The sequence below is a fragment of the Aquarana catesbeiana genome, linkage group LG02 (genome assembly GCF_042186555.1).
Source record: "Aquarana catesbeiana isolate 2022-GZ linkage group LG02, ASM4218655v1, whole genome shotgun sequence".
NCBI lineage: Eukaryota > Metazoa > Chordata > Amphibia > Anura > Ranidae > Aquarana > Aquarana catesbeiana.
This window is the reverse complement of record NC_133325.1, coordinates 459,984,765-460,056,853: the sequence shown is the minus strand read 5'-3', so window position 1 is coordinate 460,056,853 and position 72,089 is coordinate 459,984,765. Positions and strand designations below refer to the sequence as shown.

Below are 72,089 nucleotides of genomic sequence, written 5' to 3'. Positions count from 1 at the left end.
AGTACAGGATTTCTTGTCTAAAGCCTCATACACACGATCGGATTTTCCGCAGACAAAGCCTTGAAGGGCGTTCGTCAACCAGACATGTTGCCAACTTGGAGGAGATAACGTGTTATTTATTATTGGCCTTGAAGTTATTGCTTTGACCCAAGTACAGTCTAGGAACAGGAGGAGGAGGATTTCTTGGTTGCTTGGTTGCTTTATTAATTGTGACCAATTATGTCATATGGCCTTTGCTGCGGGAGCTCCAGGAGAATAATCTGGATGATTTTCGGAATTATCTCCAGATGACGGACCCCTGCTTTCCCCAACTCTTGGCATTGTTGACCCCCTATATTAAGAAGCAGGACACATGCATGAGGCTTTTATTTTATTTTTTGGTTGAATAATGATTTGATTTGGTATATTTTCTATATTTTTGGATGCATAGAATGCACTTTTTGGTTAAGTTCTATTGGCAGATAGCATGTCTAATTTTATTTGTTTTCTTTTTTTAATGTACAATAAAAAAATTGTGGAGAATAATACTTTGGCCATGTTTTTTATTTCAAATGACAGTTTGAGAGTAGGCAGTTACATTTAAAAAAATACAATGTAAAATTAACAAGGGACACCAACATAGTCTTAAAAACTACAGGATAATGGTGCTGTGGTAACTTGCACCAAAAAAAATAACAAGCATAATAATATTATTCTTGATATCACTAGAAAAAAAAGACTTTGAAAATTTGTTTGCCATAACTCCATCAGTATCACCAGCAAAGCAGCTTCATTATTATCCCATTAAAGAAGAAGAGAATGTGCGCTGCATTTCTAGATTTCATAATTTGACACATAACGAATGTTAATTCTCCATTACGAACGCTAGTTTACAAGGCCGACCGCTTCCAGCTCGTCCTTGCTTCCGAGCATGCGTGTTTGTACTTTGAAAAATCCGACAACAGACATTTGTCCGCGGGAAATTTTAAAACCTGCCATCCAACATTTGTCTGTGGAAAATCCGACAATTGTCCGATGGAGCGTACAAACTGTCAGATTTTCCACCAACAGCCTGTCATCACACAGTTCCCATCGAAAAATCCGATCATGTGTACAAGGCTTAAGAGAGGTTTGCCCGGCTTTTTTTTTTTTTTTTTTTACATTTTTCATGCATACTGTACCTGCCCACTTGGAATTTGATAATGTTCTATTTAAATGTATTTTTTGTCCAACTACAATAAAGCGGACCTTCAGTCATTTTTTCAACCTTCCATCTTTTAAATCTTCTGCCCTTGTTGTTTTAACTTTGGATAGTAAAACATTTTTTTCTGCCAGTAAATAGGCCTAGGCTTATGACATCATGCACAGTTCTCTCTCTCACTCTTGTGAGAGTTTGCCAGGAAGGGAGGGGGAATGAGTCATAAGAGGGCCAATAAGAGCTGCAGAGCTGGAGGTGTGCCTGTGTGCCTCTGTATATAAATCCAGGAAGTGAACAGGCAGTAGCTTCAGCTGCCCACAGTTAAAATGGATGCTGGCAGACTTAGTGGAGGGAGATTTCTGCAGCATATTTGGCAAGTACAGAATCACAGCATATATAAAATCATATGCAAAGTGGTTGGAGGGAAGCTTCAGAATGGCAAAGATGTTTTTATTACAAATTGTGTGAACAGACTGCAGTTTCTCTTTAAACTAAACTGGTTGCTTAACCTCTTTAGGGCTTTAAAGGTAGTAGATTTGTCCTAAAAACTTCCACCAAGTTTATTAGGACATATTTCCTACCTTCAACTTCTCTCCCCCCTGCCACTCCCCCACCTCTGTTATTTTCAACATCAATGCCAGCAATTGTTTTGTATTACATGATACTTGCAGATGGTGGTCTGCAAGCGTCATTGAAAGAAAAATATTAGAATGTGTTGATAAATTGGATTTACTATTTAATTCATATGTGATCAAAGGTGTTACCTTTGAATCATTACCAGTAAAAAAAATGTTTTTCTTCAAATAAAAATACTTCTATCCAACATATCTATCCAATAATAAGCCCTCATGCACACAGGCTGTTAAAAAAACGTTATGAAAACGCCAGTATCTTTGCAGTGATTTTTTTTAACTTTTTTCAGCGTTTTTCAGCGTTTTTGCAATAGCGTTTTTTAGCGTTTTGAGCGTTTTTCTGCGTTAGCGTTTTTGAGCGTTTTTTTTTTTTTTTCAAATTTTTTTTTTTTTTTTTTCAATGGATCAAAAACGTTAAAAAACGTTGGTGAATGACGTTTTTGAGCGTTTTTCAGCGTTTTTCAGCGTTAGAGCGTTTTTACAGCTGAAAAACGTCTTTCAGAACCCACTGGTCCTGGGTTTTTTTTTACAGCTTAAAAACGCCTATGCCACTTGCAGCTCAAAAATGCCTAGGTGGGCATGAAGCCATAGACTAACATAGACAGGCCTTTTTAAGCTGCAAAAAAAGCTCAAAAAAGCAGCTGTAAAAACGTCCGTGTGCATGAGGACTTAAGCATCTATTCAACCTTTATTAACCCTTCTGTAACACCAATCATCGCTAATTACCTCCTTCCTCCCCTTTTCATCTTAGCTATATATTTTTTTCTTCTGAATTGTTTAATTTTTATTTTTTATCATTAATATTTATTTTGTATTTTCAGTCATTTTGTTTCTAATGTTTTGCTCTGTTAAATAAAAAAGTGCACAAAATAGAAAAAAAACAAAACCTTTCCATGCTTTGTAATAGAAATATTATTTTATAGACAAATTATTGAATAATACAAAGGAACAAAAGCAGCGCCTTCTAAGTGTACTGTAGCATTAAAACATTTAATGAATGAATTATAACTGGATGCACTCACAAACGAGCGAGAAATTCAAGCATGTTAAAATGTAAATGGCAAGTTGACATCACGTCTGGATACAGGGTCAGCGGGCGGTGCGCGCGTTCGGAGCATGCATGCTCCTTCCTCAGGCTCTGCTGGGGGCCATCTTTGAATTGGTTATATACACTAGGTGACGAGGATACTATGTGGATAGGCGGAGCAGGTAACCATAGAAACACATATACATAAACATACAGGGAGCACAATTCAATACCAACAGCTAAAAACAATGCTATCAATTAATTACCGATAGTACAATAATAGGATTAACGGACTACAATACTTACAATCGATCAGTAGAGTCACAGATGCAATTATAAATATCTATAAAATAGTTTAAAAAATCTTATTAAAACCTTTTTGAGAAGGAAGAAGAAAAAATACACATAATAGTGTATATATAAAAATACACATGCAAAAACCATACATAACCAATGTACATAATTAATATACGATTAACTGATAATTAAGACGTATACTAATTTCCAAAGGTGATATATTAGAAAATTATTACTACAGGAATCTACTCGGATGCTAAAGGAATATAGATATTATACAGTTAATTATAGTAATGCACTAATAAATCAGATTATTAAATTACTTATAGGAGGATAGTGATTTTAAATTAATCGGTAATATTAAGGGGGGGGGGATTTTGTTGAGGGGGGGTTTTGGACAGAGAAGCTATAGAAGCCCTAACTATAGAACAAATGAGATTATAATAAAATATTAATTTCAATACCTTAATTTAGACCTCCAGGCGATAGACTATCCAAAGTATAGATCCAGTCATTTTCCCTCTCGCATAGGCACTTATAGCGTTGGGCTTTGGGAAGATTGTTGGGAATTGCCTCTATTAGCCAAATGCGTGTTTAGACAGACATAGCAAACACTATGTCTGTCTAAACCCTTTTTAACAAAGTTCTGAGGCTCACCAAACCTTTTATGCAGGGTACGTATAGTGCGACCTACATTTAGCAGGCCGCAAGGACAGGTGAAAGAGTACACTATGTACTCTGAAGATCATGTAAAGTCCAGTATGGTGTACTGCTTCCCTTTGCATGTGAATACCTTTTGCCTTAGTGTCACGTGTTTACACGTGAGACATAACGGTTTCTCTACATTGGTACACCCCCTTGATATTGAAAAACGGTAGGGAAGCATTGGCCGTGGGACGTAGAGGTTTTATTTTGCTAGGAGCTATTTGGGCTTTTATGTTTTTGGCTCTCCTATATGTGACTAAGGGTCGATCAGTGAGCGTGGATTTCAGATCCTCACTCAAAATGGGCCATTGTTTTGAAAAGATCCTTTCCATTTTCCTAAATTGGGTATGGAACTGTGTGATAAATCGAACTGTCTGATGCTTTCGCCTCCCGATCACTCCTTATATCTTTATGGAGATAGTGTTGATAAGTATCTTCAATAATATTGTTTTTCTGTAACTTTACTCTTCAGTAACTGGCCATGAGTATAATAGTCCTGTGTATGGGTACAGTTATGTTTAAGACAGCAGAATTGACTCCTAGGAATGTTATTAACCCAACGAGGGTGATGACAACTCTTATAATGCAAATAAGAGTTGCTGGGGGTGGGTTTGGTATAGTTCTGTGAGCAGATGTTATCATGATGGAACAATTCCAGGTCCAGGAAAGCAAGCTTTTTATCATCAGATACAGAAGTAAATGACAACCCCATAGTGTTGGAGTTATTATATTGTAGAAGTGCAGTGATTAGAGATACTGGACCATCCCAAATGATGACCACGTCATCAATGTAACATCCATAAAATATTAAGTGGGAGGCATATGGGTTATTCTGCTAGATGTGAAGATGTTCCCAATACCCCATAGTAAGATTTGCATAGCTGGGGGCAAAACTTGCCCCATAGCTGTGCCCTTGGTCTGGATGTAAAAGTCACCATTAGATTCAAAATAGTTGTGTGTAAGGCAATATTCCAAAATTTCCAAGAGGAAATGTACCGGGGATTAAGTAGTGGGTCCTCATTAAGGTAATACTGTACAGCCTGTAACCCAATGTTATGCGGGATAGAGGTGTAGAGGGAAACTACATCTAACGAGAGCCAACAGTACAAAGGCTCCCAACAGTATTGTTGTAGCAAATTAAGTAATTGAATACTTTCCTTAATGTGTGGGGGGAAATTTTGTACTAAGGACTGCAGGAAGTGATCAATACATATAGAGAAATAACTCATAACACTTTCCATAGCCGCAACAATTGGTCTACCGGGCGGATTGACTAGGTCCTTATGAATCTTAGGAAGGTGATAAAAGTAAGGCCATTTATAGAACGCTTGTTTGAGGAATGCTAATTGAGGTGCTGTGATGAGACCTTTAGTTGCAGCCCTATTAATCAGATTATGGGCTTCCTTAGAAAAATTGGGTAATGGGTCACTGGTGAGTTTTTGATATGTAGAATTGTCTGAAAGAAGCCTGGTGGATTCTAACTGGTACTCTGAACGATTTTGGACTATTATACCCCCCTTTGTCTGCTGACCTGATGATAAGTTGTCTATTGTCTGTGAGCTGTTTCAGGGCTGTAGTTTCGGCAGCTGTCAAATTAGAAGATGACTGTATGTGTGTGATGGTCTGTTGACACATATAAAGAATATCAGCATAGACCACCTGGTAGAAGCTTTGAACATAGGGACCTTTAGCAAAGGTGGGATTGAATATAAATTTAGGTTGAAATTTTGTAAGCTGAATAGGCGGGGATGTAGATAAGTGTTGAGTGAGTATTTCAACATATTCATCTGTATCCTCGTTATATAACTGCTCCAGTTGATCAAAAGCCCTCAGTTCTGAGACGCTGTGGTCAGGAGGATCCTCTGTTGAAAAAAAAAGGAGCCTGAGGTGCTGATATCACTGTCAGTATCAGCATTTTTCTCCTTAAAGGCTTGAATGTTATAATAACGTTTGACAGTTAGATTTCTAATAAATCTATTAAGATCAAGAAAAAAAGTGAAGGGATTGGGAGATGCTGTGGGAGCAAAGTTGAGGCCGCGTGCCAGGAGTGGCTGCTCGGATTTGGACAGAACGTGATCAGATAAATTGAAAATCTAGTCTGCATACCTTCGCCTTCCTTTTTGTCTCTCCATCTTCCCCCTTCCCTGCCTCTGCGGTGAGTTTTCTTTATGGGCAGAACAGGGGGGTGACCACTAAAAAAGAGGAGGTGAGAGATAAAGGTTCTTCTGTTTTTGTTTAATTAAGAGAGGCTGTGAGTAAAGGGCTAGAACGGGCACTAGTACTAGGCACTAGTACTAGGTTGTTCCTCCATAGAAATCGAGCATATGGCAGTAGGAATAGAGACAATCCTATTGCAACTTGGTGTTGAGTTTAAGTTTTCTATGCCAAGATGTGGTTAGGGACATGATGTAAGGGTATGAATGAAATCTGTAGTTTTGGCAAGAAGGAGTGTATATTGGATATCCCTTTGCTTGGAAATGATCTCCATCCATTTTTGGGTGCAAAACTCGGAAGTATTTGACCACTCACGAGCTAGTTCTGGACCCAAAAATGAACATGTTTTTAAAACATGTTCTCTGGGGGAGATCTTATATGTCTATGTAAAATAGAAGATACCATTAATGCAGCCAACCACGAATGGTGAGATAATTCTTTCTTGACAAATATTTGACATATAAGATATAAGCGCGGATGACCCATTTACATATTAACATGCTGGAATTTATTGCTCGTTTGTGAGTGCATCCAATTTTAATTCATTCATTAAATGTTTTAATGCTACACTTAGAAGGCGCTGTTTTTGTTCCTTTGTATATTTCAGAGCTCCTTCTAGCCTTATAGCTGGCGGCCTTCCAAGGACAGCATAGTAGTTATTATTATTTTCATATGAATTACTGTCATGGACTTGAATCATTGCCCCACAAAGTGACCCTATCCCCAATCCCCCTCTTTTACAGTGGGGACGGAAAGTATTCAGACCCCCTTAAATTTTTAACTCTTTGTTATATTGCAGCCATTTGCTAAAATCATTTAAGTTCATTTTTTTCCTCATTAATGTACACACAGCACCCCATATTGACAGAAAAACACAGAATTGTTGACATTTTTTCAAAATTATTAAAAAAGAAAAACTGAAATATCACATAGTCCTAAGTATTCAGACCCTTTGCTCAGTATTTAGTAGAAGCCCCCTTTTGATCTAATACAGCCATGAGTCTTTTTGGGAAAGATGCACCAAGTTTTTCATACCTGGATTTGGGGATCCTCTGCCATTTCTCCTTGCAGATCCTCTCCATTTCTGTCAGGTTGGATGGTAAATGTTAGTGGACAGCCATTTTTAGGTCTCTCCAGAGATGTTCAATTGGGTTTAAGTCAGGGCTCTGGCTGGGCCATTCAAGAACAGTCACGGAGTTGTTGTGAAGCCACTCCTTCGTTATTTTAGCTGTGTGCTTAGGGTCATTGTCTTGTTGGAAGGTAAACTTTCGGCCCAGTCTGGGGTCCTGAGCACTCTGGAGAAGATTTTTGTCCAGGATATCCCTGTACTTGGCCGCATTTATCTTTCCCTCGATTGCAACCAGTCGTCCTGTCCCTGCAGCTGAAAAGCACCCCCACAGCATGATGCTGCCACCACCATGCTTCACTGTTGGGACTGTATTGGACAGGTGATGAGCAGTGCCTGGTTTTCTCCACACATACCACTTAGAATTAAGGCCAAAAAGTTCTATCTTGGTCTCATCAGACCAAAGAATCTTATTTCTCACCATCTTGGAGTCCTTTAGGTGTTTTTTAGCAAACTCCATGCAGGCTTTCATGTGTCTTGCACTGAGGAGAGGCTTCCGTCGGACCAATCTGCCATAAAGCCCCGACTGGTGGAGGGCTGCAGTGATGGTTGACTTTCTACAACTTTCTCCCATCTCCTGACTGCATCTCTGGAGCTCAGCCACAGTGATCTTTGGGTTCTTCTTTACCTCTCTCACCAAGGCTCTTCTCCCCCGATAGCTCAGTTTGGCCGGACAGCCAGCTCTAGGAAGGGTTCTGGTCGTCCCAAACGTCTTCCATTCAAGGATTAAGGAGGCCACTGTGCTCTTAGGAACCTTAAGTGCAGCAGAAATGTTTTTGTACCCTTGGCCAGATCTGTGCCTTGCCACAATTCTGTCTCTGAGCTCTTCAGGCAGTTCCTTTGACCTCATGATTCTCATTTGCTCTGACATGCACTGTGAGCTGTAAGGTCATATATAGACAGGTGTGTGGCTTTCCTAATCAAGTCCAATCAGTATAATCAAACACAGCTATACTCAAATGAAGGTGTAGAACCATCTCAAGGATGATCAGAAGAAATGGACAGCACCTGAGTTAAATATATGAGTGTCACAGCAAAGGGTCTGAATATTAGGACCATGTGATATTTCAGTTTTTCTTTTTTAATAAATCTGCAAAAATGTCAACAATTCTGTGTTTTTCTGTCAATATGGGGTGCTGTGTGTACATTAATGAGGAAAAAAATGAACTTAAATGATTTTAGCAAATGGTTGCAATATAACAAAGAGTGAAAATTTTAAGGGGGTCTGAATACTTTCCGTCCCCACTGTATATTGTTTAAAGTGATTGTAAGGGTTCGTTTTTTTTAAATAACAAACATATCATACTTACCTCCACTGCGCAGCTAGTTTTGCACAGAGTGGCCCCAAAGCTCGTCTTCTGGGGTCCCCCGACGGCTCTCGCGGCTCCTCCCTACATCAGATAACCCCCTAGGAGAAGCCCTCTCCCGGGGGGGTCACCTTGAGGGCGTGCTCACGGGTCCAGCATTTGAGTCCATAGACACAAGCACTTTCTAATAAAGTTATACCTATGCAGATGCCATGACTGTTTTGCTTAGTTTCAGAAATTACCTTTCTTACCTTTTTTACGAGATAACAAGTTCCTTGTGACCATATGTCTCTTCTTTCTGATAGAGGAGGGCAGGGTTACTGGACAGGGAGCATTTTGGCAGGACTGGCTCACAATCATGTGACTACTGTGACAGCCAATCACCATGGTCAAGTGATTGGGCAGACCTTTCCGCCTGCTGTGTATAATAGACCAATGACAGACATACCGAGTTTGGGGGGGAGGGGTTAAGATCCTCCTACCTCACTGCTGTATGTAAACAGCCAGAAAATAGACTCTTGATAATACTTGGTAGCCAGAGGTTAAAACATAGCTAACTCCAAAACAAAAATGTAATATATTGCAGCCAATTAAACCTAAGATGTGGTGGCTACATTCATTTTCTTTTTTAGGTTTTTATCACCTGGTGATCCAGCCAGTAAATCTGTTATTTTTTATATTCCTTTACAGCCCAAGATGTCCAGCAAAAGTGGCAGAGGTTTGAGACAAATCATTTAACACTGATAAGGGGGTTTACAATGGTCAGTTTTTATTATATAGTGCTCCATGTGAGTTGAGCAGTGGTTGATTGTTCTGGTCTGCTCAGGATTCCCGAGCTGAGAGTTTGATTGCTTACCCCTGCCTCTGGAAAAAGCTTCCAGAGCATATTGAGTGAGATTCAGATAATCAGCTAAATATTTATCATGCCCTGGCCAATTCTTAAAAAAAGGGAGGATCTAGAACAGGAGTAAGCAACCTTTGAGAGGTGGAAATTCTACTTAAACAACACTGATGAATTCAAAGATCACCGGGCACCGTGTCACCCCCCTCCAAAAAAAAAAAAACAGTAAGACCGACCTTTTTTTTTACTCGGAACAAAAATAAGCATTACAAGTATTACAAGAGAGTGCAGGGTTTAGGAGTGCGTAATGCAGAAAATTCAGGGTTCACCAGTGCATTACACTCAGAATGCAGAGATCAGGTGTGCGTTGTGCTCAGAATGCAGGATCCAGGAGTGCGTTGCTGTCAGAATGCAGGGCTCAGGAGTGCATTGCTGTCAGAATGCAGGGCTCAGGAGTGCATTGCGGTCAGAATGCAGGGTTCAGGAGTGTGTTGCAGTCAGAATGCAGGGATCAGGAGTGTGTTGCAATCAGAATGCATGGATCAGGAGTGCGTTGCGGTCAGAATGCAAGGTTCAGGAGTGTGTTGCGGTCAGAATGCATGGATCAGGAGTGTGATAGTTCATAGTTCATAGTTGGTGAGGTTGAAAAAAGTCCATCAAGTCCAACTTATGTGTAAACAATGAAAGAGGAAAGAGAAAACTCTTTCCAAATAAATAGGATTTTTATGGAGATGATATGTCTGTTACAGAGGTGAGCACCAAAGACAACAATATTAAAAAAGTATAAATTTATTAAATATCATCAAGGTAAAAACAAGAAGCAGTCATAGTACATAATTTGGACCATAAGTTGATGATATTTAATACATTTATACCTTTTTAATATTGTTGTCTTTGGTGCTCACCTCTGTAACAGACATATCATCTCCATAAAAATCCTGTTTATTTGGAAAGAGTTTTCTCTTTCCTCTTTCATTGTTTACTAAACCTAAGGATTGTGAGAACTTTGTCTGTTTTCGGAAATTGTCCAATAATTATACTTATATATCCAACCTACAGTATGTGTGTGAATATATGTCAGTATTACATTGTATATCCCTGTATGTTTTGGTCCTTCAGGTGCTTATCTAATAAGTTCTTGAAACTATCAATGCCCCCCCCGCTGAGACCACCGCCTGTGGAAGGGAATTCCACATCCTTGCCGCTCTTACAGTAAAGAATCCTCTACGTAGTTTAAGGTTAAACCTCTTTTCATCTAATTTTAATGAGTGGCCACGAGTCTTGTTAAACTCCCTTCTGTGAAAAAGTTTTATCCCTATTGTGGGGTCACCAGTATGGTATTTGTATATTGAAATCATATCCCCTCTCAAGCGTCTCTTCTCTAGAGAGAATAAGTTCAGTGCTTGCAACCTTTCCTCATAATTAATATCCTCCAGACCCTTTATTAGCTTTGTTTCCATTCTTTGTACTCGCTCCATTTCCAGTACATCCTTCCTGAGGACTGGTGCCCAGAACTGGAAGGCATATTCTAGGTGCGACTGGACCAGAGTCTTTTAGAGCGGGAGAATTATCATTTTATCTCTGGAGTTGATCCCCTTTTTAATGCATGCCAATATTCTGTTTGCTTTGTTAGCAGCAGCTTGGCATTGCATGCCATTGCTGAGCCTATCATCTACTAGAACCCCCAGGTCCTTTTTCCATCCTAGATTCCCCCAGAGGTTCTCCCCCCAGTGTATAGATTGTATTCATATTTTTGCCACCCAAATGCATTATTTTACATTTTTCTACATTGAACCTCATTTGCCATGTTGTTGCCCACCCCATTAATTTGTTCAGATCTTTTTGCAAGGTTTACACATCCTGCGGAGAAGTTATTGCCCTGCTTAGCTTAGTATAGTCCACAAATACAGAGATTGAACTGTTTACCCCATCCTCCAGGCCATTTATGAGCATATTAAATAGGATTCATCCCAGCACAAAACCCAGGGGAACCCCACTACCCACCCCTGACCATTCTGAGTACTCCCCATTTATCACCACCCTCTGAACACGCCCTTGTAGCCAGTTTTCAATCCATGTACTCACCCTATGGTCCATGCCAACAGACCTTATTTTGTACAGTAAACGTTTATGGGGAACTGTGTCAAATGCTTTTGCTAAATCCAGATACACCACGTCTACAGGCCTTCCTTTATCTAGATGGCAGCTCACCTTCTCATAGAAGGTTAATAGATTGATTTGGCAAGAACGATTCTTCATGAATCCATGCTTATTACTGCTAATGATACTGTTTGCATTACTAAAATCTTGTATATAGTCCCTTATCATCCCCTCCAAAAGTTCACATACTATTGAGGTTAGGCTAACTGGTCTGTAATTCCCAGGGATGTATTTTGAGCCCTTTTTAAATATTTGTGTTACATTGGCTTTTCTCCAATCAACTGGTACCATTCCAGTCAGTAGACTGTCAGTAAAAATTAGGAACAATGGTCTGGCAATTACTTGACTGAGTTCTCTAAGTACCCTCGGGTGCAAGCCATCTGGTCCTGGTGATTTATTAATGTTAAGTTTCCCAAGTTTAAGTTTAATTCTGTCCTCTGTTAACCATGGAGGTGCTTCCTGTGATGTGTCATGAGGATAAACACTGCAGTTTTGGTTACTAAAGCCCCCCGATTCCCTCGTGAAGACTGAGGAGAAAAATAAATTCAATACCTTAGCCATCTCCCCATCCTTTGTAACCAGATTTCCTTCCTCATTCTTTATAAGGGCCAATATGGTCTGTCCCCCCTTTTTTACTGTTTACATACTTAAAGAATTTCTTGGGATTTTTTTTTGCTCTCCTCCGCTATGTGTCTTTCGTGTTCTATCTTAGCCGTCCTTATTGCACCCTTACATTTCTTGTTGCATTCTTTATAAACTCTGAATGCTGATGATGATCCCTCAACCTTGTATTTTTGAGGGCCTTCTCCTTTGCTTTTTTATGCATTTTTACATTGCCATCCAGGATTTTTGTTCGCTCTTTTAAATTTATTACCCAATGGGATGCATTGGCTAATGCCCTTATTTAATATGCTCCTAAAGCAAACTCATCTCCCCTCCGTGTTCTTTGTTCCTAATATTTTATCCCAATGTATGCCTTCTAGCAAGGTTCATAGTTTAGGGAAGTTGGCCCTTTTTAAATTCATTGTCTTTGTATTCCCCTTATGTATCCTATTTGTGTGATTTATACTGAAGCCAATTGACCTGTGATCACTATTACCTAAATTGCCCCGTAATTCCACATCCGTGATCAGGTCTGTATTGTTGGTAATCAGTAGATCCAGTAAAGCTTTATTTCAAGTTGGTGCGTCTACCATCTGACCCATAAAATTGTCCTGCAAGACATTTAGTAACTGGTGAGCCTTAGATGAATGCGCGGTTCCCTCCGCCCAGTCTATGTCTGGATAGTTAAAATCCCCCATTATGATAACACTTCCCATCCTTGCTGCTTATCCAAATTGTGATAGGAGATATGTCTCCCCTTCCTCCCTCAGGTTAGGGGGCCTATAGCATACTCCCAGTATTATTTTCCCCTTAGCTTCATCCCTTTGGAGCTCTACCCATAAGGATTCCACCTCCTCCCTAGCTCCCTTAGTGATGTCATCTCTCACATTCACTTGTACATTATTCTTAATATATAGGCATACCCCTCCCCCTTTTTTACCCTCTCTATCCTTGTGATAAAGGGTATATCTTTGAATGTTTGCCAGCCAAATATGAGAGCTGTTGAACCAGGTCTCTGAAATTCCCACAAAATCCAAATCCTCCTCGTACAACAGTATCTCTAGTTCACCCATCTTGTCCGTCAGGCTCCTGGCATTGGTGAACATGCCACGTAGTTTAGACCCGTTGTATATTATCCTCTTATTGGGTGTTCCGAGATTGCAACTAGGACTTGCTACTATACTTACCTTGGGTTTATGTGCTTTTGTCAACCTACCACTAATGCCCCCAATACTACCCTCTGGAATATGTTCCACGCTGAATATCTCTACCTCTGGACCCTCCCCCCATCACCTAGTTTAAAAACCCCTCTAACTTTTTGGCTATCTTCATTCCCAGCTGATCTGAACCCTCCTCACTTAGGTGCAGTTCATCCCTTCTATAGTACCGGTTATCGACTGAGAAGTCGGCCCAGTCCTCCAGGAACCCAAACCTCTGCTTACTACACCAGCTCTTCAGTCACTTGTTTACTTCCCTAATCTCCCTCTGCCTTTCAGCGTAGTTTTTGGATAAATGAGTTATTCCATATCAAATGGACCATAAACTGTCAGTGATTTGGGTTCCCAAAAAGAGCTTTTCCTTCATCTGAATATTTAAACATGTTCCAGAGTGTCCAAGTTTTTTGGTAGACTGCTTGTCTGTCTTGAGCTGTCATTATGAGATCTTCCATTTTGTTTATATTTTTGACTTTCTGCAGCCACATCGAGATAGTTGGTGGGGACTGCTGCTTCCAGAGTATGGGGATGCAGGATTTAGCTGCATTTGTTAGGTGACACAGAATAGATTTTTTATAGGTTTTGGGCGTTATAGAGGATATGTGGAGTAGAAAAAATGCCGGATCGTTCGGGATCTGATAGTCCGTAAATTTCTGGGAAATGGAACGAACCATAGTCCAGAAATTCTTTAGCTTAGCACAGGACCAGAACATGTGCAATAACGTTCCCTCTTCCTTCTGACATCTCCAGCAGTATTTTGATGTGCCGGGGAACGTAGTATGCAGACGGCTAGGTGTTAAATACCACCTAGTCAAAATCTTATAGTTCGTCTCTTGTGTTTTAGTGCATACTGATGATTTAAGGGAGAGAGCGATCATGTTCTGTTTCTGTATTGTTGTGAACGAGCGTTGGAGGTCTGTTTCCCATTTTGTAATGCATGGCAGGTCAAGAGGTTGTGAGGGTGTATTTAAAGAGTGTACATCTTAGATAAGAGCAATGTGGTAATGGTTCTGTATCTGAGCATAGTTCTTCAAACGTAGTCAAGGGTCTAGTGTAAGATTTAGGATTTGGGATTGTCTGGAGAAAATGGTGTATTTGTACTGCACTCCAGAATTCAAGTTTGAATGGGCCTATTGGGTCCATCAGTTCTGGGATGGAGGGCCATTTGTCTTGTTTCACGAATTGTGAAGCCCCAACAGAGTTAGAATTCCTCAATGCCTGAAACTGTCCAGTAATTCCGGGTGGAAATTTGGGGTTTCCCAGTATAAGGGTTAATGGGGATTCTTTGGTCGTTAATGAGGCCTGTAACGTTGCTTGTAAACATTGTTTAATAGTATTTCCTATAAGGGGGTGAGACTTCAAGTCTAACGGGAGGGAGTCCCAGCACCATACCGCCGTCTGAAGAGGTATTTTAGATTGATGCTGTTTTATTTGTGTCCATAGTTTAGCCTCTTTATGTCAATGCCAGTCAACTACCCTACCTAAGTGGATTGCTTGGTAGTATTTCCGGATGTCTGGAAGCGCAATGCCACCATAAAGTTTTGGTCTGGATAACTGCTGTCTCGGGATGCACAGCGCTTTATGTGCCCAAACAAAGCGCATGAAAAGAGTTTGTACCTGTTTAAGGTATGTGGCGGGTATCTTAATTGGTAAAGCTTGGAATAGGTACAAAAATTTTGGTAATATACTCATCTTGAGTAGATTGCACCGCCCAAACCAGGAATGCAGTCCGGTATTCCAATCATCAACCAATATTCTAGTCTTGGATAGTAAAGGAGGAAAGTTGCTGGCATAAAGAAGGGCCAGATCAGGTGGTATTTTCGTACCTAAATAAGTCAAAGCAGAGGTAGTCCATCTGAATTTAAAACTTGATTGCAAACTTGTAAGACAGTTGGCTGGTACGGAGACTCCCATCGCCTCTGATTTTGAGAAGTTAATTTTTAAATTTGATAACTTCCCATATCTTTCAAATTCTCTAAGGAGGTTGGGTATAGAGAGAAAAGTAAATAGGGAGAAAAGTAAATCATCTGCGTAGGCTGAAATCTTATGTTGCATGGGACCAAGTGAAATTCCTTGTATATCGGGGTTTAATCTTATTTGGGATAGAAAAGGCTCTAATGAGAGGGCAAAGAGTAGAGGGGAGAGGGGGCATCCCTGTCTCGTTCCATTTGTGATTAAGAAGGGATCTGACAAGACCCCATTCGCTTTCACCTGTGCGGTAGGATTTGAATATATACCAGCTATTCGGCTGAGCATCACTTCTCCTAGTCCTATATGCCTGAGTACCGCAAACATAAATTGCCAATTTACGCGGTCAAACGCCTTTTCAGCGTCAGTATTAAGGAAGACACAGGGGATCTTTCTGGATCTAGTGATGTGTAATAAATTTAACACCTTCGTAGTGCTATCTCTAGCTTCCCTAGAGGGAATAAATCCGACCTGGTCTAGATGAATAAGTTGTCGGAGGTGGTGTGCCAGCCGAGTCGCCAGAATTTTAGTATAAATCTTAAGATCGAGATTTAACAGTGATATTGGTCTGTAGCTGCCACAGGCTGCCGGATCTTTCCCTGGACTGAGTTTTAATTGTCGGTGTACTTGGGGGGACTGGTGGCCTCTGTACTACTAAGGGAGAGCCTGTCTATTGCCAGCAGCCTCTTCGGGGGTGAATGCTACAATTAAAATAGATTAAAACTTTATTCCATAAAGAAACAAACTGTTCCTGTAACTACCTGAAAATGGTTAGGTTTTCATTTGTTAGTCAAGTATGTAAAGCCTATATTAGTGTGCTAATCCGTCTAACACTACCTTTTCCACAGGATGACAATTGGGATGTTCAAGGATGGCTATGTTGCTCCTCCATAGATTTGGTGGAAGAGTAAATGTAGCCACCCTAAAACAGAAAGTGTGCCACTGGCTGTGTTACCAAGTCAAAATGAAGGAAAAAAAAGCCTAAAATAAAACTAATGCAGCCACCACATTAGTAAGTAGGGATGGGCCGAACACCCCTCGGTTCAGTTCGCACCAGCACACCTCGAACAGCAAGTTATTGCCATAAAAAGTGTATGGGGCCCGGGTACTGCCCAAGGAGACATGTATCAATGCAAAAAAAAAAATGTTTGTTTTTTCAGGAGCAGTGATTATAATGATGCTTAAAGTGAAACAATAAAAATGAAATATTCCTTTATATATCGTGCCTGGGTGGTCCCCTTAGTCTGCCTGTAAAGTGACGCATCTGTGCGATGTATAGAACATGCTGTAGCAATAATGACATTTCTAAAGGAAGTAATTTAATGCAAACTTGCTCGTGGCTGTAATGTATTGCCGGCTCTGGGCAATATAGATAAAAAAAAAATGAAAAAAATGGCGTAAGGTCCCCCCCCAGTCCTTACCAGGCCCTTTGGGTCTGTTATGGATTTTAGGGGAACTCCAAGCCCAAATTTTTTTTTAAATTGTCGTGGGGTCCCCACAAAATCCATACCAGACCCTTATCCAAGAATGCAGCCTGGCAAGTCAGGATGGGGGGGATGAGCGAGCACCCTCCCTCCTGAACCATACCAGGTCACATGCCCTCAACAGAGCCCCCTACCCCAAAGCACCTTGTCCCCATGTTGATGGGGACAAATGCCTCTTCCGGAAAACCCTGGCTGGTGGTTGTCTGCGGACAGGGAGGCTAATCGGAATCTGGAAGCCTCCTTTAACGAGGAGGCCCCCAGATCCCGCACCCCCATGTGAATGGGTAACGGGTACATTATACCCCTACCCAGTCTCAAAAAAAAAATGTCAAAAAGTAAAAACCACAAGACACAGTTTTTGACGAATCCTTTATTAAAAAGGAAAAAAATGGATGACCCCGCCCCCTGACGTCACATGACATCAGAAGGGGGAGGGTCACTCAGTTACATCACCAGGTGGCCCCACCCTTGCCTATATAACAGCTGTCAAAGCTAAGAGACAGTAGTTGCCAGGAGGCCTCCTATGGAGGAGGAGCTTTTATCGCTTTTCTATTTTTTGGGTCCGTCGGGTGGCATGATTGAAGATGTATGTACATCGCGGGACACTTTTTTTAATAAAGAAATTATCATAGGGGGTGGGATCTTGTTAAAGGGGGCTTCCAGATTCTGATAAGCCCTCGCCTTCAGACCCAGACAACCACCGGCCAGGGTTGTCGGGAAGAGGCCCTTGTCCCCCAAAGCACCCTCCACATGTTGAGGGTAAGTGGCCTGGTATTGTTCGGGGGGGCGCTCGCTCGACCTCTCCCTTTCCTGGCCTGCCAGGCTGCATGCACAGGAAAAGGGTCTAGTATGGATTTTGGGGGGGACCCCACGGCATTTTTTTTTACATTTTGGCATAAAATCTATGCCAGACCCAAAGGGCCTGGTATGGTATTGTTCGGGGGGGCGCTCGCTCGACCTCTCCCTTTCCTGGCCTGCCAGGCTGCATGCACAGGAAAAGGGTTTAGTATGGATTTTGGGGGGGACCCCACAGCATTTTTTTTTACATTTTGGCATGGAGTTCCCCTTAAAATCTATGCCAGACCCAAAGGGCCTGGTATGGATTTCGGGGGGACCCCACGCCCTTTTTTTTACATTTTGGCATGGAGTTCCCCTTAAAATCTATACCAGACCCAAAGGGCATGGTATGGATTTTGGGGGGACCCCACGCTGCTTATTTCCCCTTAACCACAATACACTGTATTATATACTCTGAACTGTATTATATATACTACATATATACCATTATATATACTACACTGATGGCACTATATACTCTCCACTGTATTATATATACTACACTGACTGCATTATATGCTCTGAACTGTATTATATATACTACACTGACTGCACTATATACTCTGCACTGTATTATATATACTACACTGACTGCACTATATGCTCTTAACTGTATTATATATTCTACACTGACTGCACTAAATACTCTTCACTGTACTATATATTCTACACTGACTGATGGAACACTACATTAACTACTTGCCTAATCTCCATTTATTCACTATATACGGCCACCATGTAAGCAGCAGCCTTATATAGTGTGGGGCATGGTCTTAGCCTCTGAGCCATGATTGGCCAAAGGCACCCTGCACTGTGATTGGCCAAAGCATACAGGTCAGGTACATGCTTTGGCCAATCAGCAGCTGTCAATGAACTGCGATCTCGCAGTGCATTATGGGGTGCTCCGCGGCGGGCAAACATCCCGCGAGCACCCCATATGTTTGTTTGTTCTACAAACAAACGAAGACTCAATGTTCGAGTCCAACTTATGTTCGACCCCAACATCGGGACCATCCCTATTAGAAAGCTGCAGTATATCACACTCTAGTTTTTGTTTAAATAAACGTTAAATGAACCTATGCTGCTTAGATTCACTGCCAAGGAACAACAGCTCTTATTTATGGCAAGAAAGAATTACTTTTGTACCTAAAATCATAATGTGATTTGATCATGGAGACGTGTGACCTACTGATTTATGTTAAGCATGAATTTTCATGACAGGTTTGTGTTAATAGGTGCATTTAAAGCACACAAGTGTGTTTACACTGACTAGGATTTGCTGCAGGCAAAATGGAAAGGTGTGGAGCCAGTGCACCACCTGAAGCCTTACACCACCTAGAATCATAATTATATGTGCAGAAAGCTTCTGATTATAAGATGCATTATTACAGCAGTAGCAGCATCAGAGAGGAGCACTTCAATTGTAGACTTCCCACCAGAGGTTTCTCTTTCCAGAAATTATGTTCTATAGCATGTCTATTGCAGGACACACCTGAATGAGTCAGCAGACCTCGGTCTACACAGGAAGCCAATGGAGGAGACAGAGAACTGACCCTTCTCAAGTCATAAATCCTAAACTACTATTCCAGTACTGATTGTACATACTGCCCCAATAACATTCACACTGCAACTGTTGGTTTAATTATTAATTAATTATAATTCATTAATTAGCAACTTGCTAGTAGTGTTTCTAGACTGGCAATAAAGAGTTAAATTTTTTTTAATTCTTCGCAGACCAGATTTATCTGTATTTGCATATTTAGGCAATTTCACATATACAAATTATAAAAAAGATAAGATTTGCAGAAGTTGCCAAACTCTTATGCCGCGTACACACGGTCGGATTTTCCGACGGGAAATGTTGGATGTGAGCTTGTTGTCGGAAAGTCCGACCCTGTGTATGCTCCATCGAACATTTGCTGCCGGACTTTCCGCCAACAAATGTTTGTTAGCAGGTTCTCAAATTTTCCGCCAACAAAACTTTGTTGTCGTAAAGTCTGATCATGTGTACACAAGTCCACGCACATAAATTCACGCATGCTTGGAATCAAGTATGAGCCAGAAGCGCTCAGTCTTGTAAAACTAGCGTTCGTAATGAAGATATCACATTCGTCACATGGCAAATTATGAAATCTCTCAATGCAGCGCATTATCTTCTTCTTTATAATGCTATAATAATGAAGTTGCTTTGCTGCTGATATTCACAGAGTTCTGACAAACAGATTTTTTGTATTATTTTCCCAGAATAATCTTTATTTATTTTTTTTTTTTCTATAGTGATCTCCATATTTTTTGTATTTCTCGTGATCTCCATAAGTTTGTTTTTCGTTTTGTGTGTCAAGTTACCACAACATCATTATTATCTCGTATTTTTGAACATCAAAGATACAACTATTTTGGTATCCCTTGTTAATTTGACATTGTATTTTTGAAATGTACATGCCTACTCACAAACAAACTGTCCTTTTTGAAGTAAAACACATAGCCAATTATTTGTCCAAAAAAAATTAGAAATTTAATAGGGTTCATAACAAAATAAAGAGGAGGGCAGCGCTGGAGAAATAGTTGGAATTGGTGAAGTCTTTGTACCCCAGGGCAGACATCAATTATTTGACTGTCAAAATTGGTTACCTGAGGAGTCCATTTAATAGGGAGCACAATACAGTCCAGGACTCCGAGAGATCGGGAGCAGCAGCAGATGATATATATGTCCGGAGGCTGTGGTCTTACAACAGCCTGCATCTTTTTTGCCAGACCACACCAAACCCAGGCCATCACTCTCAACCCTTCCTTCCACGCTTCCTTCCATGCTGCTGTGGTGGATTGGGTGGCTGTTGTGTTGTGGCTGTGGTGTAAAACACATAGCCAATTATTTGTCCAAAAAAAATTAGAAATTTAATAGGGGTCATAACAAAATAAAGAGGAAGGCAACGCTGGAGAAACAGTTGGAATTGGTGAACAGCCTGTGTTTTTTGCCAGACCACACCAAACCCAGGCCATCACTCTCAACACTTCCTTCCATGCTTCCTTCCATGCTGCTGTGGTGGATTGGGTGGCTGTGGTGTTGGTGGTGTTGCTGGAGGTGGTGGAGGTGTATGGTCCAACTCACACAGGTGGGTTTCAGTTGTTAGTTTACCCCTCGTCCCCTTGTTTAGGGCCTTCAGAATTATTTCCTCACAGATCATGCGTTGGCCCTCCTCCATGTGTTCGAGCTCGCTTGCTGTGACACAGCCAAATGCCTCGTGGCCACCAGGGGTCATGTTAAGTGCCGCAGTAGCCTGGGATTCCGTCAGGCTGCTTGCCACAGCCACCTCCTGGCTGAGACTTTCCTGTGTATGAAAATGGTACATAGTTTTACACAGTTACGTAGTAGGTGAGGTTGAAAAAAGACACAAGTCCATCAAGTCCAACCTATATGTGTGATTATATGTCAGTATTACATTGTATATATTTTAGTTTTTTGGTCATCAATCACACACAATTTTGAGCTCATGGCTGTTGCAAATTGAATGTTACCAAATCGAAAAGACTATCCTTCTGACCCCAGCATTTTTCTTGTCCCAATAATTTTTGGCTACTACTATCTATTGATATGTATATGTAAACCACTTTGTTAAATCAGAAATTAGTGATCAATAACATCTAGTTAACATAATTCAATTTTTTACAAGAAATATGTTCAACAATGCTATACCTGGGTCAAGCTGGGTTCCTCCACATCTTCCTGGGTGGAAGGCCCAGGTTGGATTTCAGGAGCCTCAGCTGATGTGGAAGGAAGTGTAGATAGTGATGGCCTGGGTTCCCTCTGGTCTGACAAAAAACGCAGTCTGTCGTGGTACCACATCCTGGGTACATATATGCCATCTGCTGCTGCTCCAGATCTCTGGGAATCCTGGACCTTCTTGTGCTCCCTATTATATGTGCTCCTCAGGCTACCAATTTTGGCCTTCAAATAGTTGATATCTGCCCTGGTATACAACGGCTTCACCAATTCCAACAGTTTATCCAGCGCTGCCTTCCTCTTTTGCTTGTTCGAGTAGTCCCTGCTTTGGACTTGCCAAAGACATGGCAGCTCCCTGTACATGTCTAGGAATTTGAGCAGGAAGTCCCGGTCTGTGAATTTATCCACCATTTTAGCTGCAAGACACAACACAAGACAAACCCTAATGTCAGGCTAAACTCTCCTAATCTTGTTCCAATATAGGCCTCAATCTATAAGCAGTATAGGCCACTAACCACTGATGCCCCAAGTTACAACTGTACCCTCGTTTGCACGATCGGCACTTACGATCCTCCGTCCTCCACTCACAGATCGTACATACGACGCCTGCATGTTATGCTTTATAATATTATTATTATACAGCATTTATATAGCGCCAACAGTTTGCGCAGCGCTTTACAACATGGGGGCAGACAGTACACTTACAATACAAATCAATACAGGAGGGATCAGAGGGCCCTGCTCGTTAGAGCTTACAATCTAGAAGGGAGGGTCAAGTGGAAACAAAAGGTAATAACTGTGGGGGATGAGCTGATGGAAAAAATTGAAATACAGTTGTTAGGTGTGGGTAGGATATGCTTCTCTGAAGAGAAAGGTTTTCAGGGATCATCTGAAAGCTAATAAAGTAGGAGATAAGCGGACAGATTGGGGTAGGGCATTCCATAGGATTGGAGAGGCTTTGGAAAAGGCCTGGAGGCGAGCATGGGAGGAGGTGACAAGGGAGCTAGAGAGCAGTAGGTCTTGAGAGGAATGAAGAGAGCGAGTAGGTTGGTTGTGCCACCGATTTTGACAGAGAGATCAGGGGAAGAGGCATATGGGGGAGGAAAAATTATCAGTTCGGTTTTGGCTAGATTGAGTTTGAGGAAGTGGTGTGACATCCAGACTGATATATCTGAGAGTAAATTAGTGATACGTGAGGAGACAGAGGGAGTGAGCTGAAGGGTAGAGAAATAGATGTGGGTGTCGTCAGCGTAGAGGTGGTATTGGAAACCATGGGAGGCTGTTAGTTGACCCAGGGAGGCGGTGTAGATTGAAAATAGTAGAGGCCCAAGAACAGAACCCTGAGGGACCCCAACAGAGAAAGGAAGAGGAGAGGAGGAAGTAGAGTTATAAGAAACGCTAAAGTGCGGTTGGATAAGTAGGAAGAGAACCAGCAAAGTGTACAGTCACGGAGACTATATACACTGCGCATGCGTCAAACTTCACCCCTGTCCTTCTTTCTAGTGTATTCCCCACCTCTTCTCTTTCGAGGCAGTGGGAGAGCACATGGCAGAGACACAGCAGGTGTGTGCTGTTATCAGCAACAACAAGGAAAGCCTGGAGCAAAGCAGTTCCAGATCCAGAAGGAGATATAAGGCCTCAAATATGTCCTTTGAAGAGATGGTGGAGATGGTGGACATCTTGAAGAGGGTAGACTATGATGGGAAGTATGGACCATACAGAAACCCAAATGTGAGAAAGGCCAAGATCATGACTAAAGTTGTGAGAAGTCTGCACTTCGTGGGCACAGCAATCTTTCGTATTAAACATCATTAGTTCGACCACTAATACTATGTTTTTGGCAGATGCAGGTTAACTACATTTGTTCATGCCTATTTGGATTAAAAGAAATGTATTACATTGTTGTCTAGATGTGTAAGGAGAGGATACTCAGCAGCTGTTTACACATCTGGACGCAGGAGCACTAGTGTGGGACACCATAACAACCTGTTTATGGTGTCCCACGCAGGTGCTACAGTGGATACTAGGGGTCTCTCCATGTGTGAAATTTACATAAAACAGGTAAGTATTCCAGCTTTGGAAAGGGAAAAAATCATGTCTTCAGCTTGAAACTCTGCCAAAATAGACAATTGGACGACACTTCCAAGCACTGTTTCAAAAAAAAAAAAAAAAAAAAATTCTGCAATATTTATTGAACAGAGTTTAAAAAGCAAAATCTATACTGCATTTTGATCACCATGTCATAAATGACTGTATTGTCTGAGAGCGTTCCATGCAATCGGCATAAATCACCAAAGGATCCCAAAAAATTTAAAAGTTGGCATCTCTTAACAATTTTTGGCAACTTGATACTCCAAAGGAGTAGTAGGAATTTAGTACCAATCAATGGCAGCCAGAGCATTTTAAATGCTAATCTTCCTCAAGTGTTTATTTTATGCACACTCGTACGTGCATTTTTCAGGTAAATTCAGGCCTGAGCATTTTTGTTTTAGACAATGGGAAGAGAGACAAGAAATTGTGTGAAAAACTTGATATGCATATTTTTCATGTACAAACACACCAGGGATCTTGAGAATGTTGTCCAAACGTTTATTTAAGTAGTCATATTACAGCAATATAGTGCAACATTTTGGAGCCACACTGGACACACATGCCTAATGAAGGGGTCCTGCGTGGCTCCCAAACGTATACACTATACCGCTGTGATTTGACCACTTGAATAACCATTTGGACAACATTCTCAAGATCTCTGGTGTGTGCAAAAAAAAATGTTATATACAAAGTGTGTTTTTCAGGCCCTCCTATTGAAGTCAAGCTCATGTATTTTTTTGAGCTTTGAGCGGCAAGCTTCAAGTGACACAATGCTCAGGTGTGAACAGACACCATTGAATATAATGGGAATTTTGATTGAAGCCCTTTGGGAAACACTTCAAATCGCTCATGTGTGAACCTAGCCTGAGAGTTCAAACAGATGTAGGAGGTGGTATCAAAAAGTTTAGAGATTAGTTTTGTAACACACCAACAGATGGCAGCACATGGCAGCCGCACAGTCACAGGGAGCACCAACCTTTGTAAGTTAGTGTGCCAAAAGACATCACCCTGTGTACATCCAGAGCTGTGCAACTGGTGCTATTCTGAGAACGTGCGTTACCACATCTGCTATTTCATCATGGACAGCAAGTTAGAATAAATGTGAGTTTCTCGCTGGAAACAACATGATCTAACTTTTGTACCCACCCTACTCGTCAGATCTGGCTCCTGCAGACCTCTTCCTGAAGATCTAACTCAAAGTTTGCCGCTTTGACACTATTGCGGAGATCCAGTGTGAATCACAGAAGGTGCTTGACACACTTCGAAAAGAAGACTTCCAGGACACATTCCAGAAGTGGCAGGACTGCTGGGAGTGCTGTATTGCTGTACAAGTAGACTATTTTGAAGGTTATAGTGTGTAAACATAGATAAATAAAGTACTTTATTGTAAACAGAGCTAGTTTCGAAACTTTTTGATACCACCTTGTATGCAGAATGGTTACTATGTTGCTGTCTACTCAACTGTAGTTGAATGATTGTAGTTGTTATTGTCACTGCTGTCTGTGATGACCACACCCTGATACTACATATACAGTTGTTCTCATAAGTTTACATACCGTGGCAGAATTTATGATTTCTTGGCCATTTTTCAGAGAATATGAATGATAAAACAAATACTTTTCTTTCACTCATGGTTAGTGTTTGGCTGAGACCATTTATTATCAATCAACTGTGTTTACTCTTTTTAAATCATAATGACAACAGAAACTACCCAAATGACCCTGATAAAAAGTTTACATACCCCAGTTCTTAATACCGTGTAATGCCCCCTTTAACATTAATGACAGCTTGAAGTCTTTTGTGGTATTTGTGGATGAGGCTCTTTATCTTCTCAGATGGTAAAGCTGATCATTCCTCTTGGCAAAAAGCCTCCAGTTTCTGTAAATTCTTGGGCTGTCTTGCATGAACTGCACGTTTGAGATCTCCCCAGAGTGACTCAATGATATTGAGGTCAGGAGACTGAGATGGCCACTCCAGAACCTTCACTTTACTCTGCTGTAGCCAATGACAGGTCAACTTGGCCTTGTGTTTTGGATCATTGTCATGTTGGAATGTCCAAGTACATCCCATGCACAGCTTCCTGGCTAATGAATGAAAATGTTCCTCCAGTATTTTTTGATAACATTCTGCATTCATCTTGCCAACAATTTTGACCAAATTTCTTGTGCCTTTGTAGATCACACATCCCCAAAACATCAGCGATCCACCTCCGTACCTTTCATCATAGGCCTTGTTGACTCCTCTCCAAATGTAGCGTTTATGGTTGTGGAACTTGTGGCTAAAAAGCTCAATTTTGGTCTCATCACTCCAAATGACTTTGTGCCAGAAGGTTTGAGGCTTGTCCCTGTGCTGTTTGGTGTATTGTAAGCGGGATACTTTGTGGCATTTGCGTAGTAATGGCTTTCTTCTGGCAATTCGACCATGCAGTTCATCTTTCTTCAAGTGCCTCCTTATTGTGCATCTTGAAACAACCACACCACATGTTTTCAGAGAGTCCTGTATTTCACCTGAAGTTATTTGTGGGTTTTTCTTTGCATCTCGAACAATTTTCCTGGCATTTGTGACTGAAATTTTAGTTGGTCCACCTGACCATGGTTCGGTTTCAACAGAACCCCTAATTTTCCACTTCTTGATTAGAGTTTGAACACTGCTGATTGGCATTCTCAATTCCTTGGATATCTTTTTATATCCATTTCCTGTTTTATACAGTTCAACTACCTTTTCCCATAGATCCTTTGACAATTCTTTTGCTTTCCCCATGACTCAGAATCCAGAAACGCCAATGCAGCACTAGATGAAAGATGCAAGGGTCTGTCAGGAGTCCAGAAACTCAGTGACCTTTTATACACACACACTAATTACAAGCAAACAGATCACAGGTGAGGATGGTTACCTTTAATAGCCATTCAAACCCCTTTGTGTAAACTTGTGTGCATGTTATCAAGCCAAAATCACCAGGGTATGTAAACTTTTGATCAGGGCCATTTGTCTAGTTTGTGTTGTGATTATGATTTAAAAAGAGTAAACACGATTGATAATAAATGGCTTCAGCCAAACACTAACCGTGAGTGAAAGAAATGTTTTTGTGTTATTATTCATATTCTCTGAAAAATTACCAAGAAACCATACATTCTGCCAGGGTATGTACACTTATGAGCACAACTGTAAATCCAAGATACACTCAGCACTGAGATAAATAGAAGTGTACATTGACATTTGCCTTCTCTAGAGATGACGTTTGTGAAAGTTTTGACATTGTATCGCAAAGTGACAATGCAATAATCAAGTGCCTTGAAAAAGTATTCATACCCCAAGTGCCTTAAAAAAATATTCATTTCCCACATTTTGTCATGTTACATCCAAAAACCTAAATGTATTTTAATGGGATTTTATGTGATAGACCAACACAAAGTGGCACATAATTGTGAAGTGGAAGGAAATGATAAATGGTTTTCAAAAGGTTTTACAAATAAATATGTGAAAAGTGTGGTGTGCATTTGTATTCAGTCCCCTTTACTCTGGTACCCCTAACTAAAATCTAGTAGAACCAATTGCATTAAAAAATCTCCTAATTGGTAGAGTCCACCTGTGTGTAATTTAATCTTAGTATAAATACATCTGCTCTGTGAAGCCCTCAGAGGTTTGTTAGAGAACCTTGGTGAACAAACAGTATCATGAAGGCCAAGGAACACACCAGACAGGTCAGGGATAAAGTTGTAGAGAAATTTCAAGCTGGATTAGGTTATAAAAAAAATATCCCAAGCTTTGAACATCTCACGGAGCACTGTTCAATCCATCATCCGAAAATGGAAAGAGTATGGCACAATGGGATTTTATGTGATAGACCAACACAAAGTGGCACATAATTGTGAAGTGGAAGGAAAATGATAAATGGTTTTCAAAAGTTTTTACAAATAAATATGTGAAAAGTGTGGCGTGCATTTATATTCAGCCAAAGTCAAAACTTTGTAGGACCACCTTTTGCTGCAATTACAGCTGCAAGTCTCTTTGGGGGTGTCTCTACCAGCTTTGCATATCTAGAGAGTGACATTTTGCCTATCCTTCTTTGCAAAATAGCTCAAGTTCTATCAGATTGGATAAAGAGCGTGGTGCTGGAAGGTGAACCTCCGCCCTAGTCTCAAGTCTTTTGCAGACACTAACAGGTTTTCTTCTAAGATTGCCCTGTATTTGGCTCTATTCATTTTTCTATCAACTCTGACCAGCTCCCCTGCCCCTGCTGAAGAAAAGCATCCCCACAACATATTGCTGTCACCACCATGTTTCACAGTGGGGATGGTATGATCAGGGTGATATGCAGTGTTAGTTTTCCACCACACATAGCGTTTTGCTTCTAGGCCAAAAAGTTACATTTTGGTCTCATTTGACCAGAGCACCTTCTTCTATGTGTTTGCTGTGTCCCCAACATGGCTTCTCACAAACTACAAATTGGACTTTTTATGGCTTTCTTTCGACAATGGCTTTCTTCATGCCACTTTTCCATAAAGGCCAGATTTGTGAACTGCAAGACTAATAGTTGTCCTGTGGACAGATTCTCCCATCTGAGCTGTGGATCTCTGCAGCTCCTCCAGAGTTACCATGGGCCTCTTGGCTGCTTCTCTGATTAACGCTCTCCTTGCTCTGCCTCTCAGTTTAGGTGGACGGCCATGTCTTGGTAGGTTTGCAGTTGTGTCATACTCTTTCCATTTTCGGATGATGGTTTGAACAGTGCTCCGTGAGATGTTCAAAGCTTGTGATATTTTTTTTATCACATAACCCTGATTTAAATATCTCCACAACTTTATCCCTGGCCTGTCTGCTGTGTCTCTTGGCCTTCATGATGCTGTTTGTTCACTAAGGATCTCTAACAAACCTCTGAGGGCTTCAGTTACATACAGGTGGACTCTATTTACTAATTAGGTGACTTCTGAAGGCAATTGGTTCCACTACATTTTAGTTAGGGGTATCAGAGTAAAGGGGGCTGAATACAAATGCACACTACACTTTTCAGATATTTGTAAAAAAAAATTGAAAAACATTTATAATTTTCTTTCCACTTCACAATTATGTGTAACTTTGTGTTGGTCTATCACATAAAATCCCAATAAAATACATTTATGTTTTTGGTTGTAACATGACAAAATGTGGGAAATTTCAAGGGGTATGAATACTTTTTCAAGGCACTGTATGTCATGGATAAATTAAAATAGACCTCTCATAAGGAAATGGGGGCTGCAATTAACTCCATTTGAAAGTAATATCGTAGTTACCTGACTTTTGCCAGGTTTATAACTGGAAATTAGCCTCCAAAGATTAGACAATGGTCGTTCCAAACTTTTTCTGAAATTTCCCAGATAAACAAGAATAGTACGTTAATGAAACAGTAAGGCCCCTTTCACACTGGGGCGGTAGGGAGCGTCGGCGGTAAAACAGCGCTATATTTAGCGCTGTTTTACCACGGTATTCGGCCGCTAGCGGTGCGGTTTTAACCCCCCGCTGGCGGCCGAAAAAGGGTTAAAACCCCTCGTATAGCGCGGCTATAGCCGCAGTATTACCGCGGTATAGCCGCGCTGTCCCATTGATTTCAATGGGCAGGAGCGGTGAAGGAGCGGTGAATACACCGCTCCTTCACCGCTCCAAAGAAGCGGCTGACAGGAGATTTTTTCTTCTCCTGCCAGCGCAACGCTTCAGTGTGAAAGCCCTCGGGCTTTCACACTGAACAAACAGTGGAGGCTGTTTAGGGGCGCAATAACGCCTGCAAACCGCCCCAGTGTGAAAGGGGTCTAACAGCTGTTGTCGCACCAAACTTCCACAGGCTATAGGTGTTCTGGGTGCTGGCCAAGGACCCTGTTCTCACTCTGCGTGGCCGAGCCCAAAGACACAAACAGCAGTGCATGTTGAGGTCACTTCTTTATGAAAGTTTTACTGAACTGTCCAGAAATTTCAGAAATCTCTGGTTAAGCTTGGAAGGGTTAAATGTTTTAGAGTGGTGATGTTCAAGTGGGGACATTAGTGTGTTTTCTGGATTTTTCAATAACGCTTGTGGTTGATGGTTTGTTTAGGAATAGTAAATTGTTCTTACTTACAAATCGTTGTATCATAGAGCTCACAATGTAAAAAAAAAATCCTGTAAAATGTTTTCCCTCTAGTAGCCATCCATGGCACATGTGTGTTCAGGTGCTACCCAAATTTGTCTCTAAACCTCCTTCTCCCATCTTGAGCATGCCCAAGCAGTATTTTTCCCTTGACCTTGTTCCTGTAGCAGGAACTGTAGAAACAGTTTTTATTGCCTTCTGTGACATCAACAGGCCATCACTCAGAACTACACCTTCCAAGAGACCTTTCCCTGCATTTTGTGTGGACAGGTTCTTGGGAGTCATGGCAGCAGCATGTTTTGCTGAGAAAGAAATCAATATATACAGAGGAGAGGTAGAGAGCAGAGAGAGAGTTATGTGGTCCAGCAAACAGGGCTGACAACGGTGTTTAGGATTAGGAATAGGCACTGCAGTGTCAGCCCAAACAGGGAGTTAGGGGCACACTGGATTTTTGGCAGATCAATAGGTTTCGCATTTTCCCAAATTTAATACAGCCCAATGCTCTGTACTTCTACAGACTTGGAAGGTGCATGTTAAGGTTAGCCAGGAAACAGCATGAAGATGATGTTTTATTCCTGACTGTAGATCCAGATAAAAGGGATTCTGCACACAGAGCCAAATGTGAGTGCTATGGTTCAGCTTGGCACAATGTAAGCATGCATATTTCATACAGGAGAGGCTGCTGGGGAGCCAACAATCACTCTTATTAGTAGTCAGCACTACGGCAGATACTGTATAGATTTCTGCACATTAACCACAGTGGTTCAGCACTGTCATCATACACAGAATTTTTTTTATTTTTTCCCCCATCAAATCAGGGTGTTCTTTGATTGGACTAGGAGGAGATCATGAAGTCACCACCTTGTCTTTGACAAAGAAATGACAATTTAATATTTGAACATTATTTTAAAAATTACATAATAAGCAACTCACATGCAAGGTATGTACTTATAAGTGTTTCTTTATTATTAATAAATAGTTACAGTCATATTTATTTTATGCAACACAAACCTCTACAGACCTATGTACAGAGAACAATTAGTGCTTACAATTTGGCTTAAAAAGTGCATTATAGTAAACATAGACAACAGAAGTCTGCAGGAGCTGGGGAACGTTGTACAGTATGTATTTATTTATTTACCTATTTTTTTTACCACAAAGGCCTGACTGCGATTTTTTATAATGAATTGCAGGCATGTCTTTTATACAACAGCGCAACGAGTATTATTATTTTAAATTATGTATCTGTGCAAGAGTATTGTAAAGCCGGACATACACTAGTAGAATTCGAAATGTTATATTTTATATTTTATTGAAAGTTTTGTCTTTTTTAAGAATATTCGTTTGATTTTCTAATTGTTAGTGGGTTCAAATCGACATTCGTTTTCAATTGTAGTGATGAGAAAATTCAAAGGAGCAGGAGGGAAATTTTTTTTTTCTAACAGTGAATGTGATTTCTGTCACATAATAATACAGTATTTAAATAAATAGTCATAGGAAGGTTCATGAGAAAATCTACTAGTCTATGGCCAACTTATGACAAGCAATCAGAATTTTTTTTTTAATGTATTAGTAGTCACCTTTAATTTTCATCGGGTCCACTACAGTATTCCTTTTTGGGTTTGCTTACAATTATATCAGCACAAAGGTATCTACATTTAAAGAATAAATTTATTGGTAAATATACAGTATTTGCATTCCCTTTACGTTACACCATAGCAAAAGAAAATATCAGTAACCAAACTCCTGCATTTCCCAGAGGTACAGCAAGCTCAGATAACAATCTTTATTGCCACACTGCTTGTATGAACACAATATTTAAATTATAGCAGTAATACGACAACAAACTATAAAAAAATAATAATAACAATACACTTAAAGTAGATCTTGTTGGAAAATGTGAGGTCAACTTAACATATGAAGGTGCCTCCCTATCATATGAAGCAGCGTTAAAGCTAAAACAAACCCGTAGGAAAAAAAAAAGGAATAAACTTTTTTACTCTATCCCCAGCTCCTGTACTTTAGGGGGATGAAATTAAGTAACATGTGATGGGGCATGCATGAAACCCCAAGAGGCCCCCAGGAAGTCCAAATTCAGCATTTCCTGGGATCTTGGGTGGAAGCCAGACAAAAAGTTACAATTATTCAATAACTTTTTTCCTTACGGGTATTTTTTTTTTTTTGCTCATAAAGTTTTATTAAGCGCAAATGGGTACAAGGCACCAGTGTACATCTTAATTTCAAGATATGAACTGACCAGGTTCTGTGCCATAAACTATATCAGTAAAGTATCATTGCACACAAAAAATTAAAAAAAATAATGTATATTGTAGGTATCCACGATGATAGTGCCCACTCTGTCTGACCTGCTTAGCTTTTTGTTCCTTCAGCTCTGGAAAGAAAGAAGCTGCACCAAACATCCTTACCAATGCTTCAGGTAAGGCCTACAGTGTTTTTTTTTTTTTTTTTTTTTTTTTTTTTATGTGCAACTCTGGCCCTGCTTTTAAACTGTACTAAAAGGGTTTGCTTTTAAAACTAGTCAACAAGAACTTCATTTAGCCATCACAGTCAGGGCTAGCGCAAGGATAAAGCCACTAAGACAATAATATCAGGCTACATTATGAGCAAGATCCCATTCGTATGCCTTAGGTTACCTTTCAATATCCATGGGAAAAATATCCAGTTTTCTATATTTATTTAAAACTCCCCCCACTCCTCAATTTGTTAAGTTAATCCTGATCATCGAAAAAACATATTCTTGCTGTCATTTTAAGGCCTCATTTATACAAATAGTGCTCTATAGTAGAGCAACAGCTGCCGGCCATTTGGAGCAGGAGGTGATCCTGCCGCCTCCTGAATGCCCTTTTTATTTCTATTGAAATACTGTGCCACAAACGCAAGCTAAACATTTGGCTTGTGGTTGTGGTGTGCAACCTCAGCGAGGTGTACTAAGATGGCTTGGAGGTCAGGGAAGCGGTAAAACCACAGTTAAACCACCTGAGTAAATAAGGCTTAAAAGAGTATTTGTGAAAAATGACAGTTCATTGGTTTCCACATTCTTTGACCCATATTCTGGTACACCAGTGTTCACTGTTTATTTTATTAAGAGATGATATGCACTGCATGTTAACATTTTTAATATCCAAACTGGCATGCTTTATACCCTACCTTTGATCTACCTAAATCCCATTTCAGTGAAACCACACCCATCCTGCCATGTAAAGAGAGTTGGTAGATGGAGCTGATATTTCTTGTACTAGTGCTTGACCCTCAGTTGGTGCTATAATTGTACAAGAAATCAGATTTTTTGCACCATTTATATATTTAGGGCACCTGATATGTTGTGGCGGTCATTGTCAAACTGTAGTAAAAATATGGGTTTGAAATGCCTTTATACTGGAGGAGCTGCCTAAAGTCCATAAGGCATTGAATTATTTACCAAACTGTTCCATTTACTGATAAAAACAACAGATCCTTCCCATAGTAGTACAGCTTCTCCCAGTCTAAGGAACCTGACCAGCCAAGGGTCAGAGAACATGGCCACGCTTGGAGATACAATGATAAATGGCCACACTGTACAAGGCAGGAGTATTTTTCCATATCAACTATGATCCACTTTGCAAAGAAAATTTACCCAATGAAAAGATAATTGGTGAATGAAGAGTGGTCAGTAAAGTGCAGTTGCAGTGCAGATCAGTAAAAGTAGACAAACTCAGACAATATTTAAACTTTGAGGTTCCCAGAAATAGACTGAAGGAATCGTGGAGATGAAGGAAAAAAGCATAGGCATCTCAAAGGAGTTAATGGATGGTGTCATATATGAGACCCAATAAAACAACTGGTACTTCGGTGTATGGAGTACAAGTTGCACTCCCCCTGCCTCCAGGGTCGCCAACCTTCTGAAACTTTTCTTACTGACAAGATATGACATGTGAAGTTCCGAAACTGGCACATGGTCAAATTGTTTTACGTGCAGCCAATGGCCGTAATGGACATTTATGGACAATTTGAAAATTGGCTGATTTTTACAAACTGTCAATAAATTTATAGGCTGGTGGCAACCCTGTCTGCCTCTCACAATTAAGTGATTGCTACTTGAGTCACCAATAAGCACCCCCAGGGCTGTCACGTAGGGGAGAGCATGCCTAGTCTTGTGCCAATTTCAACCTTCAGAAAAGTTGGATGTGCATGTGAATTTCAAGATGTTCCTTTTGGAGAATAAAGTTGTTTAAAAAATACTGGCCTTAAGGTTTTTTTCCCCTTGTAGGTAGAGGGGGGCACTGGTAAGGCAAGAGAAGGCACCTTACGGTACAAGCACTATAGCCTGGGAACTACTTGACTTAAAACTGTACTGAGTATGGGGACTACTTTGACAGTAGCATTTCTTTTGAACTAGGCAAGAATTCTAAATATAGTATTTGCCAAAACTGGAAAAGTCAGTATGTGGTACAGCCCTTAATATTAAAATCACTAGAATATTTAAAAAAATATAAAACATTACTTAGAAATTTTAGCCCTTAGTAACTTTGCTCTATGTATATGCAATTTGTGTTCACAATTGCACAATAGCTTCCACAAACTAGATATATAGCCAGAACAACCTGTCTACATTCAGTCTAGTAGGTGCCTACACCTGCTCCCAATTACAAATTGTGCAATCAAGCAAGACAATTAAATAAGGTAATGGCAGCAAAAAAGCAATAGCTGGGGATGTGTCATACAAGCAATGCAACAAATTATCTCCTACTTGAGAACCCATCTTATATTTTATATTACTGTACAGGTTGCCTAACAAAGCATTGACATTAAAAAAAAAGTATGCAGATAAATTAACATCATATATTTTTTATAAAATATTGTGCAGATATCTCCATTATTAAATAAAAACCCTTCCATAGTCGGAGATCTCTATATATTAAATATATACAAGAAAAAGCAGATTGTTCAACTGTACAATATTTATAAAGTTGTTTTTGGAATAAAACCAAAGTGTGTAATCTGAGGTTACATCATAAGCAGCTGGCCACGGTTTACATAAATGCTACCACCTCTCCCTTCCAACATCCTATAATCCTTTGCATGATCCTTTGGGTACTTTATTAGGGAATAGAAATTGGGAAGTATTCTCAATCTTGTACCAGGAGGTACAAAAGGAGTTTCTTCCAAAAGTGGTATGTGCTGAAAGCTTATAATGTCAGCAATTTGCTGCTTATGTCACTTTTATTATTTCAGTTTGCACATCGGTTTACTTTAAGTCTCTGTTGATGCATCGACTTTATTAAAGTGGATTTTTCATGGGTGGAAAACGAACCTTTAATACACCCAATTTTGCACTATAGTTGCAATAAAATCTAGAAAATTATTTTAAAAATATATACTTAATTTAAAAAGAAAAGGCACCCTCATTCCATGTCTGGCCAATCCATAGGCATTTCTATCCCACGAACCCAGGGCATCGTCTAACGTGTATCATGTCATGAATAGTGTCAAGCCCTTATAGTAATAACAACCTGTAAAGGTAACCAGCATTCGCATAAGCAACGGGAGCGCTTGTACCACTGGGCTACCACTGGTAGTCAATAAATATTTCCAACTTCCGATGATATCGAGACAGGTTCCTTTTTGGCCTGTAGCAGTAACTATCTATAAGAGTAAGCTTAATCCTTATTATTACTGTAGGTTCAGACAGTACAAGCACAAAGCAAAACTTCCTTAGCAGTTTTGTTTACCTACTCCTGGGTCTACCTAGCTCACTCATAATACCGGTCCTGACCACAGGTTGGGCCAATATTTGTGGTCACATGCTATTCAGAACTGATTATTATCTTAAAGTGTAAAATTGCTTCTACAGATGCCACTGGGCAATATTTGATGGTGACATCTGGGACATGGGGCTGGCCAATAACAAACAAGTTAAGGAATGCCTTTGAAGTTCTACTTCAGACAATAGTTTTTTAGTTGAATTATATATTACATAATTCTATTATTGTGCTGCATTTGTGAAGCACATTGGATTTGTTTCAGAAAAGGTCCACTTTACAATCCAATATCCAATTTTTATGTACATAAAACCAAATTTACGTTGTAGTTTTTACATTTTACATCTATGTTTTTTTTTTTACTGCATGTCTCTATTGTTATGCAGTTCACTTTGCAATGTATAAATGTATATGTGGTACATACCATACAATTATACACAGATGTTACATAAAGTCCCTGGAATCATAAGAAATCTTTCTTCATTTGTCTTCAAAAATTCAAATCTATAGCTAAAGCTAGGTCTTGGTATTTCCCAGAGTCTATATGAAGTGCATTGAAATATTTTGCTGAGCTCCAGTCCAGTCACGGTCTACCTGTATTCAAGTACATCCTACAAACATACATTTTTTCTCTGCAAATATATACTTTTGATTCCTTCTCTTGAGAAAGATGGCTCGGAAAGTATCTTGCACAACCTCTGGAATCAGGCGCATGACTATTTCAGAGAAGGAACTGCAGAACAGTGACGCTTCACTTGAAAGAAATCTAAAAAGGAAGGAAAAAAGATGTGGAATCAATTAAAACATGTATTTCAAATAAATATACACATTATATTTAAAATAGCAAACGCATACTGCCTTACAGATTTTTGCATAATTGATTTACCGCATAAATGACTATGACACACCGACAATACACTATTTTTTTACAAACAAATATATATATATTTTCTTGACAATACACTATTAATACTATCATGGGAAAAACACATGAATGTGAGTGATATATGTTGCTGCCACCCCAAGTGGGTCACCAGATGGGAAAGTGAAGTCTCCCCCAATGGGGTTTTTCCGCAGCGAAATTCTAAATTTTGCTGCGGAAAAACCCCATTGGGGAGACTTTCCCACACTATTAATACTAACTAATATTAGGGAAAGCACAGTGAATACCTCTCATGAGTGAACCACTTTTGTCCACTTGAGCACTTTAATATCAGTAAGGGGTTGTTTACACTTGCTGCTAGTAAAAACAGGGCATGTTTTTACCGCTCCCCTTGAGCTGCAAAGGCAACTGGATGGGGTTGTACACATGCCATGGCAGCGATGCTTTGCTTCATGGCAAAAATTATCCCCCTGTCTTGTTCGGCGGGCAGCTGCTCAACATGGCCCATTCATGTGTATGGTGCCACAATGCAACTGTGTGCAACGCATGGTAGTGTGTCATTTACAGGGTTAAACCAGGTGGTAAGGATGTGACATATCGTCTCCTCAATGCCTCTCAAGTGCCCCTGAAAAGCAAAAGGTGCGTGTGCAGTTACCCTACTCTTTGTCAGAACACAAAAGGTCCCTTAGGCAGGCTAACCTGTCTTCTGTCTGAGCTCAGACCTGATGACTGATACTCTGTCTGGACTACATTTGTCTTTCTTTTTGTCTTTGGCTTTCACTTTATTTCATGTAACCCTGACATCTTCTTTGTTATATTACGGTTTTGTGAGTGTGCTTTATATCAGTCTGGAATTGGGATGGCCTTTGACACGAGTATTTATTCATCTAAAAAAATTAGATGAATAAATACTGATCTTGGGATTATATCCGACAATATCCTGGTTTAGGCGTGCTTCTCCCTACGTGTTTTCTCACAATTTATGTCATCGGGGGAATGTTTTTCTTTCTCATTGTTTTTACGGTGAGTCGTTGCATTAGTTATTAGCACAGAAAAGACTTTTTATGCTAGAATGCCCTCCTACTTGTGGCACCGAAATGATAACGGGCCTGTGAAAGAATCCACTGCCAAGGGTAAATTTAGAAAATTTTCCCACTTAAACTTTCCAGTAAACACTCTTTTCATTCATGAAAGTACTGTATAAGTATGTTGAAGCTCTTCTACTGCTCATTCAGCAGGTGAACGGAGCTGTGCTGCCAATACAGTGGACGTCAATGATTGTGCCATGACTGGACCTTAAAACTGTCTGCCCATAATTAGGAATCTTATGACAGGTAAAGACTCCCCATATACTGTATGTATTCCAAATTTGTATTAAGCTGCTTACCTGGCGAGCAGATATAAAAATGTCCTACCAAATCCCTAATGTAGACCTGCAATTGATGCTTCTATAAAAAACCCAGCAATTGTCCAAGCACGTGCGTCCCCAGCCATGCCTCCCCTGTAACCCACTGACCACCTGTCCCATCCCCATCACCTCTACTTCCTCTGCTTTCCATCCCATCATCATCCACACCACAATATCCATTCCTTCTTTACTGCTTACTACCTCACTAAGGAGAGGAAAACTTTCACCTACTGCCCTACTGACCCCACAAAGGGGAACACATTCATTCTTAGCCTAGACACCTAGCCACCATACCACCCAAAGTTTCCAGGCTTGCAAGTTAATATATAACTTCAGTGACCACTTTCCTCATTCTTTCTCTCCCTAGATGGCAATCATACGGTATCAAATTATTGTTCTTGTCATGACACTCCACTTTTACTTGCCTGACCCTCTGCTCCCCCTGCAAATAGTGCTCCCCTATGCTCTGGCACTGGCCTGTCCCTCAGCACATTCATTTCCAATGCAGGGCTATGGAAGACATCAGAGGCATTCAACTGCCAGAGTGCAGGGGAGAGGAGGCTGTAGGGACCAGTCTATTAATGTGGCTGAGCCTGCGGAGGATCAGGTAAGTAAACCTGCTGTACCGGGTCCCCTAGATGTAGCTTCACTGCTAGGGAGGACTTTTACTTTTCCTTGTTCGACTTTTACATACAATAAAATATGTTTAAATTGGATGCACTCAGCTATTAATAATGTCCTGGCATTTGACACTCCTTGTAAATTCCAAATGTGGTATATTCAGAATTACCTGTAATGAGCTTTTGCTTTCGTTTGGATGAGTCTGGTCCATTGGCTTCATGACAAAGAATATTGCCATTTATACAATCCACTTTCTCCCATTTGTAGTCCCCCTCTAGAGGGGTCTCGGTGACAAAGTTGAAGTTCCACCTTTGTCTGGCCTCCTCCGCAGTGTTGTTCAGTAGTGTTTCATAGTCTGCTCTGAGACGCTTATGATCCACAGGTCCAAAGAGATTCCGGCAAACCTTTTCAGTGCTGCCATTAGACTGTGAGAGGATGACCCTGGCTGAATCCATGTTTTCTGCAAAATATAAAAAAATTCAATAAATGTATTTAAATTAAAAAGGAAACCCTATAACACAAATAAATACTATTACTAATACTAAACCCATAGCTAAAATAAATATGTTTTTTTTTTCATGGATACCATAATCTCATAAGCATTATCCAATGAAAAGGAATTCTAAAACTGGGGATTACTAAATAAAATAGAAAAGTGTGCTGTACTGTAAAATAATGAATCCTAGATAAGCTTTTAAAAGCTCAGTGCAGTCAGAGCTAGGTAACTACTGTAGTGTTAGACATTAGCAACACAACAGCCCTTTATTTGCTGATCTCCTTTTTTTAAATTCTAGTTGCCTAGGCTGACCCATTGACCCTTAAAAAGTACATTGTATAAGTATTTTGCATATCATTACTTAAGTTGTCAGCTTCTTCTTGTTTAAATGTGTAACAACGGCTTTAAAGAGGTTGTAAACCTCAAGCATGAAATATGAACAAATCTGCATGAGTCACTTCTAAAAAGTTTTCCTGACACCAAGAGCAAAATGGTGACAGCGGAGGGACCTCCAGCAGATTGACAGCCTCAGATCTGTTCCTGTGTGATGTGTGAAGGGGGATGTGTCCCTTCCCTCCAATCAGCTCTCAGAGCTCTCCTCACTGATCTACCTTCAGCTCTCCACCCCTGCTTTCCAGAGCTGAGAGACCCTGTGCAAATTCTGCAGTTTGAATGGATGTAGGGGAAAGATGGCTGTAGATAAACAGGTAAAACTTATGCAGGAGGATTTGTTTCATCTCTGTGTATCACCTGAGACTAGTCACTTCAGTGGGTATATGTAAGTGTTTACAACCACCTTAAAGGGAAAAGATCACCTTTCACAACATGTTACACGTCAGACCCATATTTAGAGTGTAACATGATAGGAATAGACCGACCCCTGCACTCCCTAAATCTATCCGGTAGTTTGTAGACACAATAACTTTTGCGCAAACTAGGGTTTGTCCCGATACCACTTTTTTAAGACCGAGTACAAGTACCGATACTTTTTTTCAAGTCATGTGACAGTTAATGTCATTTGACAGTTTGACTGATGGACACTGATAGGTGGCACTGACTGGTGGCTGGCACTGATAGATGGCACTGATAGCGGCACTTATGGGCACTGACAGGTGGCTGGTACTGATAGATGGCACTGACTGTTGGGCACTGATTGATGGCACTGATGGCTTGCACTGATAGATTACACTGACAGATGGCTCTGATAGATGGCACTGATAGGCTGCAATTATGGGCAGGCATTGATGGGCACTGAAATGCAGCACTGATTGGCAATTGCATAAAAAATGACATGAATGATGAGAGGAAAGGAATAATTTTGCAATGCGATATGGCATATAGTATTGCAAAATCCTTCCTTGCCTCTCATCATTCATGTCATTTAACATTTAACATTCATCATCTAGTAAGTATATGTTGCGATGCCCATCTTGGTACACCTTGCACTTGGCTGCAGCCAGCAGGGGACATCTTGTTACACTCAGCCCAAACTATATGGGCTGGGTGTAATAAGATGTCCGCTGCTGGCTTACTGCAGCCAAGTGCAGGGTGTACCAAGATGGGCGTCGTGATGATTTCGGAGACACGGAACGTCCTTTACCGAATGTGACAGCTCTGGTCACCATTTTAGATGGAATATGCCCCGGCCAGCTTACCCCTAGTTCCACTGCTGCCAGACTGTTAACTCAATCTCCGCTCCACCCTCTCCGCCCGCCGACTTCCGGTTGCATTCCCAGGTATCCGATTAGGCATCGGGTGCATTTGTACTCGCACAAATGCTCGTTATCGGTCACGATACTGATACTAGTATCGGTATCGGGACAACCCTAGCGCAAACCAATCAATATATGCCTATTGTAATTTTTTTTTTTTTTACCAAAAATATGTAGAAGAATACATATCGGCCTAAACTGATGGAAACATTTGTTTTTTATATCTTTTTTTGGATATGTATTATAGCAAAAAGTAAAAACAAAATTGTTTTTTTTCCCAAAATTGTTGCTCTTTGTTTGTTTATAGCGCAAAAAAGAAAAACGGCAGAGGTGATCAAATACCACAAAAAGAAAGCTCTATTTATGGGAAAAAAAGGACGTCAATATTGTTTGGGTACAGCGCCACACGACCGCGCAATTGTCAGTTAAAGCGACGCAGTGCCGTATCGCAAAAAATGGTCTGGTCATTAAGGGGGCAAATCCTTCCGGCCCTTAAGTAGTTAAACTGTTAAATCAATGAGATTAGCTTTAACACTTGGCTGTCCTGACAGTCCTGTTTTCGACCCATGATTACTCTGATCAAAGATGGGCTGCAATGTATCAATGTAGGGGTGGCTGGATATAAGTGCATATATGTCTGCATATATTGACCCACATCCAGGTCCTTTCAGGTTCTTTGGACCAAAGTTTGCATTCAGGTCTGCTTTTACCAACCGGAGGTGGGTGCACCTCCACTTACTGTATATCTGGCCACCCATAGAGATTACACAGGTCTCTTATCTCCATCACAAGATGGAGATAACATTGGAATAGGCAAGACAAGTTTCCGTTCTAAGCAGACACATCAGGGGATCAGTCCAGGTTCCCCCCGTGAGACAAAACAGAGGGTGCCCATGTAAAAGGGGATATATACAGAATATGTTCACATATAAACATAAACCTGATCAATTCAGAACATAAAAAAAAGGTTTGCTTATTGTCACATTGACACATTTCTTGCAACCTGCTCACTCATTTCCCACCCACAGACAGAGCAGTTCTACGTATAGAAGGCCAGCCAAGCAGTCAGACGGATAGACAGCTCTCAGAACACAAAGACTGACAAGCGCTCTGTTCCCTGTAGAGGAATCACACATTATAAATAGCTTTGTTCCCTGGATCATATTACTGTAGTTCCCACCCAGTACAGTCCTATGCTGACATCATTGCCGAGTGAGTCAGCCATGTCCCGGCTTGCTCAAACATGCACCTTGCCCTGGTAATTGGAGGAACATGTCAGTACAAGCACACACACTTCAATCCTCTATTCAGAACTGGATTCTTATAGGATTACCATCTAGAATGACAGCAGGCGACAACCTTTGACAGGCAGTATGCTGCTAATTACAGTTACTACAGAGGTACACTTGCTGTCTAGACCATAGCTACACACCCCATGTGAAATGTGACCCAAGAACCTGGAATATCTCATTAGTGACACACGCCTGAGATGAGGAAAACGCCTTGTAGCTCACACAGTTCACACGAGCCTACACAGTAAAGCCGTGTACACACGGGAAGACTTTTCAGCATCAAACGTCCGACGGTCTTTCCGACGGACTTTCGACTGAGTTACGACGGACTTTCGGACGACCGGACTTGCCCACACACAAACGCACTAAAGTCCGTTCGAAAGTCAGTTGGTATGAATGTGATGACGTACGAAGGGACTAGAATAAGGAAGTTCATAGCCAGTAGCCAATAGCTGCCCTAGCGTCCTTTTTTGTCCGTCAGACTAGCATACAGACGAACGGATTTTGGGACCGGACTTGAGTCCGTCAGAAAGATTTGAAACATGTTCCAAATTTAAAGTCCGTCAGATTTTCGACAGAAAAAGTCAGCTGAAGGTCCGATGAAGCCCACACATGGTCGGATTGTCCGGAAAGTCCGGCCGTGTGTACACGGCATAAAACGCAGCGTTATACCAGCAGATCTGGCAAAGAGTAGGGCTATACGCATTTCACTGCTTGTTTTTTTCTTTTGGTTGAGGCGTCACATAATGATACTTCATTCATACAGGAGAAAGATGGAATAGCACACCAAAAGCCACTCAATTTCAAATGTGAACTCTACGATTAAAGTAGTTGTAATGGCTCAAGGTTTTTTAACTTCATGCAAAAACCCTTCTGTTTTCAGCAGCTCTCTCAGCCCCAACCCCCCCCCCCTGTCTCTCCCCCCTCATTGGCTGAGGCAGCAGTGGTAGCCATTGGCTCCCGTTACTGTCAATCACAGCCAGGGAGACAATGAGGAGAGAGCGGGGTCGAGCCACACTCCGTGTGTGAATGGACACACAGAGCAGTGACTTGGGAGCAAGCCTGCTTGGGTGCCCCCATAGCAAGCTGTTTGATGTGTGGGCACTTGGCAGGAGCCAGGAGACCCAAGAAGAGGAGGATCAGGGCTAAGTATAATAGGTTTGTTGGTTAAAAAAAAGCACACAAGCCTTTAATATCAATTTAAGCCCATGACTGGTGAAATGAGTTAAAGTGGTTGTATACCCTTATTTTTAATTTTTACCTACAGGTAAGCCTATAATAAGACTTACCTGTAAGTAAAATAATTATCTCCTAAACCTGTACGGTTTAGCATATATTCACTGTGCATGCAGCCACTGACGTCAGCGAGCATGCGCTGTGAAGGCCCGGCTGAAGGTCCGGCAGATGCTGCTGGGAGTGACGTCATCGCGGCTCTGGCCACTCACAGAGCCGAAGCCACAAACCTCGGAAGAAATGCTGAGAGCAAAATGCCAGCTCCCTCGTCGTGGACCAGGCTTTCGATACGGGGACCTCGTTCTAAGGTAAGTATTTCATAATGAGCTAGTATGCGGTACAGGATAATGTAAACTCTCATGCATGCACACAGGAGTTCATTCATCATGGCATCCAGCAAATACCAGGATTGTACACTGAAATGTGCATGCATAAAAAAATTGCAAGTTTGAAAAGAGTAAGGTAACAACCCTTTGTTGAAGATAAGACATAGGGAGTGATTTACTAAAACTGGAGTGTGCAAAATCTGGTGCATAGAAACCAATTAGCTAAATTTTTTTTGTCAAAGCTTAATTGAACAATCTGAAGTTAGAAGCTGATTGGCTACCAGACACAGCTGCACCAGATTAATACCGCTTTAATATCCATGGTTATTTAATGTAATATTGGATAAATAATAAACAACAATAAATCAGATATGGACTTATGCCCACAGAACTCCATCCGTGTCATAAATTGTATACAGTATCTGAAGTTTTATTTACTTCTATGGTAACCAAACAGTGGGAAGCTATGGAAAATCCCACTAATGTCTGTGATAAGTCGGAATGTTCTGCACCATTAGTGATGTCAACATGGCAACATTGAGCCCCTTGTGTTTAAACGGAAAAAGGAAATGAAAACACTGTATACAGTTTCAAAGATAAATACATGCATGACGGTTATATTAGAAGACACTAATTATATACTGTAATTAACTAATTTCCTTAAATATGCAGGTATAAGATGTGTTCGAAGCCCAGTTTTTTTCTGCCTACATAATTAGTGCTAGTACAGCTGAACTTCAAATGTAAATGTTAAAATGTTTTTTCTTGTACTCAAAATCCCTAGTTTTCACCAGCATGTCACCATTTGAAAAATATTACTATGAACAAAACCAAAAATGACATTTTTCGGAGCCCCCTAAGGCTAGGTTTCCACTATTGCAACCCGAAAGTCGTGCAATTTTGATGCGTTTTTTTTTTACGTGATTTTGTCCGATGTGAAACAATGCCTGTGTATTCTGGAGGTCTATGAACCTCAAGTCGCATCAAAGTGGGACCAAAGAAGTACAGGGACTACTTTGAAGTCGCTGTGATTTGAAGTCCCACAGATTATGAATGGTACACATTGGAAATCATGGGGTACGACTTGTCATGTGACTTTGCAGTCCCAAGTGACAAGTCGCACAAGTGGAAACCGAGCCTTAACCTCTTCCAGTCTAATCACGTCATATGACGTCATTGACTTTGAGTGGGGATATCTAAATAATGCCTGCAGCTGCAGGCATCATTCAGATATCATTCTTTTCTGCTGGCGATTCTGTGCACTGTAAGAACAATCACAGCGGCTCGCCCGTACGATCGGCGAACTGGGGAAAGAATCCGCCGCCGCATGTTGATCATAGAGATTACCGGTGACCAGATGGTGCCCAGTCATCTCTATGACCTACGGAGGCCCCGGCGCAACGTTATGACTACGCGCCTGGCGGAAGTAAACAAAGCCGAGAACTCGGCTGGAAAGAAAGAAACTCTTTCCATAAAAAAGACCTGTCATGCACCATTCCTATTACAAGGGATGTTTACACTGTGACAACTGTGCACACGCACAGCTGTCAGTGTACCATTAGTAAGAACACTAGCAGGCAGGGAAAGATTATATGGCAGAAGAAACAAAGCAACTTTAGACCTGCTTTCATTTTCATCTTTTTAACGCGTTTAGAGAACACGGCAGACTTGTGCCTATCTGGTCCACACAAGAGGCCAACCATACATGGCCCATATTGCAGCAGATTCCTGCAGAATTCAAACTCAACAGCAACCGGCTCAACAAAAATCAATTTAAAAATTGTTATCCTTAAGGCTTCATGTACACGGGACGTTGTTCAACCTCTCCTGAACAATTTAACTTGACAGCTAGAAACCGGCATCTAAAACTGCATTCAGTCAGTTGGGTGTTCAGACAGCCGCAGCTGTCCCAGCTGCTTGAATACAATAGCTGGCAGATGAGGTTCCTCCATCCATGCTGTTGAGCATGCATGGGGGGGATCTAGACTGGTTGAGACAAATCTAAGCATGTATGGCTTTCATAGTCTGTGTTGCTAAACTGAGTTTTGCTCAGGCTGCGTACACAAAGCTTACTTTCTAGTATCATATTCCCCTGGCTGTAAACCTGTGCTAAGAAAATGACAGAGGCTACTTACTATTCCTTCTAGAAATAACAGTTGCCTGGCTATCATGCTGATCAAATCACTTATTGTCTGCATCAATGACCTGGAACAATTATGCAGCCAGTCAGAGCAAAGCCAGAATTGAAGATCTCTAAACTTGTTCCTAATCAGTAACTGAAGCCATTAGATTAGCCTGCCAGTGAGATGGACATCTTCAGAAGGAGAGGATCAGACTTCTGATATTTTATACAGAGAGAGATCTGTGAGAAGAAAGATTGCTGACATCACATGCAGTTGCTCCAGAGCTTAGTATATTAGATGAGGGCTTCACTTTGCAAAGAATACTTAATTGCATGCAAGGGGAACAAAACTGCATTTTGCTTGCAAATGATTGGATGATGAAAGTCAGCAGAGCTTCCCCTAATTTACTAAGCTCTGGAGCAAATGCACTTGCAGAGTGTAATTGAACTTGCAAAGTCTATTTGCCTTTAGTAAATCAACCCCATGCAATGCAATGAGAGCACCAAACAAGCGTCCAAGAGTCTAAGGTAATTCGATGATAAAATTCATTCATAGCAGAATAGAGCCAATGCCTACCAGGGGCCAAACACACTCACTCACTATCAGGGCCACAAAACAAGTACAAATACGAATATCCTAAATCTAAAGATAAAAGATCAAATAATGATAATACAAATAAAAATTGTTAATATAAAACAATTAAGAAATACTACCTCATATATCTATCTATATAGATACACAGATTATATATGTATAGATAGATAGATAGATAGATAGATAGATAGATAGATAGATAGATAGATAGATAGATAGATAGATAGATAGATAGAGATGTATCTCTATCTATCTATCTATAGATGTATATCTATATATATCTATATAGAGATATAGATATAGATATATCTATATCTCTATATAGATAGATCTATATCTATATATCTATAGATATAGATCTATATCTATAGATATATAGATATATCTATATATATATATATCTCTATCTCATAATAAATGACTTACAAACCAGGAATTCTATCAGCAAACAGCTGTCCTATCAGTTTGGGATTCTCCGGGCCACAGTTGATGGACCAGGCTTTATACCAACATTTAACTAATTTCCCTGTCTTTACTGAGCTAAGCAGGCAACATGGATTTTCTCTTTTTTTTCTCTACTGACAATATTGTCATTTGTATAATACAAGGTCCACTGAAAAAAAAGGAAAAATACAGCTATTCATGGATTTATACCTATGCACACATATTACCATAATTAATAATGTAAAAAAATAAATAAAAAGCATGTTCACTAAATTTGGCTTTCAAAACTCCTGCGGCTTTATTCCAAAGGAGTTAGCAGGATGTGACTATAGGGGGTGAAGAATACTACAGCTGTGCGGTCACTGAGTTCATTGTACTCAAGCACCTCTGCTGCCCTTCCCTATTTACTGTCACGTTATGTTGTGTACATAGTTAGGCAGCACTTTCATCCTTCCACATTCCTTTTTAGCAGATTTGTAAAAAGAAACAAAAAGAAAAAAAAAAGGAAAAAAATCGAACCATGTGGATTTTGAAATCTAACAAATCCCTGTTTTGATTTTGTAACAAAACCTTGTGACTTGGACATATGATCATGTTAAATGGCTTGCATATTTAACTAGTTGGGTCATGACTCTGGCTTGCCCCATATGTATACATGTAGAAAACTAACCTCAGGAAATAAGGACAACAGAGCCCCTTCTACAAGCTAAGATAAAAAAAAAAAGCTTTTAGCAGTTGCAGTTTCTTGTTTTGTCCACAAGATGGCAATACATAGAAACACAAAAAAGCTACTTATATTTAAAAAGTATATTTTACAGGGTACATAATTTGCCAGTTTCTATTTTCCAGTCTCGCCAACACTTGCTATCATTACCATCTGCATTTTCAAAAAGAAAATATCATACAATGTGTTTTCTTTAGAAAAGGCTTTTCATTCCTTCAGGTTCTTCCAGAGTTGCTCCACCTGTTTTCCCCATAATTACAGAATTTATACCACTGTAAAGCTACCCACAATCTGTTATTTACATTAGAGGGAAAAGTACAGGAACTTTCCTGACAGTCTCAAATTATTTTCTTTTCCTGTTTTTAAATAGGTTTTTTCACTGTCTGCTTTTTTTTTTCTTACCTAGAGATGTGCTGCAGCCAATTTATTTTGAATAGGTTGCTAACACGGTACGCTGCAAAGCAGTGCGTTTGTGTGGTGTGTGGCCCGTACAGAATCAGCCCTATACTGATACTCAAGCTGTCATGCTCCCATAGTTCCAGTAATTAAAACAAAAATTGACTCGGGGAATTAGCCTTACATGGGTCCCTATTGTTTAGCCCATAGGTAGTAAGTAGTTTATGTACTTTCATCATAATTGCACATTATATGGAGCTTAAAGGTAAAGCCCCTAGAATCCATGCAAAAGCCCCTAGAATCCATGCAAAACGCACCAGAAACTTATTTTTGGGAAAAATATACTTTAACCACTTGCTTACTGGGCACTTAAACCCCCCCTATCCAGACCAATTTTCAGCTTCCAGCGCTGACGCACTTTGAATGACAATTGCGCGGACATACAACACTGAAATTGTTATCATTTTTTTTCCCACAAATAGAGCTTTCTTTTGGTGGTATTTGATCACTTTTGCGTTTTTTATTTTTTGTTAAAAAAAAAATGTAAAAAGACCAAATTTTTTTAAAAAATTAAAAAAATTTTTTTATATTTTGTTATAAAATTTTAAAAAAGGTAATTTTTCTCCTTCATTGATGTACGCTGATGAGGCAGCACTGATGGGCACCGATAGGTGGCAGTGATGGGCACTGATGGGTGGCAGTGATGGGCACTGATGAGTGGCAATAATGGGCACTGATGGGTGGCAATAATGGGCACTGATCGGTTACACTGATAGGCAGCACTGGTGGGCATTGATAGGTGGCACTTGTGGGCATTGATAGGTGGCACTCATGGGCATTGATAGGTGGCACTCATGGGCACTGTCAGGTGGCAATGGCAGGTGGCACTGGCAGGGGGTACTGATGGCACATATGAGGAATTATTCGCCTCTTCCTCTTCGGGACTGATGTCCCTTGCTGATAAGCCGGTGATCTACTTTTTTTTCTCTTTGCGCTGTCAGCGCGAGGAGAAAAAAAAAATGATCACAGAGCTTTTGTTTTGATCATGTGATCAGCTGTCATTGGCTGACAGCTGATCACATGGCAAGGGCCGGGACCGTCCCCTTACTCGGATCGGTGATCATCCGAGCTTTGGTGACTCGGTGATCACAGCGCGCTCCAGGGTGCGTGCACAGGGGAGGCTGTCATATGACGGCCTACCGAGAATTCAGGTCCGCGCTGTAGCCGTCATTCGGCTATAGTGCAGATGTCAAGTGGTTAATAAATTCAAAAACAACTAAACAGTAAAGTTAGCCTGATTTTTTGTAAAATATGAAAGATGGTGTAATGCAGCGAGAATCGTGATCTTTAGTCTAAGCAAAAAAAAATAGTGATTCTCATTTTGGCCAGAATCGTGCAGCTCTAAGGCTCACCTATAGGTAAAAGTCACGCATGGGAGTTTACTTCCGCTTTAACTGTATTCTAGTTATTGATCATGTATGAGGTGTGTATATTGCCACTCATATTCGTTTTTGCAGATCGAGCACCAGAGAGGTTATGGCTACTTCACACCATTCACGCCTACTTCACACCAGTGCTGCGTGAATCTTTCCAATATATTTTGCTGTATTTATAGCCTGGTTTTTGACAGGCGGCCAGAGTAAGAAGTGGTATATGGCATTTATGCTATATCGCAAAAAAAATATAGAGCTGATAGGGAAAAATTGGTGCCGTTGGAATGAGCTGGTCAAATATCCAAGAACAACAATTGAGGCACCAAAATGTGTGTTGGCCTGTGTAGAGAGGAAAAAAAACACAGCAAGCTGACATTTAAAATGCCCAATTTTCCCGGCAATCGTTTAAGTTGGTGACAGGGCCTCTTTAAAATATGTTTTAGATAGCCAGCACTGTATAAATAAATACTACTCTAAATGATTTACAGGTTCGGATTTGTGTAATATCACAGGTATTACTGTTTCTGTGCTACTGGGATCATATGAGTTTACAACCCACAACTATACGGTTGTGCCAGCAGGAGGAGGGCTCCATACTTACAAGGAAACAGAAATGAAAACCGATATATGAAACTTGTCATACAAATAGGAATTTCCCATGTGGTAAGCCATGTAAACTCCCTTTACTAAGGAAAAGGATCTCCACCCATAACAGATAGAAATGAGAAGTCCTAGGCACCAACTGAAACTTGTTTACAACATATCCTATGTTCTTATCTTCATTTTAACCTTGGACTCCAGACACTTTCTACTGCTACTAAGGGAACACTATACTGTATCATGTTATACAAGTTTAATGGCATACTAAACGTCAATAAGTTCGGTTATTTTTGCACAGTGCTATCTCTATTGCTTTCCCCTGTTTGTGTCACAAAGTTTATGAATACTGTCCTGATTTGACATTTGACGATCATAAAACAATCTGATGACATCCACTATATAAGACAGACTGACCACTTTAAAGGGAAATGTATCTTTCCTTACGAGGAACTGAACGTATTTCAATCAACGTGTGGACTCCTCTGCTGGGCAGAAACCGATTGTTTAAATCGACTTCTGTCGAAGGAACATATTGCAATATCCTTCATTGATCTGTGGCTGCAGCCGCGGATCAGTGTATTTTGATAGTGTAAAGTGCCGCTGTCAGAATACACTGGGGTTGATTTACTAAAGGGAAAAATAATGTGCATTTTGCAAAGTGCAGCTGCCCTCTGCAAGTTGCAGTTGCTCCAGAGCTTAGTAAATGAGCAGAAACTCTGCTGACTTCCATCTTTCAATCATGTGCAAGCAAAAAATGCTGTTTTTTTGTTTTATATTATTTTCCTTGCACATGATTGGGTACTCCTTGCAAAGTGAAGCCTTACCTCATTTACTAGGCTATGGAGCAAATGCACTTGGAGTGCAACAGCACTTTGCAAAGTGCACAGTCTATTTGCCTTTAGGAAAATAAACCCCAATGCCTCAAAAAGGAGGATTCCTCCATCCACTCTGTATGTGTGGATAGAGGAACCTGTTAGTTTTTCTTTTTTCAGCCAGTGGACTAAGCCAAAAAAAAAAACCACAGCTTAAGGATCATTATACTGGACACATCCCCATACTTGAGTGCAATTTAGAGGGGTTTTTTTTGTGCATTTGTGCACACTTTTTTTTTGCACCTTTTTATACACAACTTGTAGTACAAGAGCAGAATCGCATGTTTTTGGACCCATAGACTTTAGGTTTTTAGTAAATAACTAGATACAGTTATAAAGTTAAAAATTGCACAAAGGCATTGCTGCAGACACGTAGATACAATATGAATTGTGAACTGAACTCGTCAGAGGAGCACTGTTATGCCGCGTACACACGACCGGTTTTGCCATTGGAATAAACTCCGAAGGTTTCACCGACGGAATTCCATTCAAGCGGTCTTGCCTACACACGGTCAAACCAAAGTCCGACCAAAGTCCGACCGTCAAGAACGTGGTGACGTACAACACTTACGACCGGACTAGAAAAAGGAAGTTCAATAGCCAGTAGCCAATAGCTTCCGTCTCGTACTTGCTTCAGAGCATGCGTTGTTTTTGGTCCATCGGAACAGCATACAGACGAGCGGTTTTCCCGATAGGAATTGGTTCCGTCAGAAATATTTAGAACATGTTCCATTTCTAGGTCCGTCCGAATTTTCGAAAAAGAAGGTCCGATGAGGCATACACACGATCGGAATAAACGATGAAAAGCTTCTGTTGGACTTTTTCTGTCGGACATTCCACTCGTGTGTACGCGGCTTTAAGCATATAAAAACACAGGGAAACACTGGTATATGTGCAGACATTTATTTTATTGCATTCTGGTGTGACCCCATGTCGCTTTCTTGGTGCTCCAAAGCATCTCCAAAGTCTCCATTGAAGTCTATGACAAACTCTTACAGCACCTGAAGCTTTTGATGGGGTTTTATTCAGGTTTAGCGTTGCTTTGTTTTGGAGGTTTTGCAAATGCAAATGCACTGGGAATCCAACAAGCAAACCGGAAAGATGTCATCAGCAGTCACTTCCGGTTCATGTGTTCTGGAAGTGTCTGGTACAGACGTCACATCTGGTGTGCAGCGTGGAGCAGCAGAAAGGTAAGTGGGGTTTGGACTGAAGTGGAGCAACTAGCTGATGGCACACATGATGTGCAACATGGAAACACTATAGCAGAAGGTGAGCAGGGGCAAGAGAGAGAGGAGTAAGTAACAGAGGATCGTCACAGCCGGGGAACCGGAGCAAGAGAAACTAGCAGATGAAACACGTGGTGAGCAGCGTGGGAGCAATATAGTGGGAGGTGAGCGGAGAGAGAGGAGGAACAGCAAACCAGAAGATTAGCAGTGCTGGGGGGTACTACTTAGTGAGGCATCAGCAAAGTTGGGGGTACTACTGAGTGGGGCATCGAGAGAGCTGGGGGTACTACTGAGCAGGGAGATCTGCTGAACGAGGGTACGAATAAGCTGGGGGATCTGCTGAACGAGGGTACCAATGAGCTGAGGATCTGCTGAGTGGGGATACTACTAAGTCGGGGTTCTGCTGGGCCCCTTTAAAACAAATAAAAAGTCAACACACCAGGCATTTGCCAAGCTTTATTAAAGCTTCAATAAAGCATCACCAAAGCATCAATCACACATCAAAGAAGCATGTTGAAGCAGTAGGCACTTTAATTGTGTCAAAGTTAAAGTCAAAACAAGTGTAAATGAGCCCTAAAAGTGATGTGCGACAATTTCTATTATGGTCTGCCACTGGTTGCCAAAATAAATGAGTACTTATGCCAGGGTTTCAGGTTAAAAACTGTTCTTAAAGTGGATGTAAACCCGATTCATGAAATTTGAGCTGGGCACATATATCTGCAGTGTTTTCTTATCTCTCACAACTAAGTCTGGTGGCTTTCTCCTGCTCCCTTCTTCTGTTATCAGCATGATAACTTCTGACAAGTTCTCTGTCACAGGAGATAAAACCGGGCTGAATTTTGTGTCAGGGTGGGTGCTATAAATAGATTAGAAGAGAGCTGGTCTATTCATAGCACAGCTCTGCAAGTCTCTGTGGAGAGGGGGTGTGTGCCTTTCCGTCAATCAGCTGTCTCGCAGTGTACGGCAAGAATCCATACCCACAGGTGAATCAGGAAGAGAAAATTCTAACAGGACGTACAATTTCTAAACAGTATATAAAGATGAAGACAGCAGGTATACACGAAAAACTTATATAGGGAGATTTGTTTCATCCCTGTGTATCATCTGAGATTGTTCACTTCGCTGGGTATATGTGAGGGTTTACATCCACTTTAATGTACACCAGTAGGGTGAATACTTTTGTTAGGAAGGATGGGCAACAAGGAGGGAGAGGAACATGTGTATGGACAGAGTATACCACTAAAAAATAATGAACTGTGATATTGCACTTTTATTTATTTAGCACATAAAACTCTAAATAAGGCTATGTTCACACTTGTTTAGTCTCTGAAAAGTGATCAATGGTGGACAGCTTTTCAGAGTGCAACTAAGTAGCAGCTCTCAGGCATTCAGGAGGCGATGCTGACACCTCCTAAACATGTAAAAGGGGCCCTATTGTGCATATACAAATTGTACAATTTTTTTTTGTGTGATCATTTTTGGTAATCCCCCTGCTTGTCCTGCACTGGTAGCCCTCACTGCAGTGTCTTAGTTAACATATCAAAGATATGTTAAGATTTTTTCTTTATCTATTGACTGAGATGACATAAGGAAACTATAGTAGGTTCTACTTTATTGAAATCATTGGAAAATCAAAACATATATTTGCAGACTCTACGGATCTAAAGATCCTGTATTTCTATGTGATTATGTGTTTCTGTCATTACAGAAAGATCAGAGACAATTGAGTACTGTCCATGATACTTTTTTTTTTTTTTATTGGCACTAACATCCATTTTTTTTAGGACAAGCTTTCCCTTCATCAAAGATCTCAGCACACCCTAAAAGCTTGTCCTGAAAAATTGGATGTTAGTGCCAATAAAAAAAAAAAGCATCATGGACAGTACTCAATTGTTTCTGTCACAAGTGCACCAATACGGCTACAATCACCCCCAGAAAGATCCAAAATCAAGATGAAGAGTTGAAAAGGAAATCTCAACTACACAAAAAAGAAAAAAAAAAAAAAAAACTCAGTCTGAGATAGACATAACAGTGACTATTGAATTTTCCTGCGGCACGAACAGGAAGGTTTCCTGTAGTAGTGTGTAAAAGGCTGAGTCAGCGAGTTGCTAATAACAGCACTGCGTCATGTAGTGTCATCTGGGTCCCGCTTTAGTCACACTTCTCGAGGAGGAGACAGACACTGCTTGGGACATGTCCAAGCATATTCCTTTACAGTCACGCCATAACCCGTGTAACTCATCAATTTACCATAGTACTTTATCCGAAGAATGCACAGAAATATGTACACATAAGAAGACAATGTGATAAACTATCTGGCTTATGTAAAAACACAGAAAGCAGTGGAGAAAATAGAGTAATTACCACAGCCAACCAAAAGCAATTCCCATAGCAAATAGAACTAAGTAATCACCATCACATGTTGATCTAAGTGATTACTCTTTATATAGCATTCTCTTTCTGCGTGAGCCATCAATTAATGCAGTAAGCAAAACTTAACTATATAATTGAACTTTTCTCCTCTACAACTCCTGCCTCCCACTTTTGCTACACTAAGTGAGAGAACGTCACCAGCACACCATGGATCTCCAGAATGGGTTCAAAAACTTTATTTAGCGATCACATCGTTACAGCAGAAGCAACACAACTTTATCAGCCATACGTCACATGCCTGATGGAGGGGTCCTGTGAGGCTCTGGAACGTTGCTTCTGCTGTAACAATGTAAACACTGAATACAATTTTTGACCCATTCTGGAGATCCATGGGGTGCTGGTAACGTTATCTCGCTCCGATGGTCGCTGCAGCAACCACTTACATACACCGCCATCTCTACAGGAACTTGTGCATTGGAATAGCACGTTGGAATCTTCTTCTACACTAACCGCATCCCTCCGTCCTCCATTTTGTTTCCCGTTCATTTCCTTTTTTTTTTTAACATTTCAGCCCACCCTCTCCACCATTATGGCCTTGGCTGCGCTGCTGGTGCCCCCTGGGATATGGACGTCACATATCCCAGAAGGCATTGGCTCCCATTCTTGAGTGGAACAAGGGGGTGGGCTTGGCAGACCATCATCAGGAGGGGGCTGCCTAAAGCTGAAAGAGACAGCCTCCTCCTGATAACGTCATGGCGGAGGATGGTGATGTGGCACCTGAGTGGTGGCAGCGGGGAAGAAGATTGCAGCAGGACAACACAGGATCCATTGGATGGGTAAGTATCTGAATTGAGAACAACCCAGCATCAGGTAAGCAGGGGTTTAAAAAATAAATAAATGGGGTAGTGACTTTAAGTAATACCCTTTATTGGCCAACTTAAACTTCACTCCCCCTTTACGTTTCTTCCCCACCTTTCCTGTACCGCTGGATGCCCTCAAAAAACATACTTTCATACCCAGCAAATCCAACATTGTCTGTTGAAACCTACTGCTCTGCCACTGCACACTGGGCCCCGTGATGCCTTCTTCAATAATGGCGGTTTCAGAGGGCTGGAATGTCTCATTCCAGGTTCTTGCATTCAGCCCCCTGATGATGTGGCCCTATACATGTACAATGTGCTTGGCATTGCTCTGAATCCTCTTGGGATGTGTGATGTAAGTATCCCAGTAGGCTTTGGGTTGGGGAGGTGGGAATATGCCTAGGTGAGAAAAGCTGGAAAAAAGAATAGAAAAAGACCTATTCTTCAGACAATAGCTAACTCATAGGATGTTAGCCACTCTTCCAGCTTTCCGCTGCCTTTATGAAGACAAAAGTGGGATCCTCTACCCACTCAATCAACCTTGTCACGCTACTACTGTATGTGTTCCTTGTGGAAAAAAGACTGACATCAACTTCTGTTGCGTGTTAGTAGGATAATCTCATAAAGACATTGACCATATTAAGCCATCCAATACACAGATATTTTCACTGTTAGGACAACTAACAAGTCAAGTAGGACTATATTTCTATACAATGAATATTTTGTTCTATTATGCGCAACCCTTCCTCGTCAGGGAGGAGACAGTCTAGTTAATCTAGTCTTACACTACTCACTTGATACAATCTGCAAAGCTTTAAATGACATGTTTATGATAGTGTGCATGATAATTTGGTGTGTCACCTCTAATTAGGACTTATACGCAAGTTATCCTTAGGTTTCTATAAGCCACAGGAGTCTTGCAGCTTGCCACAGCCACTCCTTATGTTCCACTTAATACTTTGTGTAGCCACGCAGAGCTTCCCACACCTAAAAAATTATGGGTTATTATTACCAAACTTCTAAAGCTGAACGTTTAAATTAAAGATCTATGCTTTGAAACCTTTGAGAGACCTGAAAAGGTTCGGCTTTCTATATATGAAGGAAACACCACAAATCGGAAAGATTTGCTAACTTGCAGGAAGAACTTTGAAGTTTAGAAAAATGTGGATGTATAAAAAGGGAAGCTATACAGAAAACGTACAACAAGACTAACATTACAGGGACTGTATAGTACTTTTTTTTTATTATTAAGAAGGTATAGTACTTTTTTTTAACGTTGCCTTTCCTTACTCATATTGTTAAATATGAAATACTGCATATGACTTATGACTATTAGAAATTCAGCCAGTAGCAGGATCTTTTTCACATGCTTTCCACTATATCCTTTGCTCCTTTCTAGTAAATAGCCCACTGTTTACCGAGCTAAATAGCTCAAGCTTGGACTAATGTAAGTATTTATACTCCATACCTGTGGAACTGGCCTTGGAAGCAGAGACTCACTGTATTAATAAAAAATTATTGTTGCGCTCTAATTTGAACTTTTGTTAATATTTCACTTCAAGGTGTCTGAACACTCACGATTGATGGCAGTTTAATTTTTAGTTTCTATCACATTATTTATTTTCATTTCAGCGCTTGAGTTTTTCATTACACATTTAGAGACTCACTGTAGTAGTCGGTGCTACTAAAGTGATCGTTGTGGTTTTCCGGGTCCTGTGTATTTGTACGAATGATTCCAAGGCATCCGTTAACTGGTAAAGGCGCTACTACAGTGATCAAGGCAGTCCCCTGGGTCCTTTGCTGAGCATCTGCCTTTCTGCATAGTGAATGCAACGAGTCACTTTTTGCCACATTTGCAATTCACAGAACATCTTTTTTTTGGGGGGGGCAAGGTATTCTTTGATTGACCAAGGTGCAGAGGAGGGTTGGGGTTGGTGATGTCACGATCTCCACCTTGACCAATCAGCAGATGTCTTGTATTTATTGAAAAAAAATACACAAGACCTGAAAAACTGCATCAATCACTGTAGTAGCACCGACTTCTACAGTGATTCTCTGCTTCCAAAGCAGTCCAACAGGTATGGAGTATGAATACTTACATTGGTTCAAGCTTGAGCTATTCAGCTCTGTAAACAGTGGGCTATTTACAAGAAAGGAGCAAAGGATATAGAGGAAAGCATGTGAAAAGGAGCCTGCTACTGGCTTAATTTCTACATAATAGTCATATGCAATACCAACAGGTATGGAATATGTATATGTAGACAAACAAAACAAATACTGCTTGAATGCTCCTATCACTGATATCAGTTAATATGATATGTAATGAACTAGTGCAGATCGTATAAAACAGTCTGTCAGGCTACAATATGCTACAGAAAAATGGCAACCATGCACACAGGAGGCCGACTCACTGTGACCAAAACTAACTAGGTAATGTAGGATGGTTTCAGCTCTGCTCTTCACCTGCAGGAGAGGTCCCTCGATGCGTTTCAGCATTGGTGAGGCCTCAAGGATTAAGCCCACTAGGGGGCAAAACAAATCTGAGGGACCTCTTTTGAGGGTGGAGAGCAGAGCTGAAGCCACCTTACATTACTTGGTTTGGCCTGTGTGTGATCGGTTTCCATTTTTCTGTAGCATGGAATACGTATACGTAGAATAGTGCCCTAAAAACCATGAAGTTCAGCTTTATGGATAATTGGATCTCTGGATTTGTCCTGCCCTGCTGTAGGATCACCGACTTCTAGTGAACTGGATGGCATTCACAGCAATGACACTCCACATGTGATATAAAGCTCCCAAGTGCCAAAGGTAATGTGAAATCAGTTATAAACATGTTTCTGATTTTATTTTAGGAGATGACTAATAATACGCCAACAGTGTCAGCATATATTAACGTGAGCCTAAAGGCATGTTAATATTTCTGCAGCATTAGACTGCTTTCCATTCCTTTTGAACTCACAGATGCAATTGCAGATCATAGAAAAAATGTATAATCATTTTGATCCCTTCAATCTTCAATTCCGCTTTTGAACTGAAGTTTGAGAGTATTTGCAGCGTGCGGGTTTGTCTGTCATTTAAATAGAAATCAAAAGGAACCTTGATGATTTTAGTGATTGCAAGGCCATTAAGGCAGCCTAAAGGTAGTAGGTATATGATTATATCACTATAACCGTATGACAGTCTGTAGGCCATCACAAGGGCACACTTCTCCATGGTGGTGGTTTGCAGCGTTCAGTATCCTCTGTATGGGATTTCTACTTTCTAATACAATTTGTGAAGGTTCACAGGACCTCCGGTCACATGCCCTAAGATGCTTCATGAATTTTAGATCTTCCACAATCTGAGCATTTGTAGATTGCTATTCTTTCAGGCATGAAGCATTTTTTTTTTTATTAGTATTTTTAGACAATGAAAAGTTGTCACTAGATGGGGTTATGCATGCTTTTCGTGCATTTTGAGACACTCCCATTGAAGATTATTAGGAGCAAAATTTGCAACTCTGCCTCAAAAGAAGTTTGCATACATTTTCGAGTGATGAGCTTCAAGAGACCATACGCTTAGGTTGTAAATGGGTCCCATTGAAAATAATAGAGATCTTAGTGAAGAGAAATAAAGCTTTGAAGTGGTTGTAAACCTCAGACACGAAATATGAAAAAAGAATAACCCATCATAGTGTGTACTTGTCTCAATCCAGAGCACTAGCTGTCATTTCTGTCTGCTGCTTTGTTCCTCTGCCATCAGCATGAGTCACTTCTGACAAGTTTTCCTGACACCAAGAGAAATATGGTGACAGGGGAGGGATCTCCAGCAGATTGACAGCCTCAGCTCTGTTCTTGTGTGCAGGGGGGTGTGTCCCTTCCCTCCAATCAGCTCTTAGAACTCTCCTCACTGAGCTCTGCGGAGTATAACCTCAGCTTGCTGCCCCTTTTTTTCTGACAGCTCAGACAAACTTTATAAATTCTGGACTTTGAACAGATGTAGGGAAGAGAAGACTGCAGATAGACAGGTAAAACTTAAGTAGGGGGATTTGTTTCATCTCTGTGTATCATCTGAGACCAATCACTTCAGTGGGTATATGGAAGGGTTTACAAACACTTTAAATCATGCTGCAAATCTGCAACCAACACCATTACCAATTCTTCACATTCACATTGCCACATATACTGTCTAAACATTTGCATACAAGTTGACTTTTAAATGTCAATGTCATAATTAGAGAAGAATAGGCTGCAGTGCAATTTCAGTGTCAGATGTTCGGGGCTGACTGTACTGTACAGAGGGAATGGAAGTTGGAGCACTACATAGGGCAACAGTGGATGCACAATTCAGACACATCATTACAGTTCACTTATTTTACAGTGAAAATGGCTAGATATTTTTTGGGCGGAGTTCAGCTTTAAGAAATTGTCTAACTCACATATTAGCCCCCCCCCTTCACAAGAAAAAAAATATGTTAGAGATATTTTAGATCTTACTAACTACAATTAGAAACTAGAGAACGCGTTTTGTTCAGAGCAGGCACACTGTGCATGCAAGGGAACATTCAAGTCATAATAATGTACACCTAGACATATTGTTATCTAGCAGACCAAATGTTTGAAATGGCTCGTCACGCAACCAATGTGACAAGGTGAGTTAGGTGTGGGATTACCTGAAGTCAACTCCGCTGCTTCATGAATATTTAACCTATACATTACTGCAGCCGTCATATTTTCCTGCCTCTCAAATGTATGTCAACAGTCAACAGTCATGCTGATAGACAACTGGTGGGTAAAAGAGATAGAAAGACAGATAGACAGACAGACAGACAATTATTTTGCCATGCATTTCTATTGATCTATTTCTACTGACGGAACCAGGTCTACAGCTCCATGTATCCTGTAAAATATACGACGATGCTTTCTGAGTAACATGGTACCTTGAATATTCTGTAGCTATTATCACCTGTACACAAATATTTATATTAGCTCTGTTCATTTTGTTTATAGTTTAAACAATTCAGAGATGCCCATATACAACATAAAGATACCAAAAGAGATCAGTTACATTGGGATTGGATAAACGTCTGTAGGACAGCATTGGCTGGGAGGCAAAAAAAGAAGTGGCTGCTGAAAGACCATGGGCACCTAGATCGGGAGGAGGGAAGACATGGAGAAGGACAGTATTGGAGAAGAGAAGGAGAGTACAGTACTAAAGTAGGGTAAGCAGGGAGTATTAGACAAGGACAAGAGGACAGTACTGGATAAGGACAGTACTACAGAAGGACAGGAGGACAGTATAGGGGAAAGACAGGAGGACAGTAATGGACAGAGACAGTACTGGGTGAAGGACAGGACAGTACAGGAGGACAGTACTACAGAAGGACAGTACTAGAGAAGCACAGTACTGGATAAGGATAGTACTGGGGAAGGACAGGAGGACAGTACTGGAGAAAAACAGTACTGGATAAGGACAGTACTAGGGAAGGACAAGAGGACAGTACTGGAGAAGGACAGTAATGGAGAAGGACAGTACAGAAGGAAGACAGTACTGGAGAAGGACAGGAAGACAGTACTGGAGAAGGACAGTACAGAAGAAGGTCAGTACTGGATAAGGACAGTACTGGGGAAGGACGGGAGGACAGTAGTGGAGAAGGACAGGACAGAAGGACAGTATGTGAGAAGGACAGGAGGACAGTACTGAAGGAGGATAGTACTTGAGAAAGACAGGAAGACAGTAATGGAGGACAAAAGAACAGTACTGGAGAAGGACAGTACTTGAGAAGGACAGCACTTAAGAAGGACAGGAGGACAGTACTGGAGAAAGACAGTACAGAAGAAGGACGGGACAGGAGGACAGTAATGGAGAGTACAAGAGGACAGTACTGGAGACAGACAGTACAGAAGAAGGACAGTACTGGAGAAGGATAAGAGGACAATATTGGAGAAGGACAAGAGGACAACTGGAGAAGGACAGTACTTGAGAAGGACAGCACTTAAGAAGGACAGGAGGACAGTACTGGAGAAAGACAGTACAGAAGAAGGACGGGACAGGAGGACAGTAATGGAGAGGACAAGAGGACAATACTGGAGACAGACAGTACAGAAGAAGGACAGTACTGGAGAAGGATAAGAGGACAATATTGGAGAAGGACAAGAGGACAACTGGAGAAGGACAGTAGGACAGTACTGGAGAAGAACAAGAGGACAGTACTGGAGAACAAGAGGACAGTACTGGAGAAGGGTGCGCTTGCAGTAGTGGCTGAGTAGTAAAATAAAGCCCTTGTTAATAGGCAGTACAGTGCTGGCTGATCACCACATTCAGGAAAGTACCACTACCAGGACATTAATCCAGGAAAAGCCAGCAATGGATGGAGAAGGCAGGTTGCAGGTGACAGGAGGAGTACAGAATCTGAGTGATGAGGAGATGCAGCAGTGTAGAAGAGCCAGGATCCCTGTGCTTTACATCACTAGCTGAGAGCACCAGGCAGGACCTGGAGATGACAGTCAGGAGCAGGGTAAAACTGAAAGACAGTACTGAAGATGGGGGGACCTTATGATATTACACAGTACAGCACTGGCCAGGCTCCAGGGATATTTCCAGGTGATGTGACAGAAGAACATGGGCGATATATGACAGGACAATGGGGAGGAGAGGCAGTATTGCTGGGTACTTGATGGATCGCACATGGTGAAGACCAAGACATCTGGATGGAAGGCAGAAGGATAACATGTGATGAAGGTAATGGATAAATGTACAGCACTAATGAGAAGCAAAAGCTCAGCTCTGGATGGAGGGTGGGGGGATTGCAGCCGATCTCCTATGGATGGGGGGTGGAGACGATCTCCTATGATGGGGGGGGGGGGTGAAGAAGATCTCCTATGATGGGGGGGTGAAGAAGATCTCCTATGATGGGAGGGGTGGAGAAGATCTCCTATGATGGGAGGTGAAGAAGATCTACGATGGGGGGATTGCAGCCGATCTCCTATGATGGGGTTTGGAGAAGATCTCCTATGATGGGGTTTGGAGAAGATCTCCTATGATGGGGGGTGAAGAAGATCTCCTATGATGCGGGGATTGCAGCCGATCTCCTATGATGGGGTTTGGAGAAGATCTCCTATGGTGGGTGGATTGCAGCCGATCTCCTATGATGGGGGGGATTGCAGCCGATCTTCTATGATGGGGGGGATTGCAGCCGATCTCCTATGATGGAGGGATTGCAGCCGATCTACTATGATGGCGGGATTGCAGCCGATCTCCTATGATGGGGGGATTGCAGCCGATCTACTATGATGGGGGGATTGCAGCCGATCTCCTATGGATGGGGGGTGTAGAGGATCTCCTATGATGGGATACTGTACAGGTGTGAAGACATATAATAGGAGGAACCCCGGCTCCTACAGACATCTCCATCCTCCCTGTACTCTGCACTTCTCTCGGCCACGATACAGACACTGTACAACCTGCATACACAATCCACACGCATAGGACCAGCTCATCCTCTATACATCCATATAGCAGACACCAATGTCAGGATAAAGCAATCTATTTCCCGTGTATGGCTCGTACCTGTCAGTCGTCCTTGCTCTGTGCCGTGCCGATGTCACTCACTCAGGAGTCTCGCTCAGTCCCAGCTTACTACTCCGTCCCGACTATTTAAATCAGTGTGACGTCATTAAACTGGAGATCCCGAAGGGGGCGTGCCCTGTTGGGGCGTGCACGACGTGGCATAATGCCTCCAGCCGGAGGCCCCGCCCTGTCTGCGGACACACGGGGTGCTGGGACTGTTTACACACACACGCCGTACTCTGTGCTAGAGACAGTGGAGGGGGCCTGTGTGGGAGGAGCTAGGGGAGGGGGCTGTCAGTCACCGATCAGGACACACACCATGTACGATGCAGGCTATAATGCTGAGCAATGATCACACATCAGTAACACACACTATATTACCAAAAGTATTGGGACACCTGCCTTTACACACACATGAACTTTAATGGCATTCCAGTCTTAGTCTGTAGGGTACAATATTAAGTTGGCCCACCCTTTGCCGCTATAACAGCTTCAACTCTTCTGGGAAAGCTGTCCACACAGTTTAGTAGTGTGTCTATGGGAATGTTTGATCATTCTTCCAGAAGAGCATTTGTGAGGTCAGGCACTAATGTGGATGAGAAGGCCCGGCTCGCAGTCTCCGCTCAAATTCATCCCAAAGGTGTTCTATCAGGTTGAGGTCAGGACTCTGTGCAAGCCAGTCAAGTTCCTCCACCCCAAAGTCTTTATGGACCTTGCTTTGTGGTGCGCAATCATTTTGGAACAGGAAGGGACCATCTCCAAACTGTTCCCACAAAGTTGGGAGCATGAAATTGTCCAAAATGTCTTGGTATACTGACGTCTTAAGAGTTCCCTTGAACTAACTGCTGGAACAAAGGGGTCAAGCCCAACCCCTGAAAAAGAACCGCACACCATAATCCCCCCTCCACCAAATGATTTGGGCCAGTGTACAAAGCAAAGTCCATAAAGACGTGGATGAGCGAGTTTGGGGTGGAGGAACTTGACTGGCCTGCACAGAGTCCTGACCTCAACCAAATAGAACACCTTTGGGATGAATTAGAGTGGACACTGTGAGCCAGACCTTCTCGTCCAACATCAGTGCCTGACCTCACAAATGCACTTCTGGAAGAATGGTCAAACATTCCCATAGACACACTACTAAACCTTGTGGACAGACTTCCCAGAAGAGTTGAAGTTGTTATAGCTGCAAAGGGTGGGCCAACTCAATATTGAACCCTATGGATTAAAGCCCTGTACACACGATCGGACATTCTGACAACGAAATCCTGGGTTTGTTTCCGACGGAGGTTGGCTCAAACTTGTCCTGCATACACACGGTCACACAAAGTTGTCAGAAATTCTGAATGTCAAGAACGCGGTGACGTACAACACGTACGACTAGCCGAGAAAAATGAAGCTCAATAGCCAGTGCGGCTCTTCTGCTTGATTCCAAGCGTGCATGGAACTTTGTGCGTCGGAATTGTGTACACACGATCGGAATTTCTTGTCGGAAAATTTGAGATCCAGATCTCAAATTTTATGTGACGGAAATTCCTATGGAAAATGTCTGATGGAGCCTACACAGGGTCGGAATTTCCAACAACAAGGTCCTATCGAACATTTCCCGTAGGAAAATCCGACTGTGTGTAGGCGGCATAAGACTGGGATGACATTAAAGTTTATGTTTGTGTAGGCAGATGTCCCAATACTTTTGGTAATATAGTGTATGTAACTTCAATAGTTTTTTTCAGTTTTTTTAAGGATCTGCTTTGAGCTTGTGTCCGTCACATCAGTATGAGATGTATCTAAGGTCAGAATTCATTGACAGGTATATGTGATCTGCAGTTGACCTCCCCTTGACTTGCTTCCTATTGACTTGACACATTACTTTAACCCTTTCACTGCCAGAGCCTACTTTGGGGTTTGTTTTTTGTATACATCATAAATCAATGTGTTTTCCTTTGTTTAAGAGCCCTTGCACACTGGGGCGGTTTGCAGGCGCTATTGCGCTAATAATAGCGCCTGCAAACCGCCCCGAAAGTGCCGCTGCATGTATTCCTGTGTGAAAGCCCCGAGGGCTTGCACACTGGAGCGATGCGCTGGCAGGACGGTAATAAAAGTCCTGCCAGCAGCATCTTCGGAGCGGTGAAGGAGCGGTGTGTATACCGCTCCTTTACCGCTCCTGCCTATTGAAATCAATGAGACGGCGCGGCTATACCGCCGGCAATGCGCCTCTGCAGAGGCGCTTTGCGGTGGTTTTTAACCCTTTCTCGGCCGCTAGCGGGGGGTAAAACCGCCCCGCTAGCGGCCGCATACCGACGGTAAAACGCCGCTATTAATAGCGGCGTTTTACCGCCGACGCCGCCCCCGCCCCAGTGTGCAAGGGCTCTTATCCTTCCTGTGTATTTCTTGTTTTCTTTGTAAAGCACTTTGAGAAGCTACCTTTAGTCCCCTATCACACTGACATACCGATCAGGTCCACCTGTCAGTTTTTCTGGTGGACCCGATCAGACCATCCATAGCTCTCTATGGAGCAATGGATGTCAGCGCCAACATCCGATCCGGTCCACTAAAAACAGATGGATAGGGATCCGTTCCCCATCCATCCAGCGGATCGGATAACAGTCGGATGGAAAGAGACAAGCAGTCCATTTCCATGCGGCCGCCCTATAGAGAGAAATGGGCTTTATCTGTGTCTGCACTGCATAGTGGACCTGTCATCCGCCTACTCAGTGGGGATCAGCAGAGAGATCCATCACTGAGCAGGCAGATCCACTTGGTGGAGTTTGCCCCTTCTGCAAGGGGCCTTAAAGGTGCTATAGAAAATGAAGATTATTATTATTTAGACCTGAAGGTTAGTTAAACCCCCCAAAACATTATTTTCTGAAAGTAGAGACTTTGGAGAATAAAATGGTGGGAGGTACCAGTTTTTATGTCACATGATATTAACACAACAGTCTATCAAGCATAATATTTTGGTTAAAAAAAAAATACACTAAAGTTAATTTTAGGGAACCCAAAATGCAAGATATTACCCTTTTTTTTTTGGTCAAGCTTTAAAATTGTGCACACTTGTGACACGGCATTAAACTTCAGTACCTGAATTTTTTTATAGGTGATGCTTTTAAAGGTGTGGTCGGTCAAACGGCCGGAGGATGCAAACCTGGAAGGAAGACCGGGCGAAGATGGAAGCACCTGTCAGTGGTGACAGCGTGCCACTGGAGGGATTCCTTCTAAGGTAAGTATTTCATAATGAGCTAGTATGCAATGCATACTAGCACATTATGCACATTATGCCTTTACCATGCAGGGTCTTACAAAAAAAAAATTGGGTGCAGTTTACTACCACTTTAAAGAGGAACTGCAATCTGCTCACATAATTTGTATTAAAAACATCTTTGCCATTCTGAAGCTTCCCTCCAACCATTTTGCATATTATTTTATATATTCTGTGATTCTGTACTTGCCAAATATGCTGCAGAAATCTCCCTCCACTGAGACTGGCTACAGCGATTTTAATTGTGGGCAGCTGAAGCTGCTGCCTGTTCACTTCCTGGATTTACACAAACACACAGAGGCACACTTCCAGCTCTGCAGCTCTCATTGGTCCTCTTATGACTCATCCCCCCCCCTCCCTTCTTGGCAAACTCTCACAAGAGTGAGAGAGCTGTGCATGATGTCATAAGACTAGACTTTTTACCAGACAAGAAACAGGAAGTGGGCTGTATAAGGTATTTACTGGCAGAAAAAAAGTTTTACTATCCAAAGTTAAAACAACAAGGGCAGAAGATTTAATAGATGGAAAGATGAAAAAATGACTGAAGTTCCGCTTTAAGTATGTTAGGTTTTCACTGCTACCTGTGACTCCTTTGGGGAGACTTTCACTCAATCCTTGTCCTTGTATCACCAGCAGCTAGACACCAGGCTTTTAGTAGATTATCCACTTGGCTACAGGTTAGATGAGATTAGTTAGGAGGTGGAAGGATAATAAAAAAAAAAAAAAAAAAAGAAAAGATAGTGGGTCACAGCTCAGCTACCTGTAAAATGTTGTATCATGTTAGTAACATTTCATTGATGCAGCAATCTTCTTTTAGTTTTGCAAACTGTAATTCAATAGAGGTACACAATTAAAAGGTGAACTCCAAGCAGATTTAATAAGGTACATGAAAGCTGGCCAAAGATGGATCTGCCAAATTGTGATCCATGTATAGCTAGAAACAGGTCACATAGTTACATAGTTAGGTGGAAAAAAGACACAAGCCCATCTAGTTTAACCAATAGTCGATCTACCTGCCCCATCTGGTGGGATTCTGGTCGATGGTCTTTAGCCATCTATTGACCCTCTTCCATATACCTTTCCGCAAGAACGGTAGGCATGCGCTTCTTCACTGCCCAATCCCAGGACTCCTCATACCAGCAGAAATTGGCCACATACCTATTTATAGCTGCCAAGTGGGTTATTGTCAGGGCCAGGAATAAACCCTCTGTCCAGTTCGCGGAGGTGAAGAGCATTCTGATCCCCCTAATAATCCATGAGACGATAATCAGTATCTTCCATGACTCCCACTCCAAATTTCTCAAGGTTTGGGGCCCTTGGTGATCATATGCTCTCCTCGCCACCCCTGCACCAGGCTTGTGCGAGCACTCCTGGTTAACAAAGTGATCTTCAACCTACAGGAACCTTTCTTCCTTTTCTAGATCTGTCCTGCTCTTCTTGCTTCCCCCTCCACTCTCTTCTCCCTCCTGTCTCTACCTTGCCCCTCCCCTTATATTCCCCCCCACTTTTTTTTTCCCACTCTCCCCCCTTCGCCCCCCCCCCCCCCCCCCACAGCACCCAGTTTGAGACCCTCTTACTGTTTGTGGGTTCGCCCCTTATTTTAACACCAAGGCCTAGGTCCTCCGGGCCCAGTCACTTGTGATTACCCCCGACCCTGTTGGTTGGAAGTAGAAGGTTCACAATCTTGCACATTCAAAATGTATGCATTGATTTGGTGATTATTTTTCTTTACTGTTCGTGTACCCTGCATGGGAACTATGATACTCCAATTCATTTTGATATGTTTACTATTATTTCAATAAAAAATATTGTACCAGAAAGATGTTGATCTAACAGTCAACTTCTCTTGAATGGGAATGTTGGAATGTTTCCTCTCAATCAGCACATGCGGCCAACCAGCCGCAGCACTGATCAGTGTATTCTGATCATGTAGGAGTACCCACTGTCAGAATACAATAATGCAGTGGGGAGGATTGCTTGATCCACCTTGATTGTGTAGATGGGGGAATCTCTTTTTTTTTTTTTTTTTTTGATTAGCTGACTGGCTGATTAATAAAAAAAACATTCCTGCATAGCCAGCGTTAGGACAATATCACACACACACAAGTATACAGCAATACTACATAAAATACGGCTGTATTTTGGCAGCCACAGGTGTTGCTTATAGCCACATGTACAGTGAATCACAGGATATGGCTGTATGCCCATAAACGCCAGTCCTAGCTTAAACATGTATGCCCCTGCATGCAGATATGTGGGGGGTCAGGAGCTCAGACGTTACCTTGTTGGCCATAGTGATGGGCCAGTAGGAATATGTGGGGGGTCAGGAGCTCAAACATTACCTTGTTGGCCATAGTGATGGGCCAGTAGGTATATGTGGGGGCTAGGAGCTCATACATGACCTTGTTGGCCATAGTGATGGGCCAGTAGGAATATGTGGGGGCTAGGAGCTCAGACATGACCTTGTTGGCCATAGTGATGGGCCAGTAGGAATATGTGGGGGCTAGGAGCTCAGACATGACCTTGTTGGTCATAGTGATGGGCCAGTAGGAATATGTTGGGGCTAGGAGCTCAGATATGACCTTGTTGACCATAGTGATGGGCTAGTAGGAATATGTGGGGGCTAGGAGCTTAGACATGACCTTGTTGGCCATAGTGATGGGCCAGTAGGTATATTTTGGGGCTAGGAGCTCAGACATGACTTTGTTGGCCATAGTGATGGGCCAGTAGGTATATGTGGGGGCTAGGAGCTCAGACATGACCTTGTTGGCCATAGTGATGGGCCAGTAGGAATATGTGGGGGCTAGGAGCTCAGACATGACCTTGTTGGCCATAGTGATGGGCCAGTAGGAATATGTGGGGGCTAGGAGCTTAGACATGACCTTGTTGGCCATAGTGATGGGCCAGTAGGTATATGTGGGGGCTAGGAGCTCAGACATGACCTTGTTGGCCATAGTGATGGGCCAGTAGGAATATGTGGGGGCTAGGAGCTCAGACATGACCTTGTTGACTATAGTGATGGGCCAGTAGGAATATGAGGGGTCCAGGAGCTCCGACACTACCTAGAAGTCTCATAGTTTTGCCTGTTAAGCCAGCCATAGATGGTTCGAAATTTGTCTGGTTCAGAAGGATCTATAGGCAGACTGGTTGTACTGAAGTCAATCTATTGATCGACCTCTGTACAACCAGTCTGTTGGGTTTTCTTTTTGTACGATCATTGTCGCTGGCCATAGCCAGCAGCAGTGATCATTATATTCTGACGGCAGCGAAACCTCACGCTCTCAGTATACAATAGCGCAGTGGGAGGAATTCCCCATCAGCATGGACTGTGTTGATGGGGAAATTGAGTGATTTTCTTTCCTTTCACCCGTTGGTTGAAGAAAAGAAAGTTGCATAATGTATGGCCAGCCTTAGAATTTGACCATAACACAGGGTGTTGGCTGCTGCAGCTACCCCTAACTGTCTGCACTCTGTACCTTCAGAGCTTTTTATGTCATATGGCTCAATTCACAAAGCTTTAACACAGGGGTAAGGGATATGGCCAGGTGACTGTCATTTTCGATTCTCATTGGTCCCAGATGAAAATAAAACATATACTTATCCAGGTATGTTAGCTTTTTGAATTGAGCCTGTAACCTCTTGAAAAACCAAATGAAGTCAAGTGACACGTGTTGAATTGTAACTTTCCAGCAGAAACAATGTAATGTAAGCACCTAAACTTGGGTATCAACAACTACTTATAAACTGTTATTTTTCTGTATAGGTTTGCAGACATTTGGTTACAAGCCTCCTACGTTCATAAATTCTGGGTATGACCTGCAGGATTTGCATCATTTATCCATTGTAACACTTCCCTTTCTGTGAAATACTGTTGACTTCCTAAAAAGCACATATCGAAATTGTTTATTCATTGTAAAGTCACCCTTTACTTTTAAATAACATGCTTTTCCAGAGCAAATGAGGAGACAGAATCAGAAAGCATAAAAGCCGGGTAATATTTTAAACAGGCAGACCTTCAGAAAACCAACCAGTTAATGACAGCACTCTCTAAAGACAGTAGAAACTTGTAGGTATCAGTTATTGGTAACCAAAAATTCCCTTGTTTTATATATATATAGAGAGAGCGAGAGAGAGAGAGAGCGAGAGAGAGAGAGAGAGAGAGAGAGAGAGAGAGAGAGAGAGAGAGAGAGAGAGAGAGAGAGAGAGAGAGAGAGAGATCAGTAGGCATATACACTATTTTACCAAAAGTATTGAGACTCCTGCCTTTACACGTACATGTTGAACTTTAATGGCATCTCAGTCTTAGTCCATAGGGTTCAATATTGAGTTGGCCCACCCTTTGCAGCTATAACAGCTTCAACTCTTCTGGGAAAGCTGTCCACAAGGTTTAGGAGTGTGTCTACAGGAATATTTGACCATTCTTCCAGAAGTGCATTTGTGAGGTGATGTTGGACGAGAAGGTCTGGCTCGCAGTCTACACGTCCAAAGGTGTTCTATCGGGTTGAGGTCAAGACTCAAGTGTGCACAATTTTAAAGCTTGACCAAAAAAAAAAAAAAAAAGGGTAATATCTTGCATTTTGTGTTCCCTAAAATTAACTTTAGTGTATTTTTTTTTTTTTTACCAAAATATTATGCTTGATAAACTGTTGTGTTAATATCATGTGACATAAAAACTGGTACCTCCCACCATTTTATTCTCCAAAGTCTATACTTTCAGAAAATAATGTTTTGGGGGGTTTAACTAACCTTCAGGTCTAAATAATAATAATCTTCATTTTCTATAGCACCTTTAAGGCCCCTTGCAGAAGGGGCAAATTCCACCAAGTGGATCTGCCTGCTCAGTGATGGATCTCTCTGCTGATCCCCACTGAGTAGGCGGATGACAGGTCCACTATGCAGTGCAGACACAGATAAAGCCCATTTCTCTCTATAGGGCGGCCGCATGGAAATGGACTGCTTGTCTCTTTCCATCCGACTGTTATCCGATCCACTGGATGGATGGGGAACGGATCCCTATCCATCTGTTTTTAGTGGACCGGATCGGATGTTGGCGCTGACATCCATTGCTCCATAGAGAGCTATGGATGGTCTGATCGGGTCTGCCTGAAAAACTGACAGGTGGACCTGATCGGTATGTCAGTGTGATAGGGGACTAAAGGTAGCTTCTCAAAGTGCTTTACAAAGAAAACAAGAAATAAACAGGAAGGATAAAACAAAGGAAAACACATTGATTTATGATGTATGCAAAAAAAAACAACCCCAAAGTAGGCTCTGGCAGTGAAAGGGTTAAAGTAATGTGTCAAGTCAATAGGACTTGGACCCCCAAAAAAGGAAAAAAAGCACCAGTTCTTGCAGGTTTGGTTATTCATGAAATCACTAGCTTAGCATTAAACCCCAAAATTAAAATGACATATATTAAAACATACCCTTTCATGCCGGTGTTACGGATATTTGTGGCCTCTCAGCAGGTGGGCCTTCACGCCAAGCGGCTGCATATATGTGTACCAGAATGTAAACAGAGCTGTGCCAAGAGCACGTGCCCTGCTCACTCCCGGCACAGTTACCAGAGGCTAACGGAAAGCTCCCAATCTCTACATTTTGTGACTGCTGTGACAGCCAATCACGGCGGTCACGTGATCAGAAACCCCCACCTGGCCCCACCCGGAATCAGAATCCGCTTAGAGGGATGGGAGTTAAAAAGGGAGCTCCAGGCTCCGTCAGAAAAAATTTTTAAGTCAGCAACTACAAATACTGTAGCGGCTGCCTTTAATATTAGGACTCTTACCCGTCCACCAATCCAGTGAAGTCTTCACCTGAGCCGATTTTTCAATCGGCTCTCGGGTGCTGCTGCTGCCGCCACCATTTCAGGTGAGGGAAACTGACAGTAAAGTCTTGCAGCTTCACAGCTGGTTCCCTATTGCACATGCGCAAAGCGCGCTATGCTTTGTGAATGGCTCGGTGGCAGGGGAAGGAGAAATTCCTGATGACTATGCCCCACCTAAAAGGTGCCAAATGTGGCAGCCGAGGAGGCAAATAAGCATAGCTTGCCCTTTTGGTTGGAGCTCCGCTTTAAGAGGTTAAGGTGGTGGCTGCATTAGTTTTCTTTTTTTATGGCTTCAGATCACCTGGTGATCTGGCCAGTAACACACTATCTTATGGAGTCTCCACTCTGGATGGAGGTTCAACAGAGATACCTTTGGACAGCAGCATTGTCAACCTGTGGAGAAGGTAGTATTAGATTCACTAGCAAATTTAGATGAACTTGACCAACCAATTAAATTCCAGCAAACATTTTTTAAGCAGTTATAGCAAGGCTCGGTTCACACTACTACAATGTGACTTTGATTAGATTACAGTGTAATTATGTGGCACGACTTTGATTCATCTTTTGCATATTGTATGGGGCCAAGTTGC

General features: G+C 41.5%; 1 protein-coding gene across 1 annotated transcript; it reads right to left on the bottom strand.

The window, feature by feature from the left end:
- Window positions 1–30,441: 30,441 nt before the first annotated feature.
- Window positions 30,442–62,560, bottom strand: CDKN1A (cyclin dependent kinase inhibitor 1A). The gene is made up of 3 exons (XM_073615657.1): window positions 62,420–62,560; window positions 38,337–38,627; window positions 30,442–36,021 (listed from the first exon to the last, which is right to left on the bottom strand). The coding sequence occupies exons 2-3, from the start codon at window positions 38,620–38,622 to the stop codon at window positions 35,972–35,974; spliced, it is 336 nt and encodes a 111-aa protein (XP_073471758.1). The 5' UTR covers window positions 38,623–38,627; window positions 62,420–62,560; the 3' UTR covers window positions 30,442–35,971.
- Window positions 62,561–72,089: the final 9,529 nt, after the last annotated feature.

Excerpts from the sequence above, each read along its gene's own strand:
- CDKN1A (XM_073615657.1), bottom strand. The coding sequence starts at position 38,622 with ATGGATTCAGCCAGGGTCATCCTCTCACAGTCTAATGGCAGCACTGAA. Across the intron at positions 36,022-38,336 it reads AAAGCAAAAGCTCATTACAG|ATTTCTTTCAAGTGAAGCGT; the intron begins GTAATTCTGAAT and ends CTTCCTTTTTAG.